This window comes from Oncorhynchus kisutch, linkage group LG17 (genome assembly GCF_002021735.2).
Source record: "Oncorhynchus kisutch isolate 150728-3 linkage group LG17, Okis_V2, whole genome shotgun sequence".
NCBI classification, from domain to species: Eukaryota; Metazoa; Chordata; class Actinopteri; order Salmoniformes; family Salmonidae; genus Oncorhynchus; species Oncorhynchus kisutch.
The window spans coordinates 36,553,443-36,625,531 of NC_034190.2; the positions used below are offsets into that span (position 1 = coordinate 36,553,443).

Consider the following 72,089-nt stretch of genomic DNA (forward strand, 5'->3'; position numbering starts at 1 on the left):
TGCTGCAAGGAGGCATGAGGACTGCAGATGTGGCCAGGGCAATACATTCCAATGTCCGTACTGTGAGACGCCTAAGACAGCGCTACAGGGAGACAGGACGGACAGCTGATCATCTTCGCAGTGGCAGACCACGTGTAACAACACCTGCACAGGATCGGTACATCCGAATATCACACCTGCGGGACAGGTACAGGATGGCAACAACAACTTCCCGAGTTACACCAGGAACGCACAATCCCTCCATCAGTGCTCAGACTGCCCGCAATAGGCTGAGAGAGGCTGGACAGAGGGCTTGTAGGCCTGTTGTAAGGCAGGTCCTCACCAGACATCACTGGCAACAATGTCGCCTATGGGCAGAAACCCACCGTCGCTGGACCAGACAGGACTAGCAAAAAGTGTTCTTCACTGACAAGTCATGGTTTTGTATCACCAGGGGTGATGTTCGGTTTCAAGTTTATCGTCAAAGGATTGAGCGTTACACCGAGGAGTGTACTCTGGAGCGGGATCGATTTGGAGGTGGAGGGTCCGTCATGGTCTGGGGCGGTGTGTCACAGCATCATCGGACTGAGCTTGTTGTCATTGCAGGTAATCTCAACGCTGTGGGTTACAGGGAAGACATCCTCCTCCCTCATTTGGTACCCTTCCTGCAGGCTCATCCTGACATGACCCTCCATCATGACAATGCCACCAGCCATACTGCTCATTCTGTGCATGATTTCCTGTAAGACAGGAATGTCAGTGTTCTGCCATGGCCAGCGAAGAGCCCGGATCTCAATCCCAGTGAGCACGTCTGGGACCTGTTGGATCGGAGGGTGAGGGCTAGGGCCATTCCCCCCCAGAAATGTCCAGGAACTTGCATGTGCCTTGGTGGAAGAGTGGGGTAACATCTCACAGCAAGAACTGGATAAGCTGGTGCAGTCGATGAGGAGGAGATGCACTGCAATACTTTTTGACCCCCCGTTTGTTCAGGGACACATTGTTCCATTTCTGTTAGTCACATGTATGTGGAACTTGTTCAGTTGCCTCAGTTGTTGAATCTTGTTGTCACGTTCTGACCATAGTTCTGTTATCTTATCCTTTGTTTTAGTATGGTCAGGGCGTGAGTTGGGGTGGGCAGTCTGTTTGTTTTTATATGTTGGTTTTTGTGTTCGGTTTTGTGTTTGTGTTAGTATGGTTCTCAATCAGAGGCAGCTGTCTATCGTTGTCCCTGATTGAGAACCATATTTAGGTAGCCTGTTTTCAATTCTGTTTTGTGGGTGGTTATTTTCAGTCTTTCTGTGTCTGCACCAGATAGAACTGTTTCGGTTGTAATTTTATTTTTGTATTTTTTTGAAGTGTTCAGTTTCATTTAAAAAAGATGAACACTTACCACCCTGCGCTTTGGTCCTCTCCTCCTTCCCAAGACAGCTGTTATACTATGTTCATACAAATATTTACACGTTAATTACTGAAAATAAACGCAGTTGACAGCGAGAGGACTTTTCTTTTTTGGTTGAGTATATACTGTATGTAATGTATCAAATCAGGCAGCGTCTGTGGGCTAGCTCAGACAGGCGCATAACAGTGCGCCCCGAACAACAGACCGATGTAGAGACAACAGACAGAATGAGGAAGTAGCACGACCCTGCCAGACAAATGACTCTGTCTCTTCCAACTTCTCCTCCCTTCTGTTCGATGGCTGTCTGTCTGGAGCTTTCCACCTCTCCAGTGTTCAGCTTTAATACAGGCTGATGTTGGAGCAGCTCCTTCCTTCACACAAATTGGAAAGGACTTAAAAAGGAGTTGATTCTGACTCCACACACTCTCTCTCCCTCTCTCTTCTTTCTCACTCTCTGTGTCTCTCGCTCTCTTCGTGTTTTTCTCCAACACTCTCTCTCTCCCTCTCTCTCTTTTTCCATCTGTCTCCACTCTCTCTCCACCATGTTTGAGGTGAAGCTGTCAATGCTGCTTGGCTAACCTTGAAGTGAGTTCACAGAGGATGTTATAAAGACATCACTGAGCACTGGAGACGGTGTGTTAATCAGATAGTGTTAATGCAATATGATGAACTTACCTGTACATTAAGGCTGATTTACTGTCAACAGCAGATTATAATAATAAATGAATTAATTTAATTGATTAACCATGGTTAAATAATGGACTTTATTTTCACTAGACTACAAAGCCATTTATAAAGTATTGGGTTTCAGCAGGGTAGAACGAATGAATTACAAATACTCTCGCTAATGTAATTGAGTAGCTTTTCTGTACCTGTACTTTTTAGAGTAAAGTCAGTTATTTTACTTAATAAGTATGTTTTTAATGAAGTGTTGTACTTCGCTACCTTTATGGAGTACAATTTTGTAATCTCTCCATAATAGTACATCATGATGGCACAGGAAGTTCGCAGGCGGGATCCCTCAGAGCCAGAAAGAAACTGCTCATCGTTGTTAAGTCAGTGACCAATCAAATCAAATTTCACACAAAACAGGCCAATCAAATCAAGCTGTGCACACAAACTCAACGATGGTCAGAAGATTTTCAAAAAGGCAAAAATAACAATGGGACTGAGGAGACACAGACACAATGTCTGCGTCTTCTGAAGAAGATGAGGAGGAGAATGACTGGCTGCATTTCAGTGATCAGTTCTCCTTCAAGCACAGGAGAGGCAACAGTGTAATCATGCAATGCAAGCTGCTTACCCAGGATGCCTCGACCTTGAGGAAACATATAGAGCAGAGGCGGTCGGTGCTGTTTAAGATGAGGGAGGACAATCTTTTTTTTTTATGAGCATGGCCTTATTTCTATTACAACATATTGGATGACTGTCATTCATATTCCATTCACCCAGCTCAATATAACATAATATAATATAACATAAGTTTAGCCTACTACATGATACTCAAACTTTCGCTCATGAGGTTGCTACAACCAAATCTATGAACGGAAGTTTACAATGTAGGTGTACACAGGTTGAGAGACAAATTTGAGGTGACAGACAGTGAGTGACACATGGTCAGACAGTGACATATTCAATACCGCCTTGCACATGCTTGCCTGCATCTAGGGTGTAATCATTATTCACGAGAGTTTCTATTGGACAAATTCAGGCATGTTTATCCCTGTTTTGTTCCATTTGCTTCCGTTTAAGAAAGGTTTTTCAACAGAATTGGCGGAATGAATATCAAATCAAATCAAATGTATTTATATAGCCCTTCGTACATCAGCTGATATCTCAAAGTGCTGTACAGAAACCCAGCCTAAAACCCCAAACAGCAAGCAATGCAGATGTAGAAGCACGGTGGCTAGGAAAAACTCCCTAGAAAGGCCAAAACCTAGGAAGAAACCTAGAGAGGAACCAGGCTATGTGGGGTGGCCAGTCCTCTTCTGGCTGTGCCGGGTGGAGATTATAGCAGAACATGGCCAAGATGTTCAACTGTTCATAAATGACCAGCATGGTCAAATAATAATAATCACAGGCAGAACAGTTGAAACTGGAGCAGCAAAATACACTCCTGATCACAAGTAAACACAGTTCACTTTCATAGCAGCCACGTTGTATTCCTTATCGCGTCTATGCGCTCTCCTCTCACCTTTTCCCTTCACTTGTGGACATGCACAACACGTCAGCTGTCTGTGACCTGCCGAAAAAATCTTTCCAAGCAAAACCATATCATAACTGTTAACCTCTACACACAGCCTATATCATTGTCAACATATTAGTTAAAGTAACGTCACAGTCAACATAGGAAATAGAACTAACGTGTTAGTAAACCCACTACAATCATGCAGTACATTGTACAGTCAGTAAGCAATTTAAATCAAAATCAAATAAAATTTTAGTGGTCACATGCTTAGTAGATGTTAATGCGAGTGTAGCGAAATGCTTGTGCTTCTAGTACCGACAGTGCAGTAATATCTAACAAGTAATCTAACAATTCCACAACAACTCCCTAATACACACAAATCTAAAAGGATGGAAAAAGAACATGTACATATAAATATATGGATGAGCGATGGCCGAGCGGCATAGGCAAGATGCAATAGATGGTATACATGTAAGATACAGTAGATGGTATAAGATACATCTCATCATATGGAGATGAGTAATGGAAGATATGTAAACATTGTTAAAGTGGCATTATTTAAAGTTACTAGTGATCCATTTATTAAAGTGGCCAATGATTTCAGTCTGTATGTACCGTAGGCAGCAGCTTCTCTGAGTTAGTGATTGCTGCTTAACAGTCTGATGGCCTTGAGATAGAAGCTGTTTCAGCCCCAGCTTTGATGCACCTGTACTGACTTTGCCTTCTGGATGGTAGCAGGGTGAACAGGCAGTGGCTCAGGTGGTTGTTGTCCTTGATGATCTTTTTGGCCTTCCTGTGACATTGGGTGCTGTAGGTGTCCTGGAGGGCAGGTAGTTTGCCCCCGGTGATGTGTTGTGCAGACTGCACCACCCTCTGGAGAGCCTTGCGGTTGAGGGCGGTGCAGTTGCTGTACCAGGCGGTGGTACAGCCCGACAGGATGGGATGCTCTCAATTGTGCATCTGTAAATGTTTGTCAGGTTTTTACGTGACAAGCCAAATTTCTTCAGCCTCCTGAGGTTGAAAAGGTGCTGTTTCACCTTCTTCACCACACTGTCTGTGTGGGTGGACCATTTCAGCTTGTCTGTGTATGCCGAGGAACTTAAAACTTTCCACCTACTCCATTACTGTCCCGTTGATGTGGATAGGGGGGTGTTCCCTCTGCCGGTTCCTGAAATTCACAATCAATTCCTTTGTTTTGTTGATGCTGATTGATAGATTGTTTTCCTGACACCACACTCCGAGTGCACTCACCTCCTCTCTGTAGGCTGCCTTGACGTTGTTGGTAATCAAGCCCACGACTGTTGTGTCGTCTGCAAACTTGATGATTGAGTTGCATGGCCATGCAGTGATGGGTGAACAGGGAGTACAGGAGGGGGCTGAGCACACACCCTTTGGGACGCCAATGTTGAACGTATCCATGTGAGGATCAGTGAAGTGGAGATGATGTTTCCCACCTTCATCACCTGGGGGCGGCCCGTCAGAAAGTCCAGGACCCAATTGCACAGGGCGGGGTTGAGACCCAGGGCCTTAAGCTTAATGATGAGCTTGGAGGGTATTATGGTGTTGAATGCTGAGCTGTAGTTAATGAACAACATTCTTACATAGGTATTCCTATGGTGGGCTAGGGCAGAGAGCAGTGTGATGACGATTGCATCGTCTGTGGACCTGTTGGGACGGTATACAAACTGAAGTGAGTCTAGGGTTGCAGGTAAGGTGATATGATCCTTGACTAGTCTCTCAAAGCACTTCATGATGACAGAAGTGAGTGCTACTGGGCGATAGTCATTTAATTCAGTTATCTTTGCCTTCTTGGGAACAGGAACAATGGTGGCCTTCTGAAGCATGTGGGGACAGCAGACTGGGATAGGGAGTGATTGAATATGTCCGTAAACACACCAGCAATCTGGTCTGCGCATGTTCTGAGGACGCGGCAAGGGATGCCGTTTGGGCCAGCAGCGTTACGAGGGTTAACACGCTTGAATGTCTTACTCACGTTGGCCACGGAGAAGGAGGGGGGGGGGGGTGCAGTCCTTGGTAGCAGGCCACGTCGGTGGCACCATAATTATTCTCCAAGCGGGTAAAGAAGGTGACGTGGCTGGTTTTCATTTTATTGTCCGTAATTGCCTGTAGACCCTGCCCCATACACTACCGTTCAAATGTTTGGGGTCACTTAGAAATGTCATTGTTTTTGAAAGAAAAGCAGATTTTTTGTCCATTAAAATAACATCAAATTGATCAGAAAAACTGTGTAGCCCTAGTCAATGTTATAAATGACTATTGTAGCTGGAAACAGCTATTTTTTAAATGGAATATCTACATAGGTGTACAGAGGACCATTATCAGCAACCATCACTCCTGTGTTCCAATGGAACGTTGTGTTAGCTAATCCAAGTTTATAATTTTAAAAGTCTAATTAATCATTAGAAAACCCCTTTGCAATTATGTTAGCACAGCTAAACTGTTGTCCTGATTAAAGAAGCAATAAAACTGGCCTTTTTAAACATTTTATTTCACCTTTATTTAACCAGGTAGGCAAGTTGAGAACAAGTTCTCATTTACAACTGTGACCTGACGAAGATAAAGCAAAGCATTTAGACACATACAACAACAGAGTTACACATGGAGGAAAACAAACATACAGTCAATAAACAGAGAATGTTACTATCTCTGATGTCTGTCTGGAAGGCAACCCTAATTTCGTCCACCTTGTTGTCTAGAGACTGGACATTGGCGAGTAATATACTCGGAAGCCGTGGGTGGCATGCACGCTTTCAAAGTCTGACCAGGAGGCTGCTCTGTCTACCTCTTCTGAAGGGATGTTGTTTTGGGTCGGCCGCTGGGATTAGCTCCAATGTCCTGGGTGGTGGTCCGAACAAAGGATCCGCTTCAGTAAAGTCGTATTCCTGGTCGTAATGTAAGTTGACATTGCTCTGATATCCAATAGTTCTTCCCGGATGGATGTAAAAACACTTAAGATTTTCTGGGCTAACAATATAAGAAATAATACCTAAAAATAAAAAAAATACTGCATAGTTTCCTAAGGACTCGAAGCGAGGCAACCATCTCTGTCGGTGCCATCTTGCTAGCTTTTAGCAGTTACACTGGCGGGCCCTAGTGGTAATACATTTGTAAAACCAAAAGATTACCTTGACTTGGAAGAGTTCCAGTGTTGGAAAGTCATAGCCAGCTAGCTAACATAGCATCTGTCTGTTTGAGTAGGTTAAAATAGCTAGCTGCACTTGCTAGCAACGTAAGTAAAAATCTCTCTCTCCTTCATTTAAGAAATTAATTTGTTCAAAACTGTTCGATAATTGTCTTTCTCTCTCTTTGAGACAACTCGTTAACTACTCACCACATTGTATGCTCTGCAGTGCTAGTTAACTGTAGCTTATGCTTTCGGTGCTAGATTCATTCGGATGCTGCAAGAGCTCTGATAGATTGGAGGATGTCTTCTGGAAGTTGTAATTACTGTGTAGGTCTATGGAAGAGGGTGAGAATCATGAGCCTCCTAGGTTTTGTATTGAAGTCAATGTACCCAGAGAAGGACGGAAGCTAGCTGTCCTCTGGCTACAACATGGTGTTACCCTACAGAGTGCTGTTGAGGCAACTGTAGACCTTCATTGCAAACAGTGTTTTAACCAATTATTTGATTTTGAGTTTTATCTCAAAAGGATAACTTTTAAAATGTTTTACTATTTTTGTTTTTTTGAAATCCACTGGATCCACTGAAATCCACTGGAGTATAGTCCTCCCCTTCCTCCGCTGAGGAGCCTCCACTGATATAGGAGGTAAGATAACTAGATATGAATGATCAAAAATTGTGATATAGATGGCTTTATCAGCTTGTAGCCTAAGTTAACTAGCTAGGTACATGGCAAACCACCACCCGATGATAGTCGTTATTGTGGCAAGCACATCATTGTCACTATGTGTTGTGGTGGCTAGCCAGCAAGCTAACGCGAGCCATCTTGGTTAGCTAACAACATTAGCTAGGCTAACATCAGCAAGTGAACTATCTAGCTAGTTCGCTAACATTAGCTTACTTGGTCATGACATAAATGGAAATTCCTATGATTTTTAGCTATGTACTTTGTCTGTGTAAATTAGGACAGGGTCAAATTGTATTATTTTTTAAGCTAACTATATTTGTTTAGATTACTCAGATGTATGAATTACTCAGATGACATATAAATGCATAGATGAATAACTAAATATCCCATTATTCCATCACATAGATGGACTTGACTTGACTATAACTAGGGCCTGTTAATGTGTCTAAGCTTTCATAACACCTTTATGATGCCATTCATGACACATTGAGAGCTAATTTTATCCCTATCTTTCATTACATTAATCTTCATGATTGATGCATTCATTCAAGTAAGGTTTTGTCTATATCATTCTTTTTTTAATTGAGTGGGTGTGTATGTGAAGTGAAAGAGAACAATAAATGGGTTGATTTAACTGTGTGAGTCTACACAATAGGTACAGATAGACATGGACTTTGTATGTCTGAGGACATCTGACAAAACTCACTTCAGTCTCTGAGAATAACAAGTATGGAAAGTCTGTGTTTGGGCTATTGTATTGTCAGTGATTTGATCAAATAAGTTGCCACACAAAGCAGAATTTGCAGAAATATTCAATATGTACTGTATATGTTTTGTATTTACCACTATACAGCTTTGAAGCATCATCTTGACAGAGAACGAGACAGCGCAACAGAGACAGCATTCATCTGATTTCTCCACATCACTGTTGCCCAAAAGGTCACAAGTTACAAGGGAGCTGGATGGGTACCTTGCCTGTGTGTCAGATAGATGGACTTGCTTCATTCCTTTCCATATATAAAGAAGCTGTCTCAAGCTGAACACAGGCCTGCCTGCCTTTGCCGCCTATGAACGTCTATTTAGCTGTGCTGGACTTCTCTTCACTGCAAAGCGAGTCAGGAAAGACTCAATTCACTGAAAATCAGCTCCTGCTAAAACAGAACAGAAAGTTCAGAGAGAAGGGAAGGCGTTGGCCCAACATCAACATATATGACAATGGCGAGTTTCTATGTTTGTAGTATAAAAGATAAAGAAAGGTAAGCGTGCCCAATGACATCATCAACCTATTAATAGACCATTTGTAGGCCTACTCGCAATTGGTCAAAACCATACGGCGCACACCATTGGAAATACGTTGATGTTGGGGTGGTGCTGGAGATGATGAATATGAAGCTTAAGATGTGAAGTTTCCCTTTAAGGAACACTGATAACCTAATGGATTCTGTATATGTAGCCTGTAGTTTATCAATCTCTTGCAACATCTATAGCCCCTTTTCTATTCAGGAGTCTCAAAGGTTTGCTAATTCCTTTAACATTTCCATGAGGTTCTGTTGTTTCCTCTAGAGCTAATTTGACATCAAATTCTTGTAGGCATGTCCAGTATGTCCTGGCAACTCCCTATTTGGCCTTGTATGGGTCACTGAGTGAGTGAGAGTGTGAATTATTGTTTATGCACTTTATTTTATATTGCGTTTAGTTTATCAATACATTTGAATTGCTTTATTTTAAAGAGTCAATAGTATAAACACAGCTCAAAAAAATAAAGGGAACACTTAAACAACACAATGTAACTCCAAGTCAATCACACTTCTGTGAAATCAAACTGTCCACATAGGAAGCAACACTGATTGACAATACATTTCACATGCTGTTGTGCAAATGGAATAGACAACAGGTGGAAATTATAGGCAATTAGCAAGACACCCCCAATAACGGAGTGGTTCTGCAGGTGGTGACCACAGACCACTTCTCAGCTCCTATGCTTCCTGGCTGATGTTTTCGTCACTTTTGAATGCTGGCGGTGCTTTCACTCTAGTGGTAGCATGAGCCGGAGTCTACAACCCACACAAGTGGCTCAAGTAGTGCAGCTCATCCAGGATGGCACATCAATGCGAGCTGTGGCAAGAAGGTTTGCTGTGTCTGTCAGCGTAGTGTCCAGAGCATGGAGGCGCTACCAGGAGACAGGCCAGTACATCAGGAGACGTGGAGGAGGCCGTAGGAGGGCAACAACTCAGCAGCAGGACCACTACCTCCGCCTTTGTGCAAGGAGGAGCACTGCCAGAGCCCTGCAAAATGACCTCCAGCAGGCCACAAATGTACATGTGTCTGCTCAAATGGTCAGGAACAGACTCCATGAGGGTGGTAATGAGGGCCCGACGTCCACAGGTGGGGGTTGTGCTTACAGCCCAACACCGTGCAGGACGTTTGGCATTTGCCAGAGAACACCAAGATTGGCAAATTCGCCACTGGCACCCTGTGCTCTTCACAGATGAAAGCAGGTTCACACTGAGCACATGTGACAGACGTGACAGAGTCTGGAGACACTGTGGAGAACGTTCTGCTGCCTGCATCATCCTCCAGCATGATCGGTTTTGTGGTGGGTCAGTCATGGTGTGGGGTGGCATTTCTTTGGGGGGGCCGCACAGCCCTCCATGTGCTCACCAGAGGTAGCCTGACTGCCATTAGGTACCGAGATGAGATCCTCAGACCCCTTGTGAGACCATATGCTGGCCCTGGGTTCCTCCTAATGCAAGACAATGCTAGACCTCATGTGGCTGGAGTGTGTCAGCAGTTCCTGCAAGAGGAAGGCATTGATGCTATGGACTGGCCCGCCCATTCCCCAGACCTGAATCCAATTGAGCACATCTGGGACATCATGTCTCGCTCCATCTACCAATGCCACGTTGCACCACAGTCTGTCCAGGAGTTGGCGGATGCTTTAGTCCAGGTCTGGGAGGAGATCCCTCAGGAGACCATCCGCCACCTCATCAGGAGCATGCTCAGGAGTTGTAGGGAGGTCATACAGGCATGTGGAGGCCACACACACTACTGAGCCTCATTTTGACTTGTTTTAAGGACATTACATCAAATTTGGATCAGCCTGTAGTGTGGTTTTCCACCTTAATTTTGAGACTCCAAATCCAGACCTCCATGAGTTGATAAATTTGATTTCCATGGATAATTTTTGTGTGATTTTGTTGTCAGCACATTCAACTATGTAAAGAAAAAAGTATTTAATAAGAATATTTCATTCATTCAGATCTAGGATGTGTTATTTTAGTGTTCCCTTGATTGTTTTGAGCAGTGTATATATTTTTTTACATACAGATGTGCCTCATTGCAACTCAGTCAAGGTTAATGTTTTGATAACTCAATTACTTTTAGAAGACTTTTTAATTGACCTATTTTTACTTTTACTTGAGTAGTTCTAAAATGTCATCATAGTAACAGTTCTTCTACTTGAGTAGGATATTTCAGTATTCTTTCCACCTCTGGGTTTCAGTCCTCCAATCCAGCACCAATGTAGGGAACCCACCTGGAACAGAAGTAGGCTAGGGTTTAAGTGGGCCTGGGGTGGGGAGTTAGAGGGGCCGTACCGTGAGGGACTGCTGGTTCAAAGAGATCTGACATTGGGCAGCTGAACAGATGGTGTGTGTGTGTGTGTCTCTGTGTGTGTGTGTGTGCGTGCATGTGCGCGTTTGCGTTTGAGGGTGTGTGCCTGCGCCTGAATGCGACTGTGAGTAGAAGCTCTGTACCTCAGCACCTTAGGTAACAGCATCAGCCCACTGAGAAGTGAGGTGAGCTGATGATGCTTTGTTCTCATTACAAACTCCCAACCTCACATTCTCGCCCTATTTTCCTGCCTCTCTCTCTCTCCCAGCCCTCCCCCTTGGCTCATTGCCATTCCCCCCAGAAGTGTTGGTTGGTCCTCAGTGAACAGGATTACCTCCAGGCCAGCAAGCCGCAAAAACAGCCTTGACTCAGGCCTCGCTCTTTCAGTGATTGGGTCGCTTCTGTGGGAATGGAGCACACAGAGAGAGAGAGACAGACGGATGGACAGACAGACTCACACACACATGCATGCACGTACGTATGGCACGCGCACGCACGCACGAACACACACATTCACATAATATTAAAAAAACACAGTCTCTCAGTGTGTGTCTGTGCCTCCCTCCTCCTCTCCTACCCTCCCTTTCTTTCAGCTGCACCAGCCAGCCTCCTTATCCTCACACAGCTCCATCACCACTGCAGTGCTGACCCAGTACCCCTCTCCTCTTCCCTCCCTCCCTCCCTCCCTCCCTCCCTCCCTCCCTCCCTCTCCTCATCACATTACATGTCTCTCTGCTGCCGATTGTGATCCCAGGGTACCGTCATTGCCGGAGGACGGTAGAGCGAGAGAGAGAGATAGTATGGGTCGGTACAGTACATCCTTACAGCATCTCTCCACCAGCCCACTGCATCTCACTAGAGGAAGGGACAGTGTTAATGGGATGAGTTTTAATAAAACATTTAAATTTCACTGTGTCAGGGGAGAAGAGAGGCAGAGAGAAGAGGAGAAGAGATCATCAGGAGAGCAGAGAGAAGAGAGGATAGCAGGGTAGACAGTTTGGCTCAGTGCTTCTGTGGCTAGTGAGAATAAGTCCGACCTACCCCAATCCGACCTGATCCAACCAAGGCCTTTCCGGGGACATCCAGAACCCAGACACTGTCCTCTATGGACCTTTAGCAGTCAAACGTACCCTAACTGTACAACTGTTGTCACTGCCATCAGTGCCCTGTGCTAAAGGGTGAGGAGCTTGCTCTAATTCCACAGTATTATAATTATCCCTGATATTGCTCTCATGTGCATTCATGGACAGTAGCTCAGTAGTTTAAATAGTACCAATTGGGTAAACGTACCTTAACAATAATGGTGTTATGCATTTACATACATTTACATAATTGTTTTCTGACTCAACTAAAGGCTGATTTCACAGGAAGGGTGTGTACGGTACAGTATACACTGTATGACGATGACATATTTACTTTGGGCTACTTCTCATTAATTATACATGTCAGTGTGGTCATGAATGCAATTGTATAATTCATGTTTACTTCCGCTCATCGTCTCAGAGAGGGGGAAATATTGACCTCCTGACGCAGAGTCGTCTTTTAATTGTTTGATAGCAGCAGTTAAGGAATGAGAAGGAATGCGGGCGAGAATAAATGAGGTTTCAATTAGGAACATCTTGTTCTAATTCTCTCTCCCTTGTTCACTTGCTATTGTTTGTTCGTTTGTCTTTTTATAGAAGAGAGATTGTTGAAGGGAATTGAGTGTGACAGCAAGATGCCGCCATAGAGAACTCTCCAAGGTTATCTGTCTGTAGTTTTTAGTTTCACACAGACGTTTAACTCTGATAGACAAAGGGATTTATTACAGATCTATATGCATATTGTTTATGCATACATCTTTTTGCAAAAGTTTCACAACGTGATGCTTAGCAATGATACCACGTTGATCTATCAGCTACCTTTTAAGGGTGAAGGTGAATATATGTGAAATCTATTGGGCTTGAAAATGCACGGTTTGATAGCAAAGTCAGTTTAACAACATCCCAGATAATTGGAAACACTCCCAAAGCGCGTCTCCAGTTCTATTGTGTTTCGTCAATTGATTACAAGCACCACCTTAGCTACATTGCTCAGGCAAAGTAGTAGGATAAAGAGTGAAATATCTTTCTGTGTCTCAAACCATTAAAATTGACATGACTATCCTACTTCCTTCCATTCTTCCTTCGATGAGGTAGATCCACAACACTTTTAAATATAACACAGTATTTGTGGGTTGTGGGGTTGTGAGTGGTGCCTCATCCCTCAATTTCCGTCAAAAGTCCACCCCGTATCCGCTTTAGGTAAAGTCTCTGCAAACACACTTCCTGCTCTTGGCCCGGTTGAAAAACATCTTAAGTGTTTCAGTTAAGGATTTATCTTAAGGAATAATTTCCCTTACCCAAGGGAATTTTTTAAGGGCGTTGCTTAGTCGTTTTCCTTAGGTAAGGGCATACTTAAAACCTATTTGGGATAGGGGGCTGCATTGGGAAGTTTGAATGAAAAGAGTGCCCAGAGTAAACTGCCTGTTACTCAGACCCAGAAGCTAAGATATACATTTGGATAGATAACACTCTAAGGTTTCCAAAACTGTTAAAATAATGTATGTGAGTATAACAGAACTGATATGGCAGGCGAAAACCTGAGAAAAATCCAACCAGGAAGTGGGGATTTTCAAGTTTTCAAGTGAAGTGCCTATCGAACATCCATGTCTTTGGGGTCAGATTGCACTTCCTAAGGCTTCCAGTAGATGTCAACAGTCTTTAGAAGTTGTTTCAGGCTTCTATTGTGAAAAGGGAGAGAATAAGACCACTCAAAGCAAGTAGCTTAGCTGAAAGCCATGAGTTGTTTATCGCGCATGGCAGTGCCCGCGACGTTCGTTCCCTTTCCTTTCTAATGAAAACAGTATTGTCCGGTTGAAACATGATTGAATATTTATGATAAAAACAACCTAAGGATTGATTAGAAACATTGTTTGACATGTTTCTACGAACTTTAATGGAACTTTTTTGACTTTTTGTCTGGACTTTGTGCCCGCGCATTGTGCATTTGGATTACTGGACTAAACGCACAAACAAAAAGGAGGTATTTGGACATAAAGATTAACTTTATCGAACAAAACAAACATTTATTGTCTAACATGGAGACCTGGGAGTGCCATCAGATGAAGATCATCAAAGGTAACAGATTCATTTTAACACTATTTCTGACTTTTGTGACACCTCTCCTTGGCTGGAGAATGGCTGTATGGTTTTTGTGGCTACGCGCTGTCCTAACATAATCGCATGGTGTGCTTTCGCCATAAAGCCTTTTTGAAATCGGACACTGTGGTTGCATTAACAAGAAGATTATCTTTAAAATGGTGTAAAATACTTGTATGTTTGAGGAATTGTAATTATGAGATTTCTGTTTGAATTTAGCGCCCTGCAATTTCACTGGCTGTAGGCCAGGTGTTCTGCTAGCGGAACCCCCTTCCCAGAAAGGGCTAGAAAGGCCTAGCTATACACCTAGCTAGCAATACACCTAAAAGCTGTTTCCATTGATATCCATACTGAATGAAGCACTTAAGGGACCTCATGCACACCCTCACTTAAATTTAAGGGGGAAGTTCACCTTAAAATGTTTTGTGCAACTTAATGCAACTGCTGTGTCAGATTTCAAAAAAGCTTTATAACGAAAGCACACCATGGAATAATCTGAGCACAGCGCTCAGAGACTAAAACAAGCCATACAGATACCCGCCATGTTGTGGAGTCAACAGAAGTTGGAAATAGCATTATAAATATTCACTTACCTTTGATGATCTTTATCGGAATGCACTCCCAGGAATCCCAGTTCCACAATAAATGTTTGTTTTGATCGATTAAGTCCATCATTTATGTTCAAATACCTCCTTTTTGTTCACACGTTTAGTTCACAAATCCAATTTCACAAGGCGCGAGCACTAGGTCCAGACGAAAAGTCAGAAAAGTTATATTAGAGTTCGTAGAAACATGTCAAACAATGTATATAATCGATCTTTAGGATGGTTTTATCATAAATCTTCCTTAACCTTTTACGACTAGGGGGCAGTATTTTAATTTTTGGATAAAAAAAAGTTCCCAGTTTAAACCAGATATTTTGTCACGAAAAGATGCTCGACTATGCATATAATTGACAGCTTTGGATAGAAAACACACTGACGTTTCCAAAACTGCAAAGATAGTCTGTGAGTGCAACAGAACTGATGTTACAGGCGAAACCCAGATACAAATCCAACCAGGAAGTGCCTCATTTTTTAAAACCGCCTCATGCTAATGACTCCTTATATGGCTGTGAATGAGCTACGAATGAGCTTACGTTTTCTACGTATCCCCCAAGGTGTCTACAGCATTGTGACGTCTTTTTACGCATTTATGTTGAAGAATAGCCGTAAGGGACCATATTTAGCAAGTGGTCACATGATGTCTCCCGCAGAAAATCTTGCGTAAAGTACTGAGGTAGCCATTTTTCCAATCGCTTCTTATGAGAAACCAATTGTCTCGACGGATATATTATCGAGTAGATATGTTAAAAACACCTTGAGGATTGATTCTAAACAATGTTTGCCATGTTTCTGTTGATATTATGGAGCTAATTTGGAAAAAAGTTTGGCGTTGTAGTGACCGCATTTTCCGGTCGATTTCTCAGCCAAATGTGATGAACAAACGGGAGCTATTTCGCCTACAAAAATAATATTTTTGGAAAAAAGGAACATTTGCTGTTGTTATGGTTTTCTAGGTGTGATGAACGAGAGTCGGACCAAAACGCAGCGTGTAGATTGCGATCCATGTTTAATGAAAACGTAAAACTCGAATCAATACAATGCACTACAAAACAACAAACTTAACGTAATGAAAACCGAAACAGCCTATACTGGTGTAAACTAACAGAGACAGGAACAAAGACACTAAGGACAATCACCCACGACAAACTCAAAGAATATGGCTGCCTAAATATGGTTCCCAATCAGAGACAACGATAAGCACCTGCCTCTGATTGAGAACCACTCCAGACAGCCATAGACTTTGCTAGATAACCCCACTAGCTACAATCCCAAATACATACACACCAAAACCCCAAGACAAAACACACCACAATACAAAAACTCCATGCCACACCCTGGCCTGACCCAATACATGAAGAAAAACACAAAATACTTAGACCAGGGAGTGACAGCTATCTAACTGGGAGTCTCCTGAGTGAAAACATCTGAAGTTCTTCAAAGGTAAATCATTTAATTTGATTGCTTTTCTTATTTTCGCGAAAATGTTGCCTGCTGCCAGCAGAGACTAGCATAGCATGATAAACTTAGCATAGCATGATATACTTACACAAATGCTTGTCTAGCGTTGGCTGTAAAGCATATTTTGAAAATCTGAGATCACAGTGTGATTAACAAAAGGCTGTGTCTCAATATATTTCATTTGTGATTTTCATGAATAGGAAGATTTTGTAGGAAGATTTCTGTCTGCTGCTGTTACGGTTTTCTTCCATCGAAAGAGAAGAGGACCAAAATGCAGCGTGGTTATCTTTATACATCTTTAATAAAATATGAAAAATACGAACAATATACAAAACAAGAAACATGAAAAAACAAAACAACCCTATCTGGTGCAACAAACACAGTGACAGGAACAATCACCCACGAAATACTCAAAGAATATGGCTGCCTAAATATGGTTCCCAATCAGAGACGATAAACACCTGCCTCTGATTGAGAACCACTCTAGGCAACCATAGACTTTCCTAGACAACTCCACTAACCACAATCCTATAACCTACAAATTTTTTTTTTGAAAAAACACAACACATAAATACCCATGTCACACCCTGGCCTGACCAAAATAAAAGAAAACACAATACTAAGGCACAATACTAAGGCCAGGGCGTGACAAACTAATTAGCATAACGCAGCTGAGGCAATGATTATGCTCCCGGATCCGGGATGGGTAGATCAGAGGTTAATGTTCCAACCGGAAAATTCCTTTGTCTTCAGAAATTAAAGGGAACGCAGCTCGCTTTCACGGTAGCATGCGAGACATAGCTCATGGCATTCTGCCAGACACCTGGTTCAAACAGCTCTTATTCACTTCCCCTTCACAGTGGAAGCCTGAAACAAGGTTCTACAGACTGTTGACCTCCAGTGGAAATCTTAGGAAGTGCAATCGGACCAATTGTTACACTGTATTTTGGATAGGCTAAGACTTGAAAACCTACAAACCTCAGATTTCCCACTTCCTGGTTGGATTCTTTCTCAGGTTTTTGCCTGCCATATGAGTTCTGTTATACTCACAGACATCATTCAAACAGTTTTAGAGACTTCAGAGTGTTTTCTATCCAAATATACTAATAATATGCATATCTATTCATCCAAGCTACTCAATACTGCCCCCCAGCCATAAGAAGTTAACTTAAGATGTTTTATGCAACTGGGCCCTGCTCCCCTGCGACCAATAATACACAGAAGCAGCTCCTAGAAACACAGGACCTTGAATGGGGCCTTTTTAATGATGCTTTGACCAAAGGCTCTTAGATGGCACTACTCCTCAAGACTGTGTCCCAAATAGTATTTTATAGACTCTGATAGACTCATATTTTATAGACTCTGATATGGTTGAGATACATCTAGTTTTTTCATAGACGGTCATGATGTAAAGTCAACAAGGAAAGGAGACCATGTCAAAAGTCTCCTCTTTTGTGAATGCTCATTTTAAAAGGTGTATCCTTTGACATTTGTGTTCATCATGCAATTTGAAATTTTGACATTACATTTATCCAGTCAATTCAAATCTACATGGTTGGAGAGGGTCTCTAGGGGATGATTTGGAATTCTACAATACCTTAGATGCATTTGTGCAAAAGTTCTCTTCTCCTGAGATCAGTGGCTACATGTAGGCAAAGAGGTATGGAACCTATTTGAGATTATTGCAACACAGCCTGTGACTACAGGTTAGAGAAGAAGTCTCTTTGGAGACAACATCCTCCTTCTAAATTTAGGTGATTAGCCATTTCCAATAGCCACCTAGTACAGGGATCATCAACTAAATTCAGCCGCAGGACAATTTTGTTATTGAGCGGATGGTCAGGAGGCCGGAACATAATTGCAAATAATTTGGAGACTGCTAATAGACAGTAAGAAGCCCAAACAGATATAGCATTTGACTAAAACAATAATTTCAAATATTGCTTACATTTGTATACATACTGTATATCTCTATTATGCATGGAAATACCTTGATTTCCTAAAGTAAAATCATTTGGAGCTGATTTGCTAGCGTTTTATAGTCTTATGTTCAACAATCCAAAATATTATTATTTTTGTTTCAGAAAACTTGGGGGGGGAAATAAAATCATGGCCTCCATTTGGGGAACCCTACCCTAGTACATCATGTTGATGGACTCTGTCTCTGTCGGAGCCCGTGGGAGCTGGAACCGGAGCTGTGTCTCTGGCTCCTATCTTCAGGGTCATTGCCGGGTAATTAGTTTTGCTTTAATGGCTGCTCCCTAGGTCAACTGATTCCTGTAATCCCCCTCTGTTCACCTCTTACGGGTAATCTCTCTAACATATCTTCTGCCTTCTCTCTCTACCTCTTTTTCCAGGAGGACAGGACAGGAACAGATCTCTCTCTCTCTCTCTCTCTCTCTCTCATACGGAGAAGCACGCAGGCACAAAGGTGCACCTTTGCAAACTCACCTACATACATTTCGTAAGCCTTTGTTCTGGGATTATTCTGTTACAACTCCAACACTTTCTCAACCATCCAAACTACATCAGATAAACTAGAGGAAGACACCATCTGTGTAGATCCAAAACACCCAGATGGAACCAGAGTACACACAGCCCACAAAACAAACATCCAACAGCCTATTGGAGCTAGTACAGCCTAAATAAACTCTTCCCAGCAGCAACCTGTAAATCCCTAGTTTTTAATGGTCAAGTAATTAAGTGCAGCGGCAACAAAAACACGTGATCCCTGGCACACCTGGATCGTTAAGAAGTCTGGGATTAGGCCTAATTAGTGTGTAATTAGTGACAGCCAGAGCTCCACCCTCCGCAGGTGCTGACACTAAAGAGGCTCATTAATATTGGCCTGGCGAGAGAGGAGATCAAACAAGCCTTAATTGACGGCAGCTTAACTTCATAAAAGCAAATCATTTGCGAGGATGGAGCTTGAAATAGTCTTTCAAAACAATGAGATAAACGTGCAGATATCTAATTGAGACATTTAGCCAAAGTGGAATATTGTGGAGACTAATTTGGGTATGTTAATTGATCCAGGGAATTCTGCTATCAAATGGATGGAGAGAGAGACAGGGAGGTTGTATGGATGGACTGTATTTAATTTTTTTTGTAAAAAATGGATCCCCATTAGCTGTTGCTGAAGCAGCAGCTACTCTTCCTGGAGGCCAACCTGTATTGCAGTTTTATGGCCCATTTGAAAGGCATAATGGCTTTGAAATTGATATAGTCTGGACTGCCTGGTGCATGTTAACTCTATTCATGTCTGGGTCTGGTCTAAACCTTGTCTCTCAGACACAGTGACTGGAATCAGACTTGCTCTGGGACAACAAAAACACGTGATTTAAAAAATGTTATTGGACCATAAACAGATTTGGCTCATTAACCTGTACGGTTCAAATAATGATGATCCATGCTTCTTTGAAAATATAGATAATAATTTATCAACCCTACAAGCAGTACAATACTATTATTATGGTGGGAGATTATAATACGGTATTAAATACCTCTATGGACCATAAAGGAAATCACCCTCATACACTTAAGGAAATCACGAATGTCATGGATATATTGGATCTAGTGGATATACGGAGGCTTAAATATCCTGACCTAGTGACATTACATGGCGGAGGCTCAACCAAGCTAGTCGTCTTGGTTACTTTTTTATGTAATTCTCTCTGGTACCAAAAGTTTTAAAAGGTGTTGATAGGGGATATAATGCGGTCGGACCATCACATAATTGGCATATATATTAGTCTTACATAATTTCCACGCGGGCGAGGATATTGGAAATTTAATCAAAGCCTATTAGATGATAACTTTTTTTAACTAAGAAGAATTTATTACTTGTTTTTTATGACATAACATACTGTAGGTACAGCAGATCCCTTTATTGGGACACTTTTAATGTGCCTTTAGAGGCCATGCAATTCAGTACTCTAAAACAAAAGCAATTTAGATCAAAAGAGTCCATATTAACAAAGGAAATGGAAGGACTAACAGTACAGAATAGGTTTGAGGAAAAACAAAAAGAAATGGAGGAACTTATTCAAGAAAGATCCCGTGTAATATATCATAAAAATAAAGCGAATTGGATGAAATATGGGAATAAATGCACCAAATTATTTATATGCTACCAAAACTGAAACTTGTTACAAATGATGTAGTCACCCATGAAACACCAAATTATATTTTGAATATGTTTTCATTTCAGTCTCCTCCATCTCTACTAACCGACGCTAATTGTATGGATTTCCTATTTAATAATGTAAAATGAACAGCTGTACAGAAAGACTCATGCAAAAGCCAAATTAAAAAGTTAATGTCAGATGTTATTCATCATAATCAGACAGGTGTTTTACATGGACGATACGATGGAGATAATATAAGGCAAGTTCTGGAAACAATAGAACTCTATGAAAAAACTGGGAAACCATTCCTGGCATTCATAGCTGACTTTGATAAGGTACGGCCCAGAAGCTAGGATATGAAGCTAGGATATGCATATAATTGGTAGATTCGGATAGAAAACACTCTAAAGTTTCTAAAACTGTTTGAATAATGTATGTGAGTATAACAGAACTGATTTGGCAGGCGAAGCCCCAAGGACAAACCATCCAGGAAAAAATAATTGAGGTCATAGTATTTCCCATTGTTTTTCTATTGAAAGCCCTATTTAATAGGAACCTGGTTGCAGTTCCTATGGCTTCCACTAGATGTCAAAAGTCTTTAGAAATTGGTTGATGTTTTTCTTTTGAAAAATTAATTAACCTCTTAAGCCTACCCCCCTACTTTGTGCAATTTCCTCTCTAGGGTATGTGAGACGATAGCGTCCCACCTCTTCAACAGCCAGTGAAACTGCAGGGCGCCAAATTCAAAACAACAGAAATCCCATAATTAAAATTCCTCAAACATACATGTATTTTACACCATTTTAAAGATACACTTGTTGTGAATCCAGCCAGTGTCCGATTTCAAAAAGGCTTTATGACGAATGCAAACCAAACGATTATGTTAGGTGAGTGCCTAGTCATAGAATAACACAGCCATTTTTCCAGCCAAAGAGAGGATTCACAAAAAGCAGAAACATAGATAAAATGAATCACTAACCTTTGATGATCTTCATCAGATGACAATCATAGGACTTCATGTTACACAATACATGTATGTTTTGTTCGGTAAAGTTCATATTTATATCCAAAAATCTGAGTTTACATTGGCGCCTTACGTTCAGAAGTTCCAAAATATCCTTTGATTTTGCAGAGAGCCACATCAATTTACAGAAATACTCATAATAAACATTGCTAAAAGATACAACTGTTATGCATGGAATTTTAGATACACTTCTCCTTAATGCAACCGCTGTGTCAGATTTCAAAAAAGCTTTACGGAAAAAGAAAAGACACAGATATATCCGCCATATTATGCAGTCAACAAAAGTCATAAATAGTATTATAAATCTTTATTTACCTTAGCTGATCTTTGTCGGAATGCTCTCCCAGGACTCCCACTTCCACAAGAAATGTTTGTTTTGTTCAGTAATGTCCATCATTTATGTCCAAATAGTTACTTTTGTTAGCTCGTTTGGTAAAGAAATCCAAAGTCACGAAGCGCGTTCACTAAAAGCCGACGAAATGTCAAAAAGTTCCGTAACAGTCAGTAGATACATGTCAAACGATGTAATGAATGAATCTTTAGGATGTTTATAACATAAATCTTCAATAATGTTCCAACCAGAGAATTCCATTGTCTTCAGAAATGCGATGGAACAGAGCTCCCTCTCATGTGAAAGCCCATGGTCAGCTCATGGCAGACCCTACTCATTCCCTTCTCCTTCGGCCCCACTTCACAGTAGAAGCATCAGACAAGGTTCTAAAGACTGTTGACGTCTAGTGGAAGCCTTAGGAAGTGCAACATTGCCAATATCCCACTGTATCTTCAATAGGAGCTGAGTTGAAAATCGACCAACCTCAGATTTCCCACTTCCTGGTTGGATTTTTTTCTCAGGTTTTTGCCTGCCATATGAGTTCTGTTAAACTCAAAGACATCATTCAAACAGTTTCATTCAGTTTTCATCCGGACGTGAAAATACTGCCCCCTACCCAAAGAAGATAACAAGAAGTTAAGATTTATTTTGATGTATTACACTTATATTTTCGGTTATCTTGATATTTCTGTAGTTTGAATTTGGCGTTCTGCAAATTCACTGGATGTTGTCAAATCGATCCTGCTAAAGGGATTGGCGCGTGAAGGGATCACTAACAGGTTAATGAAAATTGTGATAAATCAAAATATATACCAGTTTCATTTAAGGACCAAAATTGACAGATGTGCCATTTAGATTGCAAAATAGTTGGGAAGAGATTTGCGATGCACCGATTCCATGCAGTGGCGGATTTAGGTATCAGCGACTGGTACACGACCGGCACAGTGAAACTGCGAATGGTTCATTAAATCAGGGCGGCATGTTGCCGGAGGTGGCTCGGGGCGCCTGCACAAAAACTAAATAAAAATAAATAATAATAATTTGGTGTGGTGACATTTGCGGAATCGGTAATCTATCGCTCATTTACACGTCATGTCAATGATATCACGTCACCGTGTGGGACTGTGGGTCAATTAATCTTGTCGGAGTGGGTGCCCTGATTCTAGTTTGTGAGCTAGGCAGGCTACTGCCTGGGAAGGTCTCTCACTCAGAAGTACGAGATGGTGAGGGGGCGGGGATAGGTTGACCTCAGGTCTCCCCAAGTGGAAGCCCGAGATAGAGGGAGCGGGGAAATCTATCAAATAGCGCACTTCTATCTTTGTACAGTAGTAATGCAATTAGTTTTTCAGTTTAGATTGTGTGTTTCGTGTTTGAAGTGCAATAGTGTAATAATCAGGTTCCTTTCTTTATAAGTGTGTTATTCTATTTGTGTATTTGTGAGATATAGGATTTGTGCAATTTAGTTTTGTGTTTTTTGTTAGCAATAGGGTAATTGTTTAATAATTCGATTCTTTTTATTTTTATTTATATACTCCAATTCGTTTCTATTTGTCTTTGTTACATCTTTTTGATATTCATGAGTCTTATTTTTGTATATATTTTTATATTTATATATTTTTATATGTTATGATTATTTATTTGTGTTGTTCCAAATGTCTGAATAAAAATGTTTTGTTGGCGGGGGGAGGGGCGCTAAAGGGGGTGGGGGGGGTTCTCCCAGGGAGCCATACAAGCTAGATTCCATGGCACATAGTTTATGAATTGACATGCAAAACGTCGCTGGATTTAAAACTTTGAATATTTCAATTTAAATTATTATACAAAATTCTTGCAACCAATAGAATGCTATATACTGTATATGGGGGATACAACCTTCCCAGCTCTGCAGATTTTGCTGCGAGGAGGCAGAGTCATTCGAACACTTATTTTGGTACTGTCCATATGTAGCTCGTTTTGGTCACAGGTCCAGGAATGGCTGAAGAGCAACATTTACCTGGAGCTAACGTTGCAGATACCAATACTGGGTGATTTGAAAAGTCATAGTCAATCGATCAAAAATGTTTATCTTTAATTTACGATCTGTAGAAACTATGAGAATAGAAAGTGTGAGAGTTCAGTGACCAGCCGGGAGGAAGACGACACGACAGCACACTCCTCAGGGGAAAGGTACTCCGTGTAAAGCCAATTGGTACACACCTTGGCCCACTAATTGCTTTGTGTCTTCCTCTATATAGGTGTGCCAGGAGAGGAGCTGGGGGAGAATGGGAATAGAGACGGGGACCTGGGAGGATATCGGATTGCACTGAGCAAGAGGACACTTACTGTGTAAGAACAGCTACACAACAACCCACAGGCCCCCCACCCCCACCCCGCCCCACAAATCAGGTGGGTGACCTTGAGACACAAGGCTACGGTCTCTTGTTGAGGTAAGGTTAAGGGCAACCAGCAAGCATGTAGTGCAGGGGTGCGCAACATGGGCCAAAACCTTCCCGCAAGTGATTTTTTTGGGGTCCCCCAAAGTTTTTAGTTTAACAAAAAAGACTGTTCAATTTCCATGAATTCAGCAGAAAATGTGTTTAATTGAGGACATCTGCTGCCTAGTACTCCCATGAATAAAAAAGAAACGTGATCGTGTTTCAATGTAATCAAGGTATGAAATTGTTATTTTTCAAATGCAATCTCTTTTTTCTGGCTTAGTTGTGGTCAATTTGCAGTGTACAAATTATTATAATTATGTATTGGGCCCCCGACCATCTGCTCCGACAAAAATTGTCCCACAGCTGAATCTAGTTGCCTACCCCTGGTGTAGTATAAGAATATTCACTTTACTCCTCCTCTCCTTCCCTGCTCTCACCTAACCCTTAGCTCAGTTTCCCTCTCCTTGTTGACCTCTTGATAGAAAAAGCTGAGATGGAGAGACAAGAGAGAAAAGAGAGCGATAGAGAGGAAAAGGAAAGAGAACAACAGATTCAACAAATAAACCAGAGGAGTCAGAGAGGAGGACAGAAGGAATGTGGGAAAGGAGAGATCGGAGAAAGCAGAGAGTTGAGAGACACACCCATTAATCCTCTGCAGAGCTGACGGTGAGAAGTGTTTGTGAGAGCAAATGACCAAGAGGGCTTGAAGCACCACAGCAGGTAGCTGGCCTCTCAATGACCAGCCAGCAGACAGCACAGAACACAGAGATGCCAGACACAGGGGCAAATGAGGGCTGATACTGTGGCTGATTGACTGGGCAATATACTTATGTAGGATTCTCTCCGTCGTGAATACGGATCAGTGAAACGACTGGACAGGTTGTCACTATAATGTCTTTGGTGTGTACTGGAATAAATCTTACCTTGCCTTCTGCTCATCATGGCAACATGAACACTCTACATACCATATGTCCCCTTCAAAGTCCCTCAGTTCTAGCTGGAAGAAAAAGGAAACAAGGAGGTGTGCTAGACAGTACTCGCCTTTCTTGCACTTAGACTTGTCTTTTCTTACTAGCAATGACTTTGCTAATAGCTGCTTTGTTGAGGAAAAGTTGACTTACTTTGACTGTTATATGTGGTTGTCTCAGTTCAATCACCACTCCACTCCTCTATTCCCTCTCTACACCACCTCAACACTAGGACACACTCCCCTCACTTTATTTTTGATCAAATACATTTCCATCTCCATATCATTCCCTCTCTCAATATCACTTTGTGCTAGACCGGGCGTATTGCGATCAATTTTGAAAAGAGATCAGGAGATGAAATTGGAATTGAATGACACTTTCATTCAGAGCTCGGCCGGGGGTGGGGGGTGGGGATCAATGGACAAAAGCAGGAATGCGCTCATCAGATTAATTAACAAATGAATTGATTGGCTTTTACGAGAAGGTTTTAATCCAGTTGTGAAGTCCGTGGCTGTGTGTCTCAGTGGTGTATGGTGCATACAGGTTAATTTTTTAAATTTTATTTTACCTTTATTTTACTAGGCAAGTTAGTTAAGAACAAATTCTTATTTTCAATGACGGCCTAGGAACAGTGGGTTAACTGCCTAATAAACACAGGACAGTAGAGGAGAGAGGGAGAGTGTGTGCATGCTTGGGTGAAAGAGCTGGAACATGTAGAGACCATTATGAATGTACAGTATTGCAGCCAATGAAGACAGATTTGGTGCAGTGAAACTATTTGGTATAAGAAACTTGGGTGATGGATTTTAAGAGTAGGATAGTTAATGTGACTTCTTCAGCAAGACCACTCTAGCTCTTTGACATACTTCTGACTTATTATTATAGTTATTATTATTATTTGGACCACTACTCCTTTTCAACTGTTTAAGCTAGAAACGCCATCAATCTTTAGAGCGTGCCGACTGGACGGAAACAATAATGTCTTCCGTTAACATAAAAATATTTTTTGACAGCTGAAGCAAGGCATACCCTTTTTTATATTTTTTATGACCCTTTCTAGTTGGTATTAAAGTGTGGGGCAATCGTATTCTGTACTACAGTATGAGGAAGTCTGTGTAAGCAGTCTAGTCTTGGTGGTCTGGTATTGTACAGTATAAAACAGTTTAGTTGTTTGTAGAAGCCATAGCCTAAATGTGGGAGGACAGGTTTTTGGGGTAGAATATGAGGCCAGTTGGACCCATTTCAGAGGATTTGTAGTGCGTGCCCTATTTATCCACAATCCCAAACTGTATTTGAATTCATCCCGTAAACACAATTTCACACCACACATCTGCTGTACTGTATCTTCTGAGCCCTCTAACCTACTCTACCCAATCCTCACTCACCTAAGGGACAGATGGATAGAACGACAGGCTTGTGGTCATAGGGGATGTGGGGGGGGGGGGGGGGGGTTGCCAGGTAAATTCACCTGTCATCTAGCCTAAGGTACACCTGTCATCTAAGGTCACTGATGAGAGTCTGATTTCTGCTTAGATTTATATCTTAATCCCGTATTAATTTGGGAAACGTGTCTTCATCCACAGGTCTCAGTAAAATGCCAATCTATCAGCCATCGGTCTGGATGTCTCCTGTCTCTTATACACACTGGCTGGCTGGCTGGATGGATGGATGAAAAGTTCCTGGCGATGCAGCCACGGACACGTGTGCTCCCACCTGATGGTGCGGAGAACGAGGGATGTCAAAATGGAGGAAGAGAGGTGGGGATGGGAGAGAGATGGACAAGAGCACGGAATGAGAGAGGGGGAGAAGAGAATAGAGAGTAGGAAGGGAGAGAGGGAGGGTGGATGAGAGGAGAGGATAGGGGAAGAGGGGAAAGATGAACTGTCGAGGACATGTAGGTGGGGGTGTTCTGCATTCGGAACAATTCCATTTCGCTATGTTAGCGAGTCCTTTTTAGAAGACAGCCAGTTCCCCGAGACTCTACTGATACCATGGTGACACATACACCAGTGGAGGATCCTCAGAGAAAGGGGATGACCATCCTACTCAGTGAATTTCATAAAAATAGAAATAGTGAAACATAAACAAGTTTTCCTTTTAAGATAAGACTATACGATATAGGCAGAATCTACCGCACACTCAACATAAGATTTGTGAAGGTTCTGGAGGCAAAAGGTAAAACTGGAGAAACAGGAAAAAGGTTCCGAGAATGAATCTAGTGGTGAAAGCATAAGCTACAGAAAGCTAGCACAGCAGGGCATAAAGTGTGGTGAGTAGTTTAACTGTTTTGAACAAATTCATTCATTTAAAAAATTAAGGAGAAGCAGCAGCAGAGAGAAAGAGAGCTAGCTATATTTTGTTTTATTTTCTTCTTCTTAATTTACCTAATGTGGCTAATTTAGCCTGACTCAAACAGAGATTCATGTTATTTATGTTAGCGAGCTGCCTAAGGCTATTCAACACGGCAACTTTTTCAAGTCAAGGTAAGCTTTCAGTTTTTATAAATTTATTGCCACCGGGCCCCACAGTTTAACTGCTAAACTGCTTGCTGTACTGTACACTGTACTGCATGACTGTACACATGGATTGGATGGATGGATTGAATCTACACACCACACCCCATAATGACGAAGCAAAAATAGGTTTTTTAGAAATGTTTGCAAATGTATATACAGTACCAGTCAAAAGTTACTACTAATTAGTCAAAAGCTATTTGTCAAAAGCTAATTAGTAGCATGTCTCAAAAGTGAGTCGTAAGACTACATTCAATACATGGGTCTTTTGGTGCCTATTGTGTATCATAATGTGATTGTCTTCTGTGTGTATAGACATTATGATAAAATAATGTATATGTTGAAAGATAAAGATGAAATAATTCCACTCTGAAACCATATAATTGTATGAAATGTATTTGCATCATAAAACTATAATCGGATGATGTGTGTAGTTTTAGTCAGAATTAGAACAAGGACCTTTTGTTCCTTTTTAGTATGTAAGCAGGGTGCAAGTGGGAAACAAATGATAAGAGGAGCTATTGACAGACAAGTTGTAACACTGTGTTCCTTACAGGACATTCTGTCTCCACCCGTGGAGGGGAGAAACTGTTTGGCTTGCAGAAAATTATGAAACATGTTGCAGATTTAACAATGTATCTGTATAGTGGAAAAACACAGACCATCTGAGCAAGGCGTAGTTTAAGATTTGAACTTGTATGTATGTGCGTAGGATATCTACTGTTTGTGTGTGAAGGTATGTGCGTAAGGAGCCAGTATAAAATGAATGTTTTTGTACCACGGACTAGAACGTTCTTGTGAATAAACACTTTGATTATTGTAAGCTGGGACTCTTGTCTGCTTCATTCAACCAGAATCTTACAAACTCTAGGTTGCAGACTGAGTAGATTAATTGAAGTTTATGAACATTGATAACAAAATTCACATAACACAGTACCAGTCCAAAGTTTGGACACACCTAGTCATTGAAGGGTTTTTCTTTATTTTTACTATTTTCAACATTGTAGAATAATAGTGAAGACATCAAAACTATGAAATAACACATATGGAATCATGTAGTAACCAATAAAGTGTTAAACAACATTTTGATTCTTCAAAATAGCCACCCTTTGCTTTGATGACAGCTTTGCACACTATTGGCATTCTCTCAACCATCTTCACCTGGAACTGCTTTTCCAACAGTCTTGAAGGAGTTCCCACATATGCTGAGCACTTGTTAGCTGCTTTTTCTTCACTCTGCGGTTCAACTCATCCCAAACCATTTCAATTGGGTTGAGGTCGGGTGATTGGGGAGGCCAGGTTATCTGATGAATCACTTTCCTTCTTGGTCAAATAGCCCTTACACAGCATGGTGGTGTTGGGTCATTGTCCTGTTGAAAAACAAATCACAGTCCCACTAAGTGCAAACCAGATGGGATGCCGTAACGCTGCAGAATGCTGTGGTAGCCATGCTGGTTAAGTGTGCCTAGAATTCTAAATAAATCACAGACAGTGTGACCAGCAAAGCACCCCCACACCATCACACCTCCTCCATGCTTCACGGTGGGAACCACACATGCAGAGATCATCCATTCACCTGCTCTGCGTCTCACAAAGACACAGCGGTTGGAATCAAAAATCAAAAATTTGGACTCATCAAACCAAAGGACAGATTTCCACCGGTCTGATGTCCATTGCTCATGTTTCTTGGCCCAATCAAGTCTCTTCTTCTTGTTGGTGTCCTTTAGTAATGGTTTCTTTTCAGCAATTCAACCATGAAGGCCTGATTCACGCAGTCTCCTCTGAACAGTTGATGGTGAGATGTGTCTGTTACTTAAACTCTGTGAAGCATTTATTTGGGCTGCAATTCTTGAGTCTGGTAACGCTAATGAACTTATCCTCTGCAGCAGAGGTAACTCTGGGTCTTGCTTTCCTGTGGCGGTCCTCAATGCGCTTGATGGTTTTTGCGACTGCACTTGAAGAAACTTTGGAAGTTCTTGAAATATTCCGGATTGACTGACCTTCATGTCTTAAAGTAAATATGGACAGTCTTTTACCAAATAGGGCTATCTTCTGTATACCACCCCTACCTTGTCACAACACAACTTGTCTCAAACACATTAAGAAGGAAATAATTCCACAAATGGACTTTTAACAAGGCACACCTGTAATTGAAATGCATTCCAGGTGACTACCTCATGAAGCTGGTTGAGAGAAAGCCAAGAGTGTGCAAATCTGTCATCAAGGCAAAGGGTGGTTACTTTGAAGAATCTCAAATATAAAATATATTTTCCTTGAGTCTTCTTGGGTATGACACTACAGTCTTCGCACACCTGTATTTGGGGAGTTTCTCCCATTTTTCTCTGCAGATCTTCTCAAGCTCTGTCAGGTTGGATGGGGAGCGTTGCTGCACAGCTATTTTCAGGTCTCTCCAGCAATGTTCGATCGGGTTCAATTCCGGGCACTGGCTGGACCTGTCAAGGAAATTAAGAGACTTGTCCTGAAGGATGACTCTAGGAAGAGTCTTGGTGATGGAGGCCACTGTGTTCTAGGGGATCTTCAATGTTGCAGACATTTTTTTGTACCCTTCCCCAGATCTGTGCCTCAACACAGTCCTCGGAGCTCCACGGACAATTCCTTTGACCTCATGGCTTGGTTTATGCTCTGACATGCACTGTCAACTGTGAGATCGTATATAGACAAGTATGTGCCTTTCTAAATCATGTCCAATCAATTTGAATTTACCACAGGTGGACTCCAATCAAGCTGTGGAAACATCTCAAGGATGATCAATGGAAACAGGAGGCACCTGAGCTCAATTTCGAGTCTCCTAGCAAAGGGTCTGAATACTTACGTAAAATTAGTTATTTCTATTTTTATTTTTAATACATTCCTACAATTTCTAAAAACCTGTTTTTGCTTTGTCATCATGGGGTATTGTGTGTAGATTGATGAGGGGGAAAAAGTGTTTAATCCATTTTAGAATAAGGCTGTAACATAACAAATTGTGGAAAAAGTCAGTGGGTGTGAATACTTTCCGAATGCACTGTATACAATGAGCAAAGCGATGATGCTGTATTTGGCTGCTATGAAAGTGAACTGTGGTTGCGGGTGATCAGGGGTTTATTAATTCCGCCGATTCTGTTGGAAAACTTTTCTGAAACGGAGGCAAAAGAAATGGGGAGGGATCTACCTGAATTTGTACAATAGAAACTCTCGTCATTAGTTTGGACTTACACTCCTTGATTACTCCAATGTATCTCTCGACCTACGTTATAAACTTTGATTTGTAGGCTAGGTTGTAGTGACCTCATGATGGGTATAGGGAAAATTCAAGTATCATGTCAGAAAAAAACAAATGTTAAATGCCACAGACTGCCACTGACACGCACGCACACACACACACACACACACACACACACACACACACACACACACACACACACACACACACACACACACACACACACACACACACACACACACACACACACACACACACACACACACACACACACACACACACAGGCCTGAGGAGATGCATAGCGGTTGTCTAATGTAGCAAGACCCCCCCCCCCCCAGAGCATATGTAACAATAGGAGAGTACAGCTAGACCACACCAGACTCTGTAGATGTTGGACGCAATGCAGCAGGACCACCACAGACCACCACACCAGACTAACTACAGATTGACTGACCCAGTGCATGCAGCACATCCACCCACCAAAGCACACACAATAGACCATGTACAGTTGATACTGATCCTTTTACGGTACCACAACCTAGATAAATACCTGCCAAGTGCAGAGGAAGGGACCGCCAAGGACCAAAATTAGATATAAAAGTTCATTTTTATTTAACCAGGTTAGTCGCGTTGTGATAAGACATGTTATTTTCAAGAGAGACGTGGACCAAGACAGCAGCATCTGTAAGACATTTTGCAACACAATTACAGTCCATCTTAAATGCATACAGGCAGAAACACACCTATTGCTGATAGTGAAACCAAAACCATAGTTAAGATACAATGCAGATATGCAATAACGAAAGGTCACTCCAGAGCATAAGGACATAAAAATACCCAATACAGCTAAACCACACACAGATACACACAGATACAGGACTATACGGCAGCCACCCAAGTCCAATCTCAACCACACTTTACAGATGCCTTATGCAGCAAAAGCATCCTGAACAAAACCAAGTGTCTGAAGAAAACCAAGTGTCTGATGCAGCTAGCAGCCAGCACCTATCCTGCTGACACACCAACATCTGCTACTGTCTATACGTGTGTGTGTGTGAGAGAGAGAGAGAGCGAGAGTAAAAGTTGTCAAAAATATCAATGGTAAAGTAATGTACCGATACCCCCCAAAACTACTTAAGTAGTACTTTAAACTATGTTTACTTAAGTACTTTAAGTCAGTAAGATAAAATCCCTCATTCAGTGAAAAGTATAGGGGACAATGAGAGGTAGATGAAAAGGTGAATCAGCACCATGTCTACCTCCCTTGTCCCCCTCTACCCTCACAAACCTCTCCGTTATACCTTAACAGAGGTTAGAAGCATGAAAATAAGTTTCCCAGTTCTATAGTACCTAAATAGGAACACATCCACATTATATGACCTAACTACATAATAATAGATACACCCAGGGGGAACTAGGCTACATTTCACTGTTACCTGGTGTCCCTTACCTTCTATGACACATAGTGTAAGTATAGCCATGCAGTCCACTGAGTGCTACACTAAGACCCATGTGTATTGCGTTCTACCGTGTTGTACCGTGTTCAACCGTGTTCTACTTAAGTGATAATGACCTCGAATCCGGTGTTTGGAGGATATATTGACACGGGTGTTATTAGGCCCGAGACGAAGTGTTTGGAGATATCCTCCAAACACCGGATTCGAGGGCATTATCACATTTATATAACGAGTTACCAACATATTCAAATAAGGATTTAAATATTTTTTATTAAAAACTTAATTTTGATTAATTTATTCGTACTCTTTCATCCTAGACCTCCTGAGTGGCACAGCATCGCAGTGCTCGAGGTGTCACCACAGACCCGGGTTCGATCCCGGGCTGTGTCGCAGCCGTCCGCGACCGAGAGACCCATGTGCAGCGGTGCACAAAATGTGGATGTCTGTTGAGTTAAAGAAGTTGAATGATGATGATACATGTGTGGGTCTGAGAAAAAGAGATAGCATGTGTGCCAGTGTGCTAAACAGTTTTCATGGTCTGTAGAAGAGTCCATTTCTCCCAGTAAGATTGGTGAGCAGAAGGCATTGACAGAACCCAACCCAGCAGCCCCTCCATTCCCGAAGCCTCTTTCCGGCACTTCCCTCCTTTTCCTCGAAAACAGGTTCAGAATGCCTAGCCCCTCCCCACCTCCCTATATCCCATAACCAATTTACTGTCTCTGCATGCCCCTTCCATAAACAAACACGCTCTCATATCACCCTGGTTCACATCATCAAGACGCTGTTTATTCCCATAAACGAGCTCAGTCACACAGTCGCCCACGCACACAAACAAACACACACACACACACGAACACACACACAAACACACGCACACAAACACACACACCACACCAAATTCATATGCTGAGCATACAGCCTGGACATCTGAAGCTACATGTACAATTTCTCTGCCTCACATTTAACAACCCAGCATACAGGGCGTGGACGTGAGTGAGGGGATATAGTGAGAAATATAAACACAGAGAGTCAGGTGGAGAAGGAGAGAGAGACAGAAAGGAGAGGAGAGAGTGAGAGGAGAGAAAGAGACAGAAACAGAGAGAAAGAAAGAGAGAGACAGAACAGAGAGAGAGAGTGAGAGATAGAAATAGAGAGCAGAAAGGAGAGGAGAGTCCTAAGATGCAGGCTGTCTCAGGTCTTTTCGTAGAGGCCAGACAGTTGGACAGACTGCTTATGCAGCAATACCCTTCTGTGTCTGGCTCTCTCCCCCGTGCCCCTGCGGGCCCCACCTAATCGTTCATCGCCTGTCTTATTCCCTTTCCCAACGTCTCCCTCTCCCCATGAAAACGTCTCCCTCTCCCCATGACGCGAGAGACCCCAATGGCCTTCAACAGCACTCACCTGTATACTGAGCGATTTCAGCGGGACTCAAGGGGGGAATAAACAACACAACAAAACACACAAGGTCTCAACTGAACTGCTCATATTTTATTTGTATGTCTGTCTGTCTCTCTTGCTTACTCACTCACACACACACACACACACAAACACACGCACACACACTCAAGTGAACAATTATTTTCTGAAGGATATGTGAGCAACAAAAAAACAGAAGGCCTCATATGAACAGTTTTTTTCACGTACACCTCAAATATCATCTCTCTACATTACAACATTCAACCTTTGTCTCGTCTCATCGTCTCCTGGGTGCTGAGATGGGTTTTCTTGAAACTCATATCCCCTCGTCCTTAAACTTTCTTGTCGCCTTGTAAAGACTTGTACTTTAATAAAGTTCTGTACTGACAAAACACAGAGGAAACAGAAAGACCAATACTCTAGGCATACATACAGTACAGTGTCTTCAAAAAGTATTCACACCCCTTGACCTTTTCCAAAAAATGTTGTGTTACAAAGCGGGAATAACGATCAACGATCTACACAAAATACTTTTTTCTTGGTAAGCAACTCCAGTGTAGATTTGGCTTTGTGTTTTAGTTTATTCTCCTGCTGAAAGGGGAATTCATATCCCAGTGTCTAGTGGAAAGCAGACTGAAACATGTTTTTCGCTAGGATTTTGCCTGTGCTTAGCTCCATTCCGCTTATTTTTTATCTTGAAAAACTCCCCAGTCCTTAACGATTACAAGCATACCCAAAACATGATGCAGCAACCACTAGTAGTACTCAGTGATGTATTGTATTTGCACCAAACATAACACTTTGTAATCAGGACAAAAAGTGAATTGCTTTGACACATTTTTTGCATTATTACTTTAGTGCCTTGTTGCAAACATGATGCATGTTTTGGAATCATTTTATTCTATACAAGCTTCCTTCTTTATACTCTGTCAATTAGGTTAATATTGTGGAGTAACGATATTGTTGGTGATTCATTCTCAGTTTTCTCCTATCAAAGTCATTAAACTCTGTAACTGTTTGAAAGTCACCATTGGCCTCATGGTGAAATCCTTGAGCAGTTTCCTTCCTATCCGGCAACTGAGTTAGGAAGGACTGGGTGTATTGATACACCATCCAAAATGTAACTAATTAGGGCATGAAGATGGAGGTGCAGGTGGAGGAATTTCAAGGAAGGCACAGTGGTGGAAAAAGTACCCAATTGTCATACTTGAGTAAAAGTAAAGATACCTAATTATAAAATTACTCAAGTAAAAGTGAAACGCAGCTAGGAGAGAGGTGCTTCTGCTTTCCTTCTTGCTGAAATGTACCACGATATTGTGATATAGCGTGCTCTACTTATGAATAGAGTGATAACTACATTCTTATACAATTATACCATCCCCTTCCGTAACACCCTCACCTCTTAATGGAAACATGCTTATGGCAGGCATTTCACTCCAGCTAGAACATGCAAATGAACATAGGGTCAATAATTTTGTATTCACTGCTCGTAGCAACATTAGTCGTATGCCAGAGCCATTGTGAGCACTCCCCCTCGCAACTGTCTGTAACCCTTTCCTTCATATGCCGGAAAATATGGTATGTTCGACCTACAAGGAACATCATACTGCTGCTGTTGTGTCTGCGCACTTAAGGCGGCTACAAGCTCCACCCCATTGATCTACGTGTGAGCGTAAACGTGGGTGGAGTCGTTTTTTTGGTGGGCAGCGGAGAGGAAATCCGCCTTGTATAGTGTATATCCACTAGGGGGCTTGGGAACAAGAGTAGTTTACCAATCAAGAGGGGCCGAGCCACTCTATTTGACTCTAGCTAGCGACGACATTTGAACTTCCGTGTTATGTGCCTGTTTACAAATGCTAGCTACATGTCAGGCTAGTCTGCTGTTCTATGCTTTACGACACTACGTTTTAGCCACAGAAGCAAACATGTCTCTTTTTGAATTGCAATTGCTAGAGCTTGAACAGCTGTTACTACAAAATGACAAGTTCGTCCACTGAGTACTACAAGAGGGGCCGAGGGAGAATACCCAGTCTCTTGTCCAACCTCTGCGAAGCATTGACGAGGAAAGACATTTTCAATTTTTTCCGGATATCTGTTGCCAGATTTGACGACTTGCTTCAGCGACTTGCCTTTCACATCTCGCACACGAGAACTCACAGCTTGCCCGTAAGTGTTGCAGAAAGGTTGTATGTGACCCTTTGTGTTTTTTGGTGAGCGACAGCACACAGCAAAGTATCGCTCTGCGAGTTATAATTTATAAGCTAGGAATCTCAACAGTTTGTGCCATTGTCAGGTGGCCAGTCTAACTGGCATGTCCCGAAGGAGAATTTTGCTTATCCCTCCATGGCACAATGGGCAGAAAACGGCAGAGATTTTGGGGATTGTTGGTATTATCCGTTTCGTGCAGGAGTTCTCGACGGAAAACATGTTCAGATCCTGCAAACTCGGGCAGCGAATACTACAACTCCAAGGGCTTTTTCTCAATGGTTCCGATGGCACTCTGCAATGCAAGGTACTGACCATATCCAGGTAAGATACGCTAAATACATATGGATGTGAAAATTATACCAATATAGGCATTTTAATGATATGCCTCACATAAAAGTGATCAGGCATCCCAATAAGTGGATGGGGGACTATGTCCAAAGCATAGGCTTCACAATTGTTACAGTACACGTTTGACAGCCTTCATGTTCCTATTCAATACTAATGGAAACACTTATTTTATTTTGACCTTGATGACACCAAGATCTACAACTACCGCCACTCAAGTGGGATCCTTGCTGCAAGATGGGGGATCCTGGGATGAGCCCTTGATGTTGTCCCAGAGAAAGCTGAGAGACCATTGTGAAGGCCTGCGTGGCCCTCCACCACTAACTTTGCACCATAGACACTGACAACACAACACAGATTCATCAACACGGTACAGCCACCCCACGTTTGTTGACCACACCACACCCACTGGGGACCGGCTTCCAGGAGAGTGGAGACAGGTGGTACGAGGGGACACAAGCTTCCTGGAAACCAAGAAACATATCGGCAGACAGGTCAACCAGAGTTGCTATAGATGTGCACAACAACCTAAAGGACTACTTCCTCACACCACCAGGTCAGGTGTCTTTCCAGGATGCTGCTATCACGCGTGGCACCCTACTCTAAATGTTGGAGTGTGGTTTAGAAAACAGGTGCACACATACATTCTCTTCTTCTGGTTGATGAAGGTTTGACTCATGTTGTGAGCCTCACACTTGGTTTTGCTGTTTTTCTTATTCACACTTCACAAATCACAAAATGACAGTCATTTCATCCTTGTTTTAGTTTTTCATATTTTTGGGGGAGGCTAGACCCTCAAAACATTTACCTAACCTTGTGTTATGTGTAGTGGCCTTTCGCGGAGACATTTCCTGCTATGGTAAAGGGGTGAGAACGGCTGTCCAGCTGAGGACAATAAGGCCAGATCCTCAAAACATTGACCTCATCTACATAACACAAGGTTAAACATGGTCATGTGTAGTGTCCTTTTAACGGGGAATCGTCCTGCTTTGGTACATGGGTGAGTGTCCAGCTGTAGACATTAAAGACCACCAAGACATTAACCTCATCTTACATGGCTCATGTACAAAGCAGGACAAGTTTACTGAGTCACTCATAAAAAAAATGAATAACCAGACAAATACATTTGCAGTTCTTTTAGATGTTTATTTACTATCACAAGAGGAAAATAGCTAAATGCAATACACTGGTGAAAAGTGTGGTGAAAGTCGAAAATAAGAGAAAAAACAGTAACATATGAATGAGGAAATAAGTACAAAAAAACATGCAACCCCCCCTGCAGTATATTACTCATCACCGTAACGTATGACTAAGAAAAAAGCATACAACAGGTTTAGGGGTGAGACAAACAGGAGACGTTGATCAGCAGGAAGAGACATCATCCATGGCACCATGACATCGTAGACGGCCTTTGCTGGACACTGCTTCTGTTTCTGTAACTCCTGGTGCAGTTTCTTTAAGTCATCCACCCGCTGCGTCATGTCAGTGTCCGAAGGATCCTCAGCTGTCTTCCTCTTCCAGCCATTGGAGCTGGATCGGGGAGATGGGGTGGAGGTTGTTGGAGTTGCAGGGCAGGGCAGGTGCGCCTGGATTGTGCGCCTAGTTGGGTGTTGGTAAGAAGGGCCTGGGCGTTGGGGAGAGGGGCCGGAAAGGTGATGAACCAGGCCGGGGAGATGATGAATCAAGGGGCGATTAACCACCGGTAGATGGGCCCTCAGGGCTCAGCTCCATCTCTGGACTGTCCAAAACCACATACTCCTCCAACACCTACAAGCAGATGGCGAATACGTTAGAATACAATGCAAGCAATCTTAAAATTCTCCATGGGCTCCTTTGAGTTAAAAAATGTTTACCCAAAATAACTGATTTCATATACATCTCAATATAATAAACACACACACACATTAGCCCTGATAATCTTATAACAGAGGCACTGAATATTTTCCACTCACAATTTCTCTCATCCAGAAAAGAGCTGATTTCACATGTTCTAACTAGGTCTGCTAAACATAAGATCTGTCTGACAATGTTTCACGTGAACAAGAAGCCAATCCAATAGTCTGACAATTGGTGGGACAGGCACCTGCGGCAGCCCCATTCCTCGTCTCCTTCACCCTTTTAAGATTGCGTACATACTGGTCTTTCTCTATGTTTCTTTGATATCAGTATCGGTGTTCAAATTTTGTGATATCTCCTTCTAGCTGTTGTCTTTTCCTTGCTTGTCCGAATATATCCCCATCGAAGGGTTATAAATGTTATTGTATTGTCTCACCAGCACGCTCAGCGCTCCTCCGAACCGGACATAGCCATTATTGCGCTTAGAAAATCTCAAAATGGAAAGCACCAAAAAGGAAGCTTGCAAGTAGTAGAAGTGGAGTAGCAGAATGTCCATCTCTTCCGTATTTATGCCATACTTTTACATTACCATGTAGTTTACCAATGAAATGGTCTGACAATGAAGTGGACATACTAGGTATTCATGTTTATCCCCCCTCTCCTCCCCTCCCACTGTACAGGCAGACGCAGGCTCTATGTCCAGGCAGTAAATTACGACATGATAGCCACACCTCTGAGAGACACACATAAATCCACCTCCTCACAATTAAATCAAGGGTAGGCGAAGGACGTCTGCCCTTAAAATGCACAAAAAAAAGGACGAGAGGGCCGGGTTGACTAGACAAAGTGAGATCATACCTAAAAGATGTGGTAACATTTTGAAAATAAAGATACTAGATCATATATAATACGATAATATAAGATAATATTTAATATATGATAACAGCTATGAACTAAGATGAACCACTTTCTGAACCCCAGATACGATCCGATATAGAATCAGAATGTAGAGCACATGCCTTCTGAATAAGAATCTTCTCAATCACACTCCATCCCTTCCCATGCATTCCGTATCTTGTTCCCGGGGCTCTCTCCCTCTATACGTTCCCCTCAGTGCCGATAAAGCAGGGTCCTTAATTAAATTTGCACACGTACTCATTCTGTTTTCTCCCCCTCTATAAGTGCCGTTTTAAGTGGGGCCCCTAATGAAACAGAGAGCTGCAAATAAATGAATGTGAATTAGATGGCCAACCATCTCCAGACAGGCCTCCCTGGGGATATTAACATATTATCACATCTAATGTAATTTCTTGCATGTTCCCACTATCAAAAATCCCCCTTTCTAAATTAATTTAGAGAAGTGAAAATGAAATTAAAGCTAAATCAGGAAACACAATTGCTACGTTTCACCATGATGAGATTAGGTTGATTGGTGACTTTAGTGAACTCTGACGCTGGCATTTATGGGCTGGTGGTGGGTGGTGTGATAACTATGTAAAGTGCGGGTGCAGACTATATAGAATAATGGTTATATAAATCATGTGACATGAAGAGAAAGAGCACGTGAGTTGATCAGATATGTACTGGCTAGCGGCCAAGACAGATGGACTATGATTGGTGGACAGGCCGTGTGTCGGGATATACGATCATGGTGTGGAATAGGATAAGTTCACACCCACACCTACACACACACACACACACACACACACACACGCACCAATGATGGCGGGCCCTCGAAGTGACTCTGTACACTGAATGCAAGGATTTCCTTTGTGTTGTCTTAGGAATGTTGCATTATCTCACCAACCCCCTCTTGTCACATCACAATCTCAGCAGGGGAGTAGAGGAGACAGTTAGTGCCATGTTTTGCCCCGACCTTACGCTCTACCTCCACTCTGCCTTGTCTCTATCTTGTCTCTCTTTCTCTTTCTATGTCTGTCTCTATTTCTCTGTTTCTCTCTCTCTCTCTCAATTCAATTCAAAGAGCTTTATTGGCATGGGAAACATATGTTTACATTGCTAAAGGAAATGAAATAGATAATAAAAAAAAGTGAAATAAACAAAAAATGAACAGTAAACATTACACTCACAAAAGTTCAAAAGGAATAGAGACATTTCAAATGTCATTTTATGGCTATATACAGTGTTTTAATGAAGTACAAAGGGCAAAATAAATTAACATAAATATGGGTTGTATTTACAATGGTGTTTGTTCTTCACTGGTTGCCCTTTTTTTGTGGCAGCAAGTCACAAATCTTGCCTCTGTGATATTTCACCCAATAGATATGTGACCGACCGGCTCAAATCGGTCTCATGTAGCAAAATTAGAAATGTTGTTTATTTATATTAGATAAATGTAGAGATGCAGAGCTACAAAATGTAATATCATACGCTACAGTTGAGGCACAATGGGAAAGTCATTTTGCATTCAAGGTTGATAAACTTGTAAACTCACTTTTGAGAAAATGGCCTTTGAATATTTTGCTACAACTATAAGAGAGCCCTCATTGTCTACACCATTCATCATCGTTCACACCCTGATAAGCTTTAGCCCCACCCATCTCTTTAAGGGTTGATCCGAATGTACTAACAACAGCAGTCAAGCACCCAAGCTAACTTGCTAGCTAATTCCAGACATCTCAGTGAGAGAGAGAACAGCTCACTGAACATTACTCTCCCTAGAAGAGCTTGTAAGGCTGTTATGTTATCCAGAGTGTTGGTGACTGCAACTGTGCTGTCAGATTGTCCTTTGTAAATTTAGAGTGTTTCGCATTCAGAGCGCACACCGGACGCTCTGGCCGATGATTTTACAGACATTTACTGACACCAGCATATTCAACTTCAATGAGTGTTGAGCGTTCGTAAATCCATCAGTTATTCTACGCTCTCAAACACACTCAGACGAGAGTTGTTTTATTTTTTTTATTTAACTAGGCAAGTCAGTTAAGAACAAATTCTTATTTTCAATGACGGCCTAGGAACAGTGGGTTAACTGCCTGTTCAGGGGCAGAATGACAGATTTGTACCTTGTCAGCTCGGGGAATTGAACTTGCAACCTTTCGGTTACTAGTCCAACGCTCTAACCACTAGGCTACCCTGCCGCCCCAGAGTGCTCTGAAATCGATTTAACGAACGCACCAGAAATGGTTACTCGTATAATGGAGTCTTTTGTTAAGACATGTAGCTAGCTAGATAAGTAAACAATTAACCATAATCACAATTAATGACGTTACTACCCTGCATGAATCTGCAGGTACAGTTGAAGTCGGAAGTTTACATACACCTACATACAGCTAAATACATTTAACCTCAGTTTTTCACAATTCCTGACATTTAATCAGAGTAAAAATTCCCTGTCTTAGGTCAGTTAGGATCACCACTTTATTTTAAGAATGTGAAATATCAGAATAATATTTTTTTTCTTTCATCATATTCCCAGTGGGTCAGAAGTTGACTTAATAAACTCAATTAGTATTTGGCAGCATTGCCTTTAAATTTGGGTAGCCTTCCACAAGCTTCCCACAATAAGTTGGGTGGATTTTGGTCCATTCCTCCTGATTGAGCTGGTGTAACTGAGTCAGGTTTGTAGGCCTCCTTACTAGCACACGCTTTTCAGTTCTGCCCCACACATTTTCTATAGGATTGAGGTCACGGCTTAGTGATGGCCACTCCAATACCTTGACTTTGTTGATCTTAAGCCATTATGCCACAACTTTGGAAGTATGCTTGGGGTCATTGCCCATTTGGAAGACCCATTTGCGACCAAGCTTTATCTTCCTGACTGATGTCTTGAGATGTTGCTTCAATATATCCACATCATTTTACTCCCTCATGATGCCATCTATTTTGTGAAGTGCACCAGTCCCTCCTGCAGAAAAGCACCCTCACAACATGATGCTGCCACCCGCGTGCTTCGCGGTTGGGATGGTGTTCTTCGGCTTGCAAGCCCCCTTTTTCCTCCAAACATAACGAAGGTCATTATAGCCAAACAGTTCTATGTTTGTTTCATCAGACCAGAGGACGATCTTTGTCCCCATGTGCATTTGCCAATCGTAGTCTGTAGTTAGCTTCTTCAAAGCTGAGCTGCCTTTCAAGTTATGTCGATATAGGACTCGTTTTAATATGGATATAGATATTTTGCACCTGTTTCCTCCAGCATCTTCACAAGGTCCTTTTCTGTTGTTCTGGGATTGATTTGCACCTTGCGCACCAAAGTACATTCATCTCTTGGAGACAGAACGCGTCTCCTTCCTGAGCGGTATGACAGCTGCGTGGTCCCATGGTGTTTATACATGCGTACTATTGTTTGTGGAGATGAACGTGGTACCTTCAGGCATTTGAAAATTGCTCCCAATGAAGCAGACTTGTGGAGGTCTACAATTATTTTCTTCCGAGTTCTTGGCTAATTTCTTTTGATTTTCCTATGATGTCAAACAAAGAGACACTGAGTTTGAAGGTAGGCCTTGAAATCCACAGGCACACCTCCAATTGACTCAAATTATGTCAATTCGCCTATCAGAAGCTTCTAAAGACATTACATAATTTTCTGGAATTTTCCAAGCACAGTCAACTCTGACCCACTGGAATTGTGATACAGTGAATTACAAGTGAAATAATCTGTCTGTGAACAATTGTTGGAAAAATGACTTACTTAGTAGATGTCTTGACCGATTTTTACAAAACTAGAGTTTGTTAAGAAGACATTTGTGGAGTGGTTGAAAAATTAGTTTTAATGACTCCAACCTAAGTGTATGTAAACTTCTGACTTCAACTGTATGTGTCTCTAATGTGTTCATACATTTGGCAGGAGGTTAAAAGAAGTGCAGCTCAGTTTCCACCTCATTTTGTGTGGAAGTGTGCACATAGCCGCTCTTCTCTTGAGAGCCAGGTGCCAGGTATGCTTATGGCGGCCTCTCTCAATAGCAAGGCTATGCTCCCTGATTCTGTACATTGTCAAAGCTTTCCTTCATTTTGGGTCTGTCAGAGTGGTCATGTATTTTGCCACTGTGTACTCTCTGTTTAGGGCCAAATTGCATTCTAGTTTGCTCTGTTTTTTTCTTAAATCTTTCCAATGTGCAAAGTAATTATCTTTTTGTTTCCTCATTATTTGGTTGGGTCTAATTGTGGTTTGCTTACCGGACTCTTCTTCGGGTTATTCTCTCTGTAGGTATTGTTATGGAATGTTTGGGAATCGCTCCCTTTTAGGTGGTTGTAGAATTTAGAATCTCTTTTCTGGATGATCAAAATTAGCGGGTATCGGCCTAATTCTGCTCTGCATGTATTATTTTGTCTTTTTTTCTGTTGTACACTGAGGATATTTTTGCAGAATTCTGCATGCAGAGTCTCAATTTGGTGTTTGTTGCCATTTTGTGAATTTTGAGTTGGTGAGCGGACCCCAGACCTCACCATAAAGGGCAATGGGTTCTATAACTCATTCAAGGTGTTTTAGACAGATCCTAATTGGTATGTCGAATTTTATGTTCCTTTTGATGGCGTAGAAGGCCCTTCTTGCCTTGTCTCTCAGATCGTTCACAGCTTTGTGGAAGTTACCTGTGTCGCTGATGTTTAGGCTGAGGTATGTATAGGGGAAAAGGCACAGGAAGGCAGGCAGGCAGGCCCAGACTCAGGACAGGCAAGGGTCAAAACCAGGAGGACGAGAAAAAGAGAGACTGGGGAAAAGCAGGAGCTGAGACAAACCGCTGGTTGACTTGAACAATCAAGACGAACTGGCACAGACAGACAGAAAACACAGCTATAAATACCCAGGGGATATTTGGAGACAAGCACAAGGACAGGTGAAACAGATGATGGCATGACAAAAAGATCAGGCCTTTTTGGTTTGGAGGGTTTGCATTTTGTCCTGTAGATCATTCAATGTAATTGGTGAATTCAGTGTGTTCTGGTAGTCTTTAATAGTTTATTCTAAGATTTGTATTTGATCATGTATATTCTTTTCTGTTTTTCTCAAAGAGCTAAAACGATTGGAGAAGTGGTTTATCCATACATCTCCGTTTTGGATAGATAACACTGTGTTTTTGTTGTTGTTGTGTGTTCTAGGGGGTGCGTCACCTGAGTGGGTTGATTCACTGTTGTGGTCATCCTGTCTGGGTTGGCGCCCCCCCCCCTTGGGTTGTGCCGTGGCGGAGATCTTTGTGGGCTATACTCAGCCTTGTCTCAGGATGGTAAGTTGGTGGTTGAAGATATCCCTCTAGTGGTGTGGGGGCTGTGCTTTGGCAAAGTGGGTGGGGTTATATCCTTCCTGTTTGGCCCTGTCCGGGGGTGTCCTCGGATGGGGCCACAGTGTCTCCTGACCCCTCCTGTCTCAGCCTCCAGTATTTATGTTGCAGTAGTTTATGTGTCGGGGGGCTGGGGTCAGTTTGTTATATCTGGAGTACTTCTCCTGTCCTATTCGGTGTCCTGTGTGAATCTAAGTGTGCGTTCTCTAATTCTCTCCTTCTCTCTTTCTTTCTCTCTCTCGGAGGACCTGAGCCCTAGGACCATGCCCAAGGACTACCTGACATGATGACTCCTTGCTGTCCCCAGTCCACCTGGCCATGCTGCTGTTCCAGTTTCAACTGACCTGAGCCCTAGGACCATGCCCCAGGACTACCTGACATGATGACTCCTTGCTGTCCCCAGTCCACCTGGCCATGCTGCTGCTCCAGTTTCAACTTCCACCTGACTGTGCTGCTGCTCTAGTTTCAACTGTTCTGCCTTATTATTATTCGACCATGCTGGTCATTTATGAACATTTGAACATCTTGGCCATGTTCTGTTATAATCTCCACCCGGCACAGCCAGAAGAGGACTGGCCACCCCACATAGCCTGGTTCCTCTCTAGGTTTCTTCCTAGGTATTGGCCTTTCTAGGGAGTTTTTCCTAGCCACCGTGCTTCTACACCTGCATTGCTTGCTGTTTGGGGTTTTAGGCTGGGTTTCTGTACAGCACTTTGAGATATCAGCTGATGTACGAAGGGCTATATAAATACATTTGATTTGATTTGATTTTGATTTGATTCTAATTTTCCCGGAAGTGGTTAGATTCTATGGATTTTTCAATTACATTGAGCTGATTTCTGACGTGCTGTTCCTTCTTTTTCCGTAGCGTATGTCTGTGTTGTTTTAGTGATTCACCATACTGAAGGCGTAGGCTCAAGTTTTCTGGGTCTATGTTTTTGGTTGGATAGGTTTCTCAATTTCTTTCTTAGGTTTTTGCATTCTTCATCAAACCATTTGTCATTGTTGTTAATTTTCTTAGGGTGTCTGCTTGACATTTTTAGATTCGATAGGGAAGCTGAAAGGTCAAGTATACTGTTTAGATTTTCTACTGCCAAGTTTACTCCTTTGCTATTACAGTCAAGCATTTTATCCAGGAAGTTGTCTAAAGGGATTTAATTAGTTCTTGCCTAATTGTTTTTTGGTAGGTTTCTACACTACTTTCCTTCCACTATAGAATTTCTTAATATTATGTAGTTCCTTTGGCTTTGATGACTCATGATTGAGTATTGCTCAGTTCAAGTAGACTTAGATTTTGCTGTGATCTGATAGGGGTGTCAGTGGGCTGACTGTGAATGCTCTGAGAGACTCTGGGTTGAGGTCAGTGATAAAGTAATCTACAGTACTACTGCCAAGGGATGAGCTGTAGGTGTACCTACTGTAAGAGTCACCTCGAAGCCTACCATTGACTATGTACAGACCCAGAGCTGCGTGCGACACAGATGCAGAAGTTGTGACCCGTTTTTGTTGGTTGTTTTGTCAGAGTTGTGTCTAGGGTGGCATATTTGGGAGGGAACCTCCAGGTAGGTGTTTGTCCCCCTGTGTGCTAAGAGTGTCACGTTCTTTGTCCAGTTGTTGCATTTAGGTCGCCACAGACTAGTACATGTCCCTGAGCTTGGAAATGGTGGATCTCCCCCTCTCTCTCTCTGTCTCTCACTCTCTCTGCCTGTCTCTCAAAGGGCTGGGCATGTGGTGCATGATTGGTCTCTTTGTCACCATTAGAATTAATATGCCTCTTCGGGGGAGAAAGACGGCATAAATGAATAAATATGGAAATATAGAACAAGCAGGATGAGCCTGGCCGACAATATGGACAATGAAGTGTCTGGCCCCACAATGCTGCCGTCATTAGTATTAATATGAGTGTAGTTGGGGTACAGGGGGATGAATAAGGAGAGGTGGGGATGAGCAGATGAGGCCATGCGGAGTGGAGAAGAGGTGGAGGGATGGAGCGAGGGGGGTGAAGTGTGTCTGGTTTTCACAATGAGGTTAGGGTGATGAATGGCCATGCTTCTCTGGGGCACGGAATCTGTTTGTGTCGCCCTCGCCTCGCGGACACAGCTAGCAACAACGCCGGGCTACAGCCATGGCAGCTTTGTTTGGTAATTAAGTGGCGTACATAGATGCGTCCCTCATCCATCCATCTCCCTCACGGACCAAGCGTCTGACACAACGGGAGTAAGGAGTGGGTGAGGAGGGCAGTGCCGAGCAGATTAAAGTTAGAGGAAGAGTTCGAGTCCAACCACTAACTGATTTAAAGTGTTATTGAGGTGATTTAGAGCCAGGATGTAAAGTCTCATTCCACAGTGAAAGAGAGAGAGAGAGTGGGATAGAGAGAGAAACAAGACAGACAATGGTAGAAGATAGCAAGGATTTTCAATGTTATTTTTGGTCATTTTTATCATGACCACAAAATCACTTCTCTTTTTCGTTTCACCCCTTTCATTTTCTTGAAGTGTGGAATCACTAAATTCATCTTGTGTAATCCTCTATCATCATAACAAAATATAAATTTCATCAGATCAGACATAGACTCAAATCTTTCTCCCAAATAAATCTACAGACACTGCCCTCAATCACTCCTCAGATGAGAAGAATGCTATTCAACTAAAAGCCCACATAGCAATGTTGTGTAAAACATATAGGGCCCGATTCCGAGAAATGACTCTCAGATGAGTCCCCATTGAGTTTGAGTTTTACATCAGGACTAGGTTTAATCTGTGTCCAGGAAAACGGCCCATAATGTATAAGGTCTATGGAGGAGCACAAACTACAAATGGTGGTGTCGCAAATATTCCCATTTCAGACCACATCAATTATCAATTGATGTGACCTCATTTCCTAACACCGTGCAGTGGCGTGAAATCACAACAGTCCCAGCTAGCTCCAGTGACAAAAACCTGACTATATTTCCCCATCCCTGTGCTATCAGATCCAAACCCTCTTATCACAGACCTACACAGTGACATTAGCATTAAGATATGGCCTTCCCGGTCTCTTCTGTTAAATACTGTCTCGATAGGATCATAACCTAACAACCGTTTTCTCACTCTCCAGTAGCAGCAGTTTTCCATTAAAAGAGATAGCTTTTGAGATAGCCACGGTGCAGCACGGAGTTCTACACACACACACTACACAACTAGTGGGATGGAATTTAAAGACCGGCATTGAATTTAACACTAAAACACGTGTAAGATACACGGAAATCCAAACTAGTCAGACATAAGCCCAGGTTTGAGCTTTTTAACAAATCAATAGATTTTACTTGAAAGCTAAAAAACATACATATAGACATAGTAGATACATTTTAAAACCTGTCAGTGATGACACAATAAAGTTCATGAATTATTTCAATAGTGGGCCCTGTCATCGCCTCCTATGCGCAGTCAGGGACAATGATAAAAAACTGAAAGGAACACCCAGGTTGTTTTGGCTGTACTCTTGTCGCTGTTGATGGTGTTGGGTGTACTGGTGTGCTTTTACAGAAAAACAGTGGGTTGTTCCGGGTAATCTTCCACTTGATCAGAGTGCTGATGGAAGTCTGAGACGCACTGCGTCGCTGACAGTGTGTTTCCGGGGTGTGGGGGTCGGGGAGCCTGGGCGAGCGGCGTGGGAGGCGATGACAGTGACAGAGATGAGGACGCAGCAGTAATGGAGTTTACTAACGGCCAGTGCATCATGGTGACAGACACCAGTCCCCCAGACACTGTGGGAGTTTAAAGAGCTCATTCACTTTCATTGCTGCTCCGTTCCCCACATGGGAGGAGGGACGGTGACACACCTACACACACAATGACACAAATAATACACACTGTCAAATGCACACACACATACATGACGATGCATGCACACAATCTCACTCTCGCACACACGCATGGTTGCACGCACAATCACACACACACACACACACACACACACATTACATTACTGTGACAAGAGCTCATTCAAGTTCTCCGGGGGAGACCAGGGGCCAACATCACTTGGAAAATGAGCTGCAGAGAATTTTCCCTTGTTACATCACAAATAACATGAAGTAGCGATGTGCTCCCAACGTACCAAACACATGGGAATAGCTAGGCAGTGTCTTTCTGAAAACACGCTCTCTCCATCAGGGGTTAAGTAATTGACAGCATTACACAAGAAAAATAATGTGCATATGTCATAGGAATATTACGTATCTCTGAATTGTGAGTTGTGTTGTGGTTAGGCTATTGTTCTGTGTACGCTCATCTCTAGCAGTTGCTTGTCATTTTTATATCAGTCATTACTGTAAATACCCTCATTCTGGTTGGAACACACAGCTACACTAGGCCTACACGTACACAAAAACACTTTCAGATGAATGTCTCTGGACCCAGTCCCATCATGGCTGTCCAGCCTCTGTGGGATCCTGTCTGGCCAGACTGAATACTGTATGCCCCTGTTACAGAGTGGGAAAAAAAGAGAAAACCAAAGAGATGGAGGAGGTGCCGGTGCCTGATGACTCCTGCACGGGTCTGTTTTTTCGAGCCGCCCCACGCCGTCCACATAAATTCCGAGCCCCACCCGATAGCCGACATCAGGACAGATTGTTCTCCACATCCTAACCCACCCACGTACAGTATAATTGCTCTGAGAGCCACCAAATAACATCATTATTTAATAGTGTTTATGATTCCAGAGTAGTAGGCTATTATTACCCTCCCTGCATATATTCATTTGACTGCATGTCTATTCAACATTTGGATTAAAGGAAACCATGCCATGAATTATGAACAATATCTGTACATGTTTTCAATGAGCCTTCTTACCTAATAAAAGCTGATAGCCGACATACACTACCGTTCAAAAGTTTGGGGTCACTTAGAAATGTCCTTGTTTTGAAAGAAAAGCACATTTATTGTCCTTTAAAATAACATCAAATTGATCAGAAATACAGTGTAGACATTGTTAATGTTGTAAATGACTATTGTAGCTGGAAACGGCAGATTTTTTATGGAATATCTACATAGGCGTACAGAGGCCCATTATCAGCAACCATCACTCCTGTGTTCCAATGGCACGTTGTGTTAGCTAATCCAAGTTTATCATTTTAAAAGGCTAATTGATCATTAGAAAACCTTTTTGCAACAGCTGAAAACTGTTGTGCTGATTAAAGAAGCAATAATACTGGCCTTCTTTAGACTAGTTGAGTATCTGAAGCATCAGTACTTGTGGGTTCGATTACAGGCTCAAAATGGCCGGAAACAAAGAACTTTCTTCTGAAACTCATCAGTCTATTCTTGAGAAATGAAGGCTATTCCATGCGAGAAATTGCCAAGAAACTGAAGATCTCGTACAACGCTGTGTACTACTCCCTTCACAGAACAGCGCAAACTGGTTCTAACCAGAAAAGAAAGAGGAGTGGGGGCCCTGGTGCACAACTGAGCAAGAGTACAAGTACATTAGAGTGTCTAGTTTGAGAAACAGACGCCTCACAAGTCCTCAACTGGCAGCTTCATTAAATAGTACCCGCAAAACACTAGTCTCAACGTCAACAGTGAAGAGGCGATTCCTGGATGCTGGCCTTCTAGGCAGAGTTCCTCTGTCCAGTGTCTGTGTTATTTTGCCCATCTTAATCTTTTCTTTTTATTGGCCAGTCTGAGATATGGCTTTTTCTTTGCAACTCTGCCTAGAAGGACAGAACCCTAGAGTTGCCTCTTCACTGTTGACGTTGAGATTGGTGACTTGCCTAGTTAAAAAAAAATTACAGAAAGGCATGACAGAATTTGCAATTACACATGTGGAAACATTGCCTCTGCAACATGTTAACCACCTTTTCACATGTGAGGAGAATAACACTATTTCACCCCCACATGTGAACTGTAATTTTCACATGTTGAGTTTTCTTACATGTGTGGTGGTTAATTTCTGTATTATCAATTCATTGAGAGCCCCGACACAAAGGCTACAAAAATATTTCATAGCAAAGATCCACACCTTAGTATACATGACAAACAACAGATGTGTGGAATGGGTCACAAGGTGAGACTTGATAAATGAGAAAGGAGTATCCCGCAGCCAGATAGCATTTTCTATGAAGACTGTTCTCACTGTTCAGAGTTTGGCCCCTAAGACGAGGCTCCGATCTCATTCCTGGTACTACATAGCACAGAAACACCAACACATTCTATGGCATACATTTTACATACGTAAAACCCCTTCTTGACCACACGCCTGGACAAGCTCACTGAGGGGACTGAGCCTCTAGGTCATACACTATCCCAGGATAAGTGCAACATCAGAGATGACATACAATGGTTCCAGACACTAGCCCACACATCTTGCCTCAGAACTTATCTCCCCCAAGGCCAAAGGAGGAAGTGACTGGCACACAGACATTGTGGAGACAAGTAATTGGTTCCCCATTAATCAGACCATTTCTTCACATGGTGTAAAAATAGGTAAAGACATTCACATACAGTATGAAGACAATGTTCCCTCCTGTCCTCTTTCGGATATTCTGCATAGCACCAGGGACATGTGAAAGACAAGCCTGACTTCTCCCCTCTCTGGGCCCCAGGTGACTGAGGGCCAGCTGAGGGAGGAAGTTCAAATGCCAATGCCAGAGTCCGATGGGTTCCATTCTAATAACAAGCATATCATACAAGCATATTATGTTACCTAACTAATTCTGATTCTTCCGCCACACGTGTTAAACTGCAAATGTGATTTTCACATGTGAACTTGCAATTTACAAGTGAGGTGAAAACATGTTATTCTCCTCATGTTTTCATTACACCCACCATATGATTTATATTTTGCTCAAATCTGCTAGCGGGTGGAATAAAAGCATCAACCCATGGGTCGGCTTGCGGTTCAGAACTATTGTGTTGCGAATTCCATTCTGTGACCCGATTCAGGACTCTACCCACAGGGTTATTGATGCTTCCCTCCCTCTACAGAAGAGAGGAGAGGAAAGAGTGATGGTTACTCAGATTCCACACTCAGTCTCAGTCTTATCCCTGGCTGCCAGGATGCACTTGGACTGTAGAAAAGACAGTGAAGACGAACGCACGCATGCACACAGACGAACAAACACTCCAACAGTACATCGGTCATACACATATATACACTTTTATCAACTTATTGGTTCTATCCATGACAAGAACAAACTCTCACACACACACACACACACACACACACACACACACACACACACACACACACACACACACACACACACACACACACACACACACACACACACACACACACACACACACACACACACACACACACACACAAATCAAATAAACCACACACCACTCACCCAAGACAACAAAAGAAAAAAAGAGGAGTGAGTGTGCACATGACAAATACGTTGAGACACACACGTACAAGACACAAAAACTGTAATGTGATTCCACCCTGATTGAAATCCCCTGAATTAAATCTGTTGTAAAAGGCCATATCAGGAGAGAACTAATGGGATTACCTGTGGTGGAGGAAGATGAACGGTAGGCTGGGAAGAAAGAGCGATTGGTTTATATAATGCATTAGGTTTAGACCAGGTCCGAGGTCCCAAATGACATTCTATTCCCTATATAGTGGACTACTTTTGACCAGAGCCCATAGGGAATCCCATAGGGGTCTGGTCAAGAGGAGTGCACTACATAGGGAATAGGCTGCCATTTTGGGATGCATTGCACATCTCCTGCTGCAGCCATCATGACCTCCCTGGAGGGGTTTCGTCATCCAATAAAGACATAGTCAGACCAGAGTCTGTCTGCTCCACCCCAGTACCACACACACGCACGCACGCACACACACACACACACACACACACACACACACACACACACACACACACACACACACACACACACACACACACACACACACACACACACACACACACACACACACACACACACACACACATCTGATAACTTACATACACCTTAATTGGGGAGGACGGGCTCGTGGTAGTGGCTGGAGCGGAATAAGTGGAATGTTATTAACTACATCAAACACATGGTTTCCATGGGTTTGATGCCATTCCATTTGCTCCATTCCAGACATTATTATGAGCCACCCTCCCTTTAGCACCTTCCTGTAAGTTTAAGTGATAATGCCCGAGAAGCCGGTGTTTGGAGGATATATTGGCACGGGTGTTGTTAGGCCCGCTGGTGAAATACTATGAAGTAGAAGCCATATAAACTCAAGCAAAGAACTTCATCTCCTATTCTCCTGTGCATTTTGGTAATCGTAGTTGAGTGAGCGAGTGTTTCATTCGTCGCTGGCGCAGTAATACCCACATAGTGCCTTAACACCCGCAAGGACGCGGTTAGACTCATTATTTGTGGCCCAAAAACAAGAAGCTAGCTTTGAAGTGGGACCGGTTTGTCCGATTTAAGCAAGTGGATTGGATTAAGGGTACTGTGCACACGTCTACTGTATGCGGTGCTTATTTCACCTCGGGGGACTTCACAACTTAGTATAACCAGTGCATGGCAAGATTCGGAATGAGACTCTGGCTGACACTAGGTGCTGTGCTGAGCGTGAATGTGAAGCCTGCAACCTCTATTTCCTACCAACCTACTGGTACATCGCGAGTCTCAGCAGTTGACTCAAGTTTACCGAAAAGCACCTGGAAGAATGTCCTATTGACAGATGATTCAAACGTATAACTTTTTGGATGATATGGGTCCCATCATGCCTGGCATCACTGCATTCCATAGTAAAACCTCATACCAACAGTTAAGCATTTATTCCCCCTTTATTTATCTAGGCAAGACAGTTAAGAACAAATTCTTATTTACAATGATAGCCTAACCCAGCCAAACCCTAACAACATTGGGCCAATTGTGCACCGCCCTATGGGACTCCCAATCACGGCAGGTTGTGATACAGACTGTAATCGAACCAGGGTCTGTCGTGACACCTCTAGCACTGAGATGCAGTGCCTTAGACCACTGCACCACTCGGTTTGGGGATAAGTGATGGATGTGTGATGGTGTGATGGTGTCATGACTCTCCTGGTCGAGGATCCAAGGCCTCAGATCAGCTTGGCAAATGGCTGACAGATAGCCAGAACCCCTTTCCCCCACAGAAGAGGAGGTAGTATCAAGATTGGAATGTCGTTGTTACAGAGACACTTTGCCGCCCAAAAACACTAATGTAAAAAAAAAGTGAATATTGGAACAATATTTCTACGTAGGGATGTTAGGAATGGTCAGTGGGGACCAAAAGAATAATCATGTCATAGTGTTTATTATTTTGTGATGTTATTAAAAATTTTACCAAATACTGTAACTTAGGAAGGAAACATTCTATCATTCAAGTTTCCATCCAATATGATGTTCATACAACATGAAGAATGATTCAACTATTTTAGTTGAGATAGGCATGTGATTTTGGTTTCTAATGAGATAATGGTTTTTCATGTCCATTGCACATTAACTAAGTCACACCCCTAATGAATTCAGAAGAGCATGTCAGTGTGATGGAACCACCTTTCAGACCAGAGTGCTTTAAAGGACTCGCTAAGAATGAACATATCAGACCAGTAGACAGACAGTGTGAGATGAACGTTACGAAAGGTTAAGAATCTCAGACCAGCAGAAATGGTTGGAAACTCTGAAACTCAACACGAGGTTAGAAGATAACCTCACCTATCAGACCAGAAAAGCGTGGAACGTTGGCCACACGTTGAAATGGTTACAGACTCTGAAACTCTCAACACAAGGTGAAGAAGATAAAGACCAGAATATTTGACAGTCTGCAGCTGTGCATGTAAAGGGATGTAGAACTTTGCTATCTACTCAAGAGAGGAAGGCATAAATCCCATCTCAGACAATCACCGGTGCATCTGGGTAGCTGTTCTATTTGAACACTACACTCCCTGAGAAGCTTTACAACTAAGAAGGACTTTGTGACCTCTGGTGGACAAGCCGAGCCTTAGAATGAAGCCGAGCCTTACACCGAAGCGTGAACCACAAATACACCGTCCCCATAGAAGGGTTGATTGGTTCAACAGAGAGATGACAGACAAAGACATCTACTCGTAAATATATACATTGCATTTTCTATCTGAATAAGCAGTGGTTAGGGTGCTAAGTATTCTGATTACTGTGAGCGTAGTTTCCAAATGTACACTACCATTCAACATTTTGAGGTCACTCAGAAATGTCCTTGTTCTTCATGAAAACTTACATGAAATGAGTTGCAAAATTAATAGGAAATATAGTCAAGATGTTGACAAGGTTATAAATAATGATTTTTAATTTAAATAATAATGGTGTCCTTCAAACTTTGCTTTCATCAAAGAATCCTCCATTTGCAGCAATTACGGCCTTGCAGACCTTTGGCATTCTAGTTGTCAATTTATTGAGGTAATCTGAAGAGATTTCACCCCATGCTTCCAGAAGCACCTCCTACAAGTTGGATTGGCTTGATGTGCACTTCTTATGTACCATATGGTCAAGCTGCTTCCACAACAGCTCAATAGGGTTGAGATCCAGTGACTGTGCTGGCTACTCCATTATAGACAGAAAACCAGCTGACTGCTTCTTCCCTAAATAGTTCTTGGAGTGATAGCCTTCCTTCTTCAAGATCCTTTTTACCCTGTACAAATCTCCCACTTTACCACCACCAAAGCACAGCCAGACCATCACATCGCCTCCACCATGCTTGACAGATGGTGTCAAGCACTCCTCCAGCATCTTTACATTTTTTCTGCATCTCACGAATGTTCTTCTTTGTGATTCGAACACCGCAAACTTAGATTTGTCTGTTCATAACATTTTTTAAATTATCTTTCTGTCTAGTGTCTGTGTTCTTTTGCCATCTTAATCTTTTATTTTTATTGGCCAGTCTGAGATATGGCTTTTTCTTTGCAACTCTGCCTAGAAGGCCAGCATCCCGGAGTCGCCTCTTCACTGCCATTCTGTAAAAAGGTTACTTTTAATTTGTTTATTTTTTAAAAACCTTTATTTAACTAGGCAAGTCACCAGTCTCAATGTCAACAGTGAAGAGGCAACTCCAGGATGCTGTCCTTCTAGGCAGTTGCAAAGAAAAAGCCATATCTCAGACTGGCCAATAAAAATAAAAGATTAAGATGGGCAAAAGAACACAGACACTGGACAGAGGAACTCTGTCTAGAAGGCCAGCATCCCGGAATCGCCTCTTCACTGTTGACGTTGAGACTAGTGTTTTGCGGGTACTATTTAGCTGCCAGTTGAGGACTTGTGAGGCATCTGTTTCTCAAACTAGACACTCTAATGTACTTGTACTCTTGCTCAGTTGTGCACCAGGGCCCCCACTCCTCTTTCTTTTCTGGTTAGAGCCAGTTTGCGCTGTTCTGTGGAGGGAGTAGTACACAGCGTTGTACGAGATCTTCAGTTTCTTGGCAATTTCTCGCATGGAATAGCCTTCATTTCTCAAGAATAGACTGATGAGTTTCAGAAGAAAGTTCTTTGTTTCTGGCCATTTTGAGCCTGTAATCAAACCACAAATGCTGATGCTCCAGATACTCAACTAGTCTAAAGAAGGCCTGTAATCAGAACAACAGTTTTCAGCTGTGCTAACATAATTGAAAATGGGTTTTCTAATGATCAATTAGCCTTTTAAAATGATAAACGGCTTGCTAGGTAACATTAACTTGTGTATGTAGTGTGTGTAACGTTAGTGTAGTTTTCTCAGAATGCCATTTCTCATTCTAACTAGCTAACATTGAACCTATTGGTTAACTTTAGCTAGCTATGACAATCGATTTGTATTGCTGATGTTAGATGGCTGGCTAGCTAGCTTTGTCTGAGATTGACGGTTGGTTGGACTGGAGGATGGTACGGTGCTGGTGGAAAGCTATGGCTGGCAACAACACCCGACTCCGTACTTCAGGCCACTGCCACATACTGTATCAAGCAGTACCAGCATTTCAGGTAAAAAAATATTTCCATTGTATGAGTTTATTCTTATCTAAACTTTGGAGGTGAATTGATGTTGTGCAGGGTTGTAATGTCTTCAGATTTTTTGTTATTCCCTATTTTACAGCTTCAATGCTCTGGAGCCTGGTTTTGTCGCCAAGGAGCGTTCGGACTGCTGCACATTTTTCCTCCCATAGGGTGGTCTGCCTGTAAAAGCACCACCTGGACTGGCCATAGACAAACTATCTTTTTGACAAGATCAGGGAGTTTAGCGACGAAGAGGCTATGGACATCACATGCCCTGGACCAAAGTCAAGGGCAGGGCAGAAACAGGCTCTCTGAATATAGATTCCCTTGTTCATGCGTGGTTTGGACGGACCAGTCATCAGCACTCTCTGTAGTGCCACTATTCACATGATTCTCTCCTAACACACACGCCATACTTTGCTGCTACAATTTATTTATCCTGCTGCTCAGCCACTTTACCCCTGATTGTATGCATATAACTACCTCGTCTATCACTGATATCATCATTGATATTGTTCTTGTACATACTGTATATGTTATTTATATTGACACTATCCATTTCTGATATTGTTACTATGCAAGTAACCATTTGGCTGTAACATTTACACCTTCTGTAGAGACCATCCACTTAGCAACATATTGATATCTAATTAATATTGATGTGTGGTCGTAACATGATTTTGTGACATACCACAACAATATAATGTGACCGTATCAAGTGTCCACCCTATATGGCGCATGCATCTGTTTATGTACAGTACATGTGCACCTCACTCAGGTTTCAACTCAGGTTGCATGGCCTTAACTTATGTATGGATTACTATGTGATAAGTGCATGTGTAACAGTATATAAAGTATGCTAATGTACTGGTGTGAAGGCATTTGGGCAGTGCTGTAAAGTAAAAATACTTGAAAGTACTGCTTAAGTAGTTTGTGGTATCTGTACATTACTTTACTGTCTTATATTTTTGGCTACTTTTACTTCACTACGTTCGTAAAGAAAAATTTACTTTTTACTTTAATACATTTCCCCTGACACCAAAAAGTACTTACTTTTTGACAGGAAAATTGTCCAATTCACACACTTATCCAGAGAACATCCCTGGTCATCCCTACTGCTCTGATCTGGCCGACTCACTAAACACAAATGCTTCTTTTGTAAATTATGTCTGAGTGTTGGAGTGTGCCCCTGGCAATTGTCAATAAAAAATATTTAAAAAATAATAATTCTGCCATCTGGTTTAATATAAGAAATTTCAAATGATTTATACTTTTACTCTATGACAATATGGTACTTTTTCCACCACTGGATGTGGCTGGGGATTATAGCATTTATTTCACATGACCTATCAATTTAGAAAAGTGTGTCTGGGTAAGTGTCTAATATAACATCTGGACACTACGTTTACCTGGAATTGTTCCTTATTATAGGTTACTACTTTTACCACTTTGCATCTTAATCTTTACTACACTACTCACTGTTTAGCACATGACCTCGCATGTGAATCCTTAAAGAGATGGGTGGGGCTGGCTAAAGAGGGTGTGAACAATGCTGAATGAGTGTAGACAAAAGAGAGCACTCCAGTATGTACCAAAACTTTCAAAAGCACTTTTCTCAAAAGTGCGTTTACAAGTTTATCCACTTTCACAGCAGAATTACCTTCCCATTGTTCCTCAAATGCAGTGTATGATATACCATTTTGTAGCTCTGAGTCTCTACTTCTATCTAATGTAAAAAAAAACTGTTTCACATTTTGCTACATATTACCGATTTGAGCTGGTCACATATGAAGTAATGATTTATAAGTGACTGTTATTGATATAAGAGATCTATATATCTTCTAGAGTTCATTCGGAAGATGGTACCTCATTAAATAACTTTTCCCGTGTTTCCCCAAATTCCTAATGAGTTAACTGTTACATGATTAATTTAATCGGGTGACAATTAAACATAGTTGATTCAATAAATAACAGTTTGGGGATGCTTTGCTGCTTCAGGTCCTGGATGACTTGCCTTAATAGAAGGAACCATGAATTCAAAAATATGAACATTAGAAAGGGGGCAAATACTTTTTCAAGGCACTGTATATCGCTATTGGATTAGCTGATATACAGTGCCTTGAAAAACCCTCGGCTGGTTTAACAGCCTCTCCCTCTGAAGGCCTCTCCTTGACTCTTTGTTAGCTAACTCAGCTGTCAATCTGTCAATCTCTCTACTTTATATTTGCTGGCTTTTTTGTTGTTGTGTTCTGTGTGTTCCTGGCTGTGCTAGACTAGTTGTTCTCTGGCTTACTACTTAGCTGTGTCGACATGGTGGTTGGCTAGCTAGGCTAGTTAGCTGGCTAGGCTAGCTAGCAGGCTTGCTGGCTAAGATAACTGCATATATTGGTAACATTATTTGATAACTTGTTATATGGCATTATGTATTTCCAAAACTGTGGTTTACTTTATTGTAACTGTAAGCTAGGTATTGATAGCAACTGTCTGACTCAAGCAGTGCTAAAGTAACATTAGCAAGCTGGTAGGGCTAAAGTTTGCTGGCTAGTAGGGCAAACGTTAGCAGTCTAGTTGACTAGCAACCTTGCAAGCTGATTTGTAACACATTCATAAAGTATTTGCTTGTAAATTGGCTGAAAATGTAATTGAAACCAGTAGTCATGAGTGCAAACGATTTGGTTCATGCATTTGAAGTGATTTCTGTTGGCGTTTACATTATAGTGAATAGGCTGGCTTGCCAGGTCCTCCATATTACATTACATTCCAGAAGAAAATAAATTCAACATGACCTCGGCATTCTTCGGAATTCTCATCAGTTTTATGCAATGACTTGAAAAATTGAAAAGTGAGGTGTAACTTTGCATTGGGACTTTTGATGTGTATTCTAATGCAAATACACATATTACATGTGATTACATTCATGCTACCTAGCCTTTAATTTGCTGGAGTATTGAAACACATGGCTGCATGATGATCTACTGAATGACACCCTACAACTGTTCAGTGAACAGCCTTCACAGCTACTGTAGGACATGACAGACACCATATGCACAATCTAGACCAGTGCATCACTGCTCTCTGTGTGTTTACTTACAGTGCATGTGACAATCTTTAGAAAATGTTGGAATGTTGGAAACAATGTGAATGGGACATTCCTGCAGGGGATGGTGAAAGACGTTATATATAAAATAGATAAACTCAGCAAAAAAAGAAAACGTCCCTTTTTCAGGACCCTGTCTTTCAAAAATAATTCGTAAAAATCGTAAATAACTTCACAGATCTTCATTGTAAAGGGTTTAAACACTGTTTCAAAAGAGAGAGAAGTAGAAAATCACTAGTGACCCCCTGGACCAGAGAGAGGATGATGAAATTACCCTGTTGTTGAATATTGTTTTGAATAGGCAGGCTGTGAGATGGCTGCTACTTGAGGACACACATGGGTGGACAGTCATACACTCTACAATCACTCCAGTTATTGAAAGCACTCAGGGAGGAAAATACCCAATCTCACATGGAGAGATAGAGAGGTAGTGGTGGAGAGAGAGAGAGAGAAAGTGAGACTATAGGAGCGGGAGAGGAGGGGTAAAGAGAGGGGGAGAGACAGCGAAGAGAGAGAGAGGGAGGGAAAGATGTAGAGTGAGGCTGAGATAAAGAGGACCAAGAGAGAGTGGTTGACTGACAAAGTGCTTTGTCACTCTGTTCATGCTCATGAAGGTATCGATCTGAGCGAGAAGTGACAGAGAAAATGAGGAGTCGCATAAAGTTCAGTCGGAGACTCGGCCTACTAGCTAAAGAGACTGAGTACCAGTCTCTTTAGCTAACGCTCCACTTCTTGCCACTCCTAGTCATTGCCAAGGCAAGGCACATGACATGGAGTACTGGGAGTATATTAGCTAAAGAGCCCGTGGCAGATTTAACCATTAATTGCCTCAGGCCACACATCATCAATGGGCCTCGTGAGCTGGGCATAATGTAAAAACATGATACTACTAGATTTTAATACTTTTTAGAATGTCTTCGCTTGAGGCCCCCCAATGAGTTCCTGTGCATTGTTTCACACGATATGATTGCAAAAGCGACTTCCGTTAAAATGAAGCTGCGGCAATGAGGTGCTTTCAGAGCGGGGCAGAGAAAATAAAAATAAAGAATATTTCATTTTAACAGGAAAAGGACATAAATTAAGGCATTTTGGGGGTAAAAAGACAGGTGCGGCTGATAGTACTGCCATCGTCGTCGAGGCAGAGGACATGTATGTGTAGTCCATGTATAGTGTCTTCCAAAAGTATGCATACCCATTGACTTATTACACAATTTTTTTGTATTACAGCCTCAATTCAAAATGGATGAAATAGATCTACACACAATATCCCATAATGACAAAGTGAAAATGTTAGAGAATTTATTGAAATATCTCATTTACATAAGTATTCACACCCCTGAGTCTATGTTACAATCGGCTTTGAAAGCAATTACAGCTGTGAGTCTTTCTGGGTAATTTTCTAAGAGCTTTTTACACCAGGATTGTACAATATTTGTACATTTAAAAATTCTTCAGGCTGGTTGTTTATCGTTGATACACAGCCATTTTCAAGGTTTGCCAAGCCGATTTAAGTGAAAACTGTAACTAGGCCACTCAGTAACATTCAATGTCATCTTGGTAAGCAACTCCTGTGTATATTGGCCTTGTGTTTTAGGTTATTTTCCTGCTGAAAGGTGAATTTGTCTCCCAGTGTCTGTTCCAAAAGCAGACTGAACCAAGTTTTTCGCTAGGATTTTGCCTGTGCTTAGCTCTATTGTGTTTATTTTTATCCCCCAAAAACTCCCTAGTCTTTGCCGATGACTATATCCAAAACATGATGCAGCAACCACCACGAAATGATGAAGAGTGGTACTCAGTGACGTGTTGGATTTGCCCCAAATATAAAGTTTGTATACAGGAAATAAAGTTCATTTCTTTGCCAATTTTTTTTGCAGTTTTGCTTTAGTGCCTTATTGTAAACAGGATGCATGTTTTGGAATATTTTTATTCTGTGCAGGCCTCTTTCTTTTCACTCTGTCATGTAGGTTAGTATTGTGGAGTAACTACAATGTTGTAGATCCATCCGCAGTTTTCTCCTGTCACAGCCATTAAACTCTGTAACTGTTTTAAAGTCAGCCTTTCTCTACGGCAAATGAGTTAGGAAAGACGTCTGTAACTTTATAGTGACTGGGTGTATTGATACACCATCCAGTGTGTAATTAATAACTTCACCATGCGCAAAGGGATAATCAATGTCTGCTTTTTAATTTTTGCCCATCTACCAATAGGTAGCCTTCTTTACGAGGCATTGGAAAACCTCCCTGGTCTTTGTGGTTGAATCACTGCTCGACTGAGGGACCTTATGGTTAATTGTATACAGTATGTGGGGTACAGACTGGCCTTTGCCTGGGGCCTCCAAATCACTAAGTCCACCCCTAACCCAATCTATCAGTCTACCACAATAGAGAACAATATGCTACCCATACTTGTGGCCTTAAAGCCCTAACATGCTTCTCCAGGCCTCAGAGCAGTTTCACTACATTAGCAACATTAGGTGTTAGCATCTCTCTTCTGCTCCGCTGGGTCAAAGCAGTGAACAAGGTGGCAGCCCGGAGACCCCATCCCTCCACTCATCCCTATCTCACTCTCACTGCTTACACACCGCCTCGGGAGCTCTGTATCTTTTTTAGCCCTGGGCTATAAACACTACATCTTCCCTAAAAGTGCGAAGGGGTTTTCATCTCTCCCTCTTTCTCGCTCCCTCGTTCCTCAAGTGGCCCTGCGGCCTTGAGTCAGCAGACACCTTCGTGACGGATCCGATCCGTGATGAAAGGCTGACATCATCTCCGTGGAGTGATCATCACCACCTCGACGTCGCCTGGCGATGATGATGCCCACAACGGCTTCACAACGTGAAGAGCACGTTCGGGGAAATGAGAGAATGAGTCAATTGACGACATTGACAACATGCCGCAGTGGTTTGATAATAGCATGGTGAATAATGAGGCGTGTCCCATCCTGAGGGCCTGGTGAAAAAGAGGCAACAAGACTGCATGAACTCTCCTGAGGACAGGGTTGAGAACACACTCAGAGTGCAACATCCAGTACAGGATCCTTCATCTCTCTCGAACACACACACACACACACACACAACACACACAGACCAGTGGCGGTCAGTGCCGTTTAAGATGAGGGAGGACAATTATTTTTCATCAGCATGGCTTTATTTCTATTACAGCATGTTGGATAACTGTCATTCATATTCCATTCGCATATTTCAAAGTAACATCGATAGGTTTAGGCTACTACATGATACTCAAATGTTTACCTATATCCATCATGAGGTTGCTACAACCTAGCTAGCCTATTAATAAAAGTGTACAACGTACTATAGGTGCACACAGGTCGGGAGAAACATTTGAGATGACAGACAGTGACACATTCAATACCGCCTTGCACACTCTTGCCTGCATCTAGCTTATCTAGGGTGTAATCATAAGTCCAACAGTTGCAAACGAGAGTTTCTATTGGACAAATCCAGGTATTTTTATCCCTGTTTCGTTTGCTTCCGTGTAAGAAACGCTTTTTAAAATAATCAGTGGAATGAATACACCCCTGATCACACATAAACACAGTTCACTTTCATGTATTCCCTCTCACCTTTTCCCTTTGTTTGTGGACAATGAACAACACATCAGCTGTACGTGACCAGGCGGGAAAACACTTCCCAATCCAAACCATGTCATAACGGCTACACACAGCCTACATTGTTGTCCCCCATATTAGCTAAAGTAACGTCCCAGTCAACATAGCTAATATAACTAATGAGCTATATTAACTAAATCCATTACAATCATGCAGTAACGTTACATTGTATAGTCACAGTAAGCAGTTACACCGGCGGGCCCCGGTGGCAATAAATTAATAAAACCAAAAGAATACCTTAGGTTGGAAGAGTTCCAGTGTTGTGTTGGATAGTCAGAGCAAGCTAGCTAACATAGGGTGGCAGATAGCTGGCAGGTAGCCTAGTGGTTAGAGCGTTGGGCCAGTTACCAAAAGGTTGCTAGATCAAACCCCATAGCTTACAAGGTAAAAATCTGTCACTCTGCACTTGAACAAGGCAGTTAACCCACTGTTCCTAGGTCATATTTGTAAATCAGAATTTGTTCTTAATAAATCTTATTAGGGATAGCCCCCATTTTTTGCAATTTTCGCCTAAATGACATACCCATATCTAATTGCCTGTAGCTCAGGCCCTGAAGCAAGGATGTTGTGCTTTGAAAATGTAATAATACACATATTGAACCTTATGTATGTTGCCTTGGTGGAGTCATTTACTGTTTCAATTTCATTTAATGCATGGGATAGCCTATCCTGATACAATAACAGAAACCTATAATCATTTCATCTGAAGTTAATACCCTAATTGTCATAACCCTAGATAGTTTACAATAGGGGTTCTTATTGGAGTTGTCCTTCTCACCTAACATTGAGATATTCTATGTAAGGTAATATCGCGAGAGTCAAATTCGATCCTGGTGAGAGGGTTACAGCTAGATTAATTCTCTGATCCTTTGATTGGGTGGACAACATGTCAATTCATGCTGCAAGAGCTCTGATAGGGTGGAGGACATCCTCTGGAAGTTGTCATAATTACTCTGCAAGTCTATTGAAGGGGGTGAGAACCAAGAGCCTCCTAGGTTTTGTATTGAAGTCAATGTACCCAGAGGAGGACGGAAGCTAACTGTCCTCCGGCTACACCATGGTGCTACCCTACAGAGCGCTGTTGAGGTTATGGTAGACCTTCATTGCAAAACAGTGTGTTTTAATCAATTATTTGGTGACATGAATGTATTTAGTATAGTTTTATCTAAAAAGGATAACTTTTTTCATGTCTCATTCTTTGCATTTTCATGAAATTCGCTGAAGAAGATGGTCCATTGACACACACAGACACACAGCGTCTAACCAAGCCTTCTACAGAAAAAGGAGCTAAGCAACTTTCCTCTCCCCTCATCTCTCCTAGCCTAGGCAGCAGGAGATAAAGAGTCTGTGTCATCTGTGTGGGTAAGATGATATTTATGTAGTGCATGGGGGTCATTTGTTAAAGGGGAAAATGGCTCATTACTGTAGCTGCATGATTAGGCGATTCATCCCATGAGCAGAGTTTCTCTGCTCACACTGATTTACTCCCAGTACAAATTACAGCCGGCATCTATTAGTGCCATTAAGGTGCTTGGCCCTATTGAGCTATCTGGAATAAAATACTATAAACACCATGACCTAGCCTGGGAGATTTGGATTCTGTAAATTTACTGAGAAGGAAGAGGTGGACATGCCTTTGTAGTTGTCATTGTTCAGTAATTTTTTGATAAACTCTCTTTGTGTATCTTGTGGATAAAATTTTAGGCATTTAACTGCAACCTCTTCTTTGATGACCAGTTACATGCACCGAGGCATGTCTGAAATATGTAGCTATGTGGCTATAAACAACACTCTTCCATAATACAAAGCGCTCTTATACTTCAAGTAAGGTTATTAACGCTTCAGGTGTTTTGAAGTTACTACTTGGTCCTGTCACAATGTGTGTTTGTGTGTGTGTGTGCGTACGTGCGTGCGTGTTCGTGAGTTTTAGTCCGCCGGCATATGAACGTGGAGTGATATCATCTCTCACACAGCGAGCACGTATGGTCCTGCATTACTCATTCATTAACTCAGACCACACATTTTAACTAGAAAGCAATTTTGAGGGGCAAATATTCTCAGACTAATCTGCTAGTCTCTCTCCATGCCAATCACTGTTTCTCTGTTCATGTACTGTACTGTGTGCATGTGCGCGCGCGTGTGTGTGTGTGTGTGTGTGTGTGTGTCATTAACGTCTGCTATCATGAGTGTGGTCAGTGACACCTGACACTGTACTAATGTACTGTAGAAGGGCAACCTCTATAGGTTGGTTACAGAACTGCAGCTCTGTCTACACACGCGCACACACACACACACACACACACACAACACACACACACACACCTCCTCACCTTCTAGTGGATAGAGAGCAGAGAGCGAGCATGAGACGGAACCTTCTCCTGAAGTCTGGGCTCCAGTCTCCACACCTGAGAAAGGGGGTGGAGTGATGTCTACCAGGGCATTAGCTAGTCTGTTTAATCACAGCATCTCAACTACCAAAGGAAACAAACAAACAGGTTAACCAGGGGAGAGAGGCAGACAGCGGGAGTCTCTCTCCGGGTCTCTGACTGTTTCACTCCATCATGGTGGAGAAGAAAGGGAGTTTGGTGTTTTTGGGATTATGGGTATCTCTTTATCTTTCAATCATTCTCTTTCAACTTATAATTTGGAAGGTTGTACAAGAGGGTGTTGGTGTATCTGTTTCTCAGGCACAGAATTCTGTTACCGTACAATAATCGTGGAAATGAAACTGTGTGTACATGTATATATGTGTGTGTGTGTGTTTGTCTGTGTATGTGTGTGTGTGTGTGTCATTTGTGGATGCTGCTCTTCTAAGTCCCCATGGAAACTGCCTCGGGCCCCCCTGCTGACATCACTGGGCCTCACTCACCGCCCTATTTCATATCAAATACTGTTCATCAACACACACTCCACTCCCTCCATTTCACACACGCTCGCTTCCTCTCACTCACACACACTAACACACACACACACACACACACTCAAACACACAGCTAAAATACATCTGGTGGCACTGGGATGCTGAGAGAGCTGAATGGCAACTAATGATTATCATCATTAACAGCTACAGTATGTGAGCCGGCAAAGCGACTCACAACCATTTCAATCAATAAAAAGATCAACAAAAACCAAGTCTGGGACGCATTACAAACTGCTCCATTGGTGCGAGCGTGTAACCGCTATTGGCATTTTTTGTTGTTTTGTAATAAAACACAGGCGTTTAGGAGTGTTTCGGTGTATTTTTTTGGTTGCGAGGGTTTGAGACAGACGAGAGACAGAGAGAGAAAGACAGAAGAAACCACCCAGCTGGGCTTTGTCACAATAACATCTCACAGTTCTGTCAACACAGGCTGGCAGGTGAGAGAGAGGAGGAAGATAAGATTCCTCCTGCCTGCCTGCCTCTCTCTCTCTCTCTAGCTTTCTTTCTCTCTTGTCTCTCTCTCTCTCTCTCTCTACCCCCTTTTTTTTTCTTTCTCAGTCCACTGCCTATCTGAAGTGAGGTGTCTTAGAGCGACCCTTCAGACACACTGGATTGAGGAGCTGTTTAGTATGGGTAATATGTACAATGTTCTCAGGTATATTACATTGTTTTGAGAAGCACCTGAGAAAAACGACAGACTAATCCCCAGATTTTCAACCCAGCAAAGTGTAGAACCGTGACTCATTGGGTAGTGAAGTGAAGATGATAGTTTTGGAAAAAAAATAAAGCGATTATTTCTGAGTCTGACTGGAAAATGGATGATTCAGGGAACAGGGTGGTATGATTCATGGCACCTCTTCAATAGGCGGAAATATTGGAAAACTAAATCAGGAATAGCATGCTGAAAATTGATTAGACCATTCAAATGAGTGTGTTATGTATTTCAGACACTATATCCACACCTTGCCCACATGTACACACTAGCTTTATAGCGAGATCAGTTAATACAGTTACCAGTTCTTTCAGACTATGAGTCAGAATATTGTTCAGGGGGATTACTTCAAAACCCTCTTTCTCGAACCTAACTGAGTTACTCAAATCTGTTTTGATCTTCCATCCTACACAGTAATTGCAATAATGTGGGAACTGAAATGTCCCCCTGTTTAATTTGCACTAGCTCTCTCTCTCTCTCTCTCTCTCTCTCTCTCTCTCTCTCTCTCTCTCTCTCTCTCTCTCTCTCTACCCACACAATTCAGTAAATTTCCAGGGTGCCTTATTGAAATCTAAGATTAGTGAGCTATTGAACTATCACTGTAGCGTGAGTGAACATTGTCTAACATCTCCCTGTTGCTACAGGGTTGACTTGGTATCCAGGCAGTGTGACTGGAGGGCAAAACCAGGCAGAATGAAAAACAACAGTGCTGCTGAAGACACGGACAAAGAGCTTTCCCCCTCTCCCGTTCCCTGACATGGCTAATAAATCACAGAGCCGCAATCAATCATCAGGCATCAATGGCGCCTCAAGATCGATTCCCATGCCCTTACCTCTGGAGGAACATGAAACACACACACACACACACACACACACACACACACTAGCATATAAACAGTCACTCACTGACGTGTCAAATCATATGACGGACTCTTCCTTTACTAACACCTCACTTGTCTTGGCTCGCAGAGCAGATACTTAAATCTCAATGTGACATTCCTGGTCAGAAGAAGGTTCAAATAAATGCCTATACACTCTTAGAAAACAAGCTGGTAAGTAGAACCATATTAGGGTTCTTCGGTTGGTCCTCATAGGGGAAACCTGTGCAGAATCCTCCAACCGGGGAAAGTTCTCGGAATTTTGCAACCCTAATAATGACACATGACTTGACAATGGATGAAACGGTAAAATAGAAGAATAACATATTCCCCCAGTCACATTAGCCAAACTGGCCATATTAGCCAATGAACTTATTCCTGCTAAGATTACGGTTAAAAACAGATTAAATGAATGTTCCCACTGTCACAGATCTCCCTAGTACTGATGCTCATACTGTTCACCGGTTCTGGAGGTTTACGTCACCGGCTTTCTAGGCTTCACTGAACAGGATTCATTATCATCAACCCCGGACTGTCTTGTCTGATTACACACACCTGGTTCCCATTTCCCCTGATTTGTATGTTATATATGTGCCCTCTGTTCCCTCTGTCGGTTATTGTTCCCATGTCTGTTGGTGGTGTGAGTACCTATAAGTTGGTGCAGCTGTTATGCTGTGGGCTTTATATATTGTGTATTACGGGTATCGTCCCGTGTCATTCAACAAGGTTTACCCTCGCTGTTTTGTTTGGGTACAGCCCAGTGTTTTGTATATGTGTTTGTTTTGGGTGTATAAACAACCCCTATTGTATATTCCTGTGCCTGTCTCCAAATCTTTTATACTAGCGTGACAGAATAACCGACCCGCAAAACGGAGACAGCAGGAAAGACCGAGCTGGCAACCATTGTAAGGACAGGACAGCACCGCGAGAACTGTCTCTCCAGACTCCGTATCACCATGGACAGTGTGCTGACAACCATCCTGCGCTTGGAGGGGAGTGCGCAGTCCCTCCGGTCTCCAGCACCGATTCAGGTACCAACTCCCACACCACAAACTACCTCCGTTCCATCTAAGCCGGTCCGTGGAATACCCCTGTCCCTCCTGGAGCGCTTTGACGGCTCACCAGCAAGATGCAAGGGGTTTCTTCTACAATTCGACCTGTACCTTGCTCGCAGCGCCCAGGCTGTTTCCGGAAGAGACAGGGTTGCCACCGTCATCTTGGCACTGACCGGACGGGCTCTGGACTGGGGTGCCTGGGCTGTCTAGGAGACGTGCGGACCCGAGGTCGAGTCCTACGAGCGCTTCACCTTCCTCTTCCGCTCGGTGTTGGATCATCCTGTGGAGGACCGAGAGGAGGGTGAGCGTCTACTCCGACTACGCCAGGGATCTAGGAACACCTCGGAGTTCGCCCTGGAGTTCCAGACCATTGCGGCCTCCACCGGATGGAACGAGTTGGCTCTGGTCACCGTTTTCTGCAGCAGACTGCGGGATGAGGTACAGCTGGAGTTATTCTGTCGTGATGACAACCTGTCATTCGACCAGCTCATCAGCATGGCAATCCGATTGGACAACCTCCTGCAGCCCCGAAGAAGACCTGCGCAGAATTCAGAGTCCATGGCTACCCCTGCTCCATGGCCAGATCCGATGGAGGTAGGATCGGCACGTTTGCCGAGGCAGAGCATAGGAGGAATCTGGACCTATGCTTCTATTGTGGAGAAATTTCTCCCCGACCTGCTCTCTATCCACTAGGAGGTGAGGAGGTGACAAGCCAGGGAATTCTCCTGCGCAAACCCAGGTAGAAGGCATGGTCTCCTCTCTTTGTCTGTCAAATCAACCAGTGTGTTTTCCCGTTAAATTCCCTGAGTACCCTAGCCCTTCACTCCCGTTAGATCTGATTGATTCCAGAGCTGCTGGGAATCTCTTAGTTAGCGCACTGGCCACTGCATTACGCATTCCTTTGGTTCCCCTACAGTCACACATTCCAGTTAGAGCCCTGGATAATTGTCCAATAGGGACAGGGCTCATATATCACATTACTGTTTCTTTGCTGAACCATGACACTCATTCAGAACAGATCACTTTCTTGATTATAGATACCCCCACGCACCCCATTGTTTTAGGTGTCCCCTGGTTAAGTTTGCATAAGCCGGTTATTTCCTGGTCTGAGAGGAGACTGCTGGGTTGAAGTGTCAGGGGTTGAAGTGTCAGGGGAGGTGTCTCGCGGTGTCTGTCAACACCACTATAGTGGAAAGAGTACAAGGATCTGCACCGGGTTTTCTCAAAGACCAAGGCTACACGCCTGCCTCCCCATTGCCCCTGCGACTGCGCCTGTGCCATTGACCTGTTGTCTGACTTAGCCCTCCCAAGAGGACATGTCTCCTCTCCTATGCCGAGACAGGAGAGTCTCCAGCAGAGTTTTATCCAGTCCTCTAAGTCACCAGCATCCTCAAGCTTATTTTTGTCAAGAAGAAAGATGGGGGACTGCATTGATTATCGAACATTGAATCAGGCCACCAGGCCACATTGAACCAGGCCACTGTCAAGTTCAGCTATCCTTTACCCCTCACCCCAACTGTCACGAACCCCGCTTCCTGAGTCTGTGTTTGCCTGTGTTTCTGTCCTGGAGTGTGTTTCCGGTGTCCTGGAACGCACCCTGTCTGGTTGCCGGGCAGATTAGCTTGTTGGGAGATCGATGTTCACCCGCACCTGTATCCCATCAGTAATCTGCACACCTGTCCTGATCATCACCTCTCCCCTTCAAAAGCTCTGACCTGACATCCATTCCCTGCCGGATCGTTAGCCATGAACAGTATGTTGTGCCATAGTATCAGCCTCAAGTTGGATAGAATTTGTTTTGTTGTTTTGTACGTCTTGCTTGCCTTCAACTTACCTCCGTTTGTTCTGTCTTCAGTTACTCACCCGGATCATTTACCCCATTCCCGCCTGGTCATCGGAGGATTCCGCTTCCCCATTGGATCCACCTATTTACTCCCATCAACTCACCACCGCTGCCAGCTACGCCACCTGGATGTATCTACCCACTCACATTCACTTGTAAATAAATACTCACCTTCTTCCTACTCTCCTTGTCCTGGTCTGCTTCTGGGTTCGATTTTGAAGAAACGTGACAGAACGATCCGGCCAAGGATGAACCCAGCGGACCTGGATTCCGTTTGCCATGCCATTACCCAGCTGGGGAAGACACTGGGACAACACAAGACGACGCTACAGGAGATAGCGGGTGCAATCCAGAATTTATCTGCTAGCTTGACACAAATCCAGGATCAGCTCAGTTTGCCGGCGATTCATTCACCACCTGTTTCACCCATCTCACCTGCCGTGTCTGATGCGGTTTCCTTCCGTGAACCCAAGGTACCGACGCCTGATAAATATGAAGGGGATTTGGGAAGATGCCGTTCGTTTCTTATGCAGTGTGGGTTAGTGTTTGATCTGCAGCCCCATTCTTACGCCACTGACAAGGCTAGGATAGCCTTTGTTATTGAACTGCTGCGTGGAAGAGCTCTGGAATGGGCTTCAGCCATTTGGGAACGACAGGAGACCTGCATGGCTTCATACCAGGAATTCACGGGAGAGATGAGAAGGCTTTTTGACCATCCAGTCCGAGGTAAGGACGCAGCTAAACGTTTGTTCACTCTTCGCCAAGGAGCTTGCAGTGTGGCAGACTTTGTGATAGAATTCAGGACATTGGCTGTGGAGAGTGGTTGGAATGAGGAATCACTACAAGCGGTTTTTTACCAGGGGTTGTCGGAGCAACTCAAGGACGAGCTGATCTCCTATCCAGAGCCTAGTGACCTAGATAGTTTGGTTACCTTAGCTATTCGGGTAGATAATAGAGTCCGAGAGAGGAGGGAGAAGCAGTGGTGTCCATCTAATCAATCTGAGACTCGGTTACCATTCAGGTCAGGAAGTGGTAGCTCGGGACATTACATCTCCGTTTGTCCTCAGCGCCCGTTAAACTGCTCGGCTCGTTAAGTTTGGGAGGTTTGTTAGCGAGCCAGTTTCAACCTCTCAAGAGCCCTGTCAGACCTCGTTTTCCTGCTACCCTCATAAATAAGAATCAGAGTTTAGCGATTAACGCTTTCATCGATTCAGGTGCCGATGACAGCTTCATTGATGCCGACTTAGTGGAACAGCTGGGGCTTTCCAAGGAGCAACTACCGGAAGCCATTGAAGCAACCACTCTGAACGGCAGTAGTCTGGCACGGATCACTATGAGGACCGAACCGGTTAAGATGTTGTTGTCGGGGAATCATTCAGAGGTTATTTCTTTTTTCATTTTGCCTTCCCCCCATGTACCTCTGGTTCTTGGATACCCCTGGCTAAGAGAACACAATCCTTCGTTCGATTGGGTGACTGGTAAGGTGACTAGTTGGAGCATTGAGTGCCATGCTAACTGCCTCAGGACTGCCTGTTCTCATGCTGTCCCCAGTCGGGTCAGTGAGTCTGCTCCTCCTGATTTGTCCCTGGTTCCTGAAACATATCATGAGTTGGGTGAGGTGTTCAGTAAGTAGAAAGCTCAGTCACTTCCTCCCC

The 72,089-nt window shown here is 42.7% G+C and overlaps 1 long non-coding RNA gene across 1 annotated transcript; it reads left to right on the plus strand.

The window, feature by feature from the left end:
- The first annotated feature begins 24,631 nt into the window (after positions 1-24,631).
- Positions 24,632-28,453, plus strand: LOC116354495 (uncharacterized). The gene is made up of 2 exons (XR_004203800.1): positions 24,632-24,815; positions 26,701-28,453. It is a non-coding gene; the product is annotated as an uncharacterized LOC116354495 (long non-coding RNA).
- The last annotated feature ends 43,636 nt before the right edge of the window (positions 28,454-72,089 follow it).